Source organism: Dreissena polymorpha, chromosome 3 (assembly GCF_020536995.1).
Source record: "Dreissena polymorpha isolate Duluth1 chromosome 3, UMN_Dpol_1.0, whole genome shotgun sequence".
Lineage (NCBI taxonomy): Eukaryota > Metazoa > Mollusca > Bivalvia > Myida > Dreissenidae > Dreissena > Dreissena polymorpha.
In genome coordinates, this window is record NC_068357.1 from 134,156,575 (window position 1) to 134,226,481 (window position 69,907).

At 35.5% G+C, this 69,907-nt stretch overlaps 1 protein-coding gene and 1 long non-coding RNA gene across 3 annotated transcripts; both read right to left on the reverse strand.

Annotated features, from left to right (window-relative positions):
- Positions 1-14,580: 14,580 nt before the first annotated feature.
- Positions 14,581-56,812, reverse strand: LOC127871536 (ras guanine nucleotide exchange factor P-like). Of its 2 annotated transcripts, XM_052414569.1 has the most exons (11): positions 56,747-56,812; positions 56,198-56,512; positions 32,844-32,890; positions 31,732-31,836; positions 30,243-30,371; positions 28,825-28,939; positions 24,504-24,651; positions 21,756-22,970; positions 19,965-20,020; positions 16,876-16,990; positions 14,581-15,200 (listed from the first exon to the last, which is right to left on the reverse strand). In XM_052414569.1, the coding sequence occupies exons 2-11, from the start codon at positions 56,507-56,509 to the stop codon at positions 15,076-15,078; spliced, it is 2,367 nt and encodes a 788-aa protein (XP_052270529.1). In that variant the 5' UTR covers positions 56,510-56,512; positions 56,747-56,812; the 3' UTR covers positions 14,581-15,075. The 2 variants fall into 2 exon arrangements, with proteins under 2 accessions (XP_052270529.1, XP_052270530.1); XM_052414570.1 differs by lacking the exons at positions 56,198-56,512; positions 56,747-56,812 and adding an exon at positions 52,785-52,919.
- LOC127871549 (uncharacterized) lies at positions 36,185-37,018 on the reverse strand. Its single transcript, XR_008045449.1, has 3 exons — positions 36,886-37,018; positions 36,583-36,733; positions 36,185-36,439 (listed from the first exon to the last, which is right to left on the reverse strand). It is a non-coding gene; the product is annotated as an uncharacterized LOC127871549 (long non-coding RNA).
- Positions 56,813-69,907: the final 13,095 nt, after the last annotated feature.

Consider the following 69,907-nt stretch of genomic DNA (forward strand, 5'->3'; position numbering starts at 1 on the left):
TACGAAATCCCCGTTAAAAATCGCGTTTCTGTGTCAGAAACAAGTGAAAACCATTTTGTTATTATTTTAATAAAGACATATCGATAAATGCTATTGTAAAAGAGTTATTATTACTGATATTAGTTAACCAATAAATGCGGTAACTTCGGGAAAGTCGGTACCTGCGCGAGCGTCTGATATTGGTAGCCTTATTAATTTATAATAGCCTGACCGTATTCCATTTCGTACAACGCTTATTTTATATCGGACAATGTCCAAACTTACTGTGTTGTTTTTGCGCTTAAGTGATTGATAAATGTCCCATAAGCAATGTTTAATATTATTAATATCACTTTTATACGCAATAACATGTCGGATTGAGGTACCCACCCGGCGTCAGAAAGCGCGTAAAACTTCACCGAATTCCCAGTTATAAAGCGCTATTTCGTGTCAAATACACGGGTAGGGGGAATGTTTCGGTAATAATTTTTTTAATAACACGGGTAAATACCGGTGAAGTGTTAATTTATTGCAAATACCACCATTACACGTAATAACGGGTTCGATTTCGGTAAGCGCGCAAGCGTTTGAGAGCGTGTTTAATGTACCGATTTGCCCGTTATAAATAGCTGATGTTCTCTTTAATCGTATATTTTTTGCATTTGAAGAATAACTAAATGGCATCAACCCCTTTACAAGTGTAATATGGTGTTAAAGTCCATAAAATCATCCGGAATATCGCGTAAATCTATATGCAGTCTGTAGGCAAAGAAGACATTTTGGTGTTAGCTTGTCTAGGCTTTCTTCCCGCTGAGCCACGTGATTAAGTGGGCGGAGCGATCACTGATAAGGCGTCATGTCAATTTGGAATAAGACATCAAACTGGGAATGGACATCATTTTGGTGATTTTCTCAAATAAAACTATCAATTTAATGAAATGAATTTATTTTTGTAATATTTTATCTATACTACAAGCTTAATAAGCAATTTTCCATGACTTTTTCATTAACAAAGATAGTATTTTCATCATTTTTACTGTATTGTTAAACTGTGTCTATGCACCACATGGACAGTTTCATTTCATGAGGATTTAAAAAAAACAATCCAGTTTTGCAGTAAAATTAATTTAAATGATGCTATTATATATGTAAGTATCTGTTTTAATTATAATTTGTCAAACTAAATAAATACAACATATAAAACTGCATAATATGCACTTTTGAAAAAACACAAATTATTCCCAAATTGATGTCTTATCCCAACTTCACATAATACTGAGTTAGAGTTAAAAAGGTAGTGTTTACATTCTGCACCTGAGCAGTAGTTTACAAGCTGTCGGTCAATAAATTACTTAATCCACGTGTATTGCCCTGATACTGTAGCTTTAAAATTATTATTTTTCTTTCTCATAAATATTATCATTCGCAAATAATTATGTATTCAAAGAAAACAGATTTTAAGAAATCTACAGAAATTAAATATACTAGGAAAACACAATGACACCCTGGGGATGTCTGATTTTGACTTAATGGCCATTAACAACTTTGAAAAAGCTTCATTCCTGCCAAGTTTTGGCAACAATAACCCGGTGGTTTAGGAAAAGATGCTGCTTTAGTAAAAATGTTGACTTTTTGATATTTAAACCAATTCACCACTTTCTTTTAGCATAATTGGAAATCAACATTTATGAATGTCATAGTACATTTTTGCAATTACATGTATATCGTGTTGGTGTAAACTGTGTATTATTATGTATATTGTCATATTTGATTTGTTACTGTTTGATATTCCATAACTTAAATGTGTGTGTTGCCTTTTCCAATATAATCATGAACCCTACATTTAATCTCAAATTCAACAAAATCTTTGCTAGATTAAAGTACCTGTATTGTGTACATATATTAAAATACTGAAATGTAATTACCCCTTTAATCCTGGTCTACAGCAGCTCAGGTCTTCATGTTCCAAAATTGAGGGCTGGTTCATGAAGAGTTGTACCACTTCTGGCTGACTAATTACATGACAGGTTGGATCGAAATTGATTACCCTCAGTCCCTCTGAAGATTTAGCACGGCCAAGTGCAACCCCAAGTTGTCCTGGTTTGAATATTTGGTGACAGTCCACTTCCAATCTACTAATATACCATAGTTAGATAAACTGTGTTGAAAATAGTTATAATTGTTAAGTTCAGGTATCATAAAAGCTTCTTAGTGAAATCTTACACAAAGTCTTCCTAATATAAACATTTGGGATTAATTTTACTGCGTTAATTCCAATAATTTCAACTCACAATATTGAAAACAAAATAAACTGTTCCGAATATTATGTATATTATTGTTTATATATTATGTTATGTAAGGCACAGTTACCAGTAAACTAATGCATCTGGCTATGACTTAAACAAATTTAAGAATTTACTGAATTTTCTCTTAAAAGCTTCAAATATAGGACCCAAGTCTGTTATCACTGTAGTGTATCAATAGCTGTTTTGTAAGGACGGGTCTTTTTCTGATCTCTTCGGGGAAAAGTACATGCACAATTGGGAATTTTGGTATTCTTTTTATTTGTAAACAAGGATAACGTAAAGTATGTATTAAAATACTTCGGATATAACATCTAAGAATTTATGCATTTTTAACTGAAAGAAAGAAGTAAACTTTTGTTGATGACATATTATTTCTGCTTATTCTTAAGATTGGAAATTTTTGAGCAAATTTTGAAGAATATATCATATGTAAATGTATGTGATACTTTGACAGTGACAGACATGTCACATGTTTGTTGTATTAATGGATGGAATTAATTTTGGGTTTGTTATGAAATGTTATTAAATGGTACTTTACCAGTGGCATAGGTTAATAGGTATGCTCATATTATGCAATAAAACTTTAAGCCTGTGACCAATAAACAATGAAATGTAACATTGTAACTGATGTTTAGGTAAAATTTTGACCAGTTACACAGTAATATTAAATAATAACAAATATTGTATTTGATTGCATGCAAATGTACAAATTTATTCACCTATTTAGAGTTAATCCTTGAGATTTATGAATAGTCATCGAAAAGCTCAGATTAACTGGATACTGAGTGCGTACAGCAACTTCTGCATTTTTCGATGGATTGAAAACTGAATATTAAGTAATTTAGTTGTTTAGTTATCTACAACATGAAAAGTCATATTGTATCTTACATGTATCTTTGTTCTAAACTTTTTTCTTTCATAACTTTAAATTATTGAAAACTAACTGTTTAAGACATAATCAACCATGTATTCTAGATTGATAAGCAATGTACACAATAGTCATGTATTATATTATTGTTTATATATAAGCAAACAAAAAATAAATTACCTGCAAATCTGTGTTTTTCTAACTGTAATTTGGTTTGCAGAGATGTAAATTCTATCACTGGTCCCATGTCTGTGATGCTATGCACATGTCCTTGAAGTCCATTTACAAGTTTATCTGATATATTTTTCAACAGCATGACTGGTGAGCCAATTTGAAGCCACAGTATTTTTGGTGCAATCATTTTTTCTAAAAAATGTCTGTCCCCGTCATCGTGCGACTTGAACTCGTACAGTTCTCCAGGGTATTCAAGTATACAATCACGGCTGTGTTGATCAACCTTTTCATTACGAGAAAACAGCTTTACACAGTCACTTGCATCTGTCAATGGTCTCTCTAGGGTTTTAATGAAATTGATACTATCCATTGCCATTTCACCATCAGCAGCTTCTTTAATAGCCTTGATAAGATGTGGTTCACTTTGTCTTACTACTTCTCTAAGGATTATCCTGTAGGATCACTTTTGTAAATAATTCTGATTGACAACAAAATTCACCTTCTTCAGCATACAAGGGATTTGGAACAGGGAAGAGTTGTTTAAAATCACCACTTAATACTAGTTGTATTCCACCAAACAACTTACCCGGGTTTCTAATTTGGCAAACTTGGTCTAATGCACAGGTACTTGAAACAATTTTTTGGTCCTTATATATATAATAAGAGTAAAGGTACCCAACGATGATTTCACAGGTGTATGGAATAACACAATGCAACAGCATAATAGATCAAACAATGCACACATATGTCGTTGTTGTTGCCAGCAGGAAGCGTCCATCTATGATAAAACACCTTTTATTTGATGAAAATCGTCCAAGTATGTCCAAAACAGCCAAAAGTTTCACAAATAGCACCCCAAAATCAAAGTGTGTAATTCCTGACGTCCAGCTGTCAGTAATGAATGAAGGCGATTTTCGGTCGATTGTTCGCCAGTTCCTTCACCTGAAACAAATATAACGTAAGTTATCTAAGATTATAAGTTATATTGTTCAAAATAAAATACACTTCAGTGTAAAATTGATTTAATAAAATAAGTAATAAGACAATATCCATAATATAAGTTATATAAGATTATAAGTTAGATTGTGCAAAATAAATTACACTTCAATGTACATATATAAAGTACAATAAGTAATAACAAAATATCCAAACAATCGTACCTTCTTCGCTATTTTCATCTTTTTGTAGCACCAGGATCTTGTGGATGAACGTGTCCTGCTACACCCGATGTGAACATGTCGCGGTACTGTTTCACGGATGCCGGACATTTTACTGTCTTGTTTCGCACCGAGCATCGCCAGAATTGTCTCTCTCCGGACGTTACCTGAAATGATAAAAAAATCATGTGTAATATTTATTTCAGTGTATTCAAAATGCGTGTAACGAACTATCATGCAAAATCACAGAATTTTATATTATTATAAACACGTTCATGCGAGCTGCATTTATCAGACATCTTATGTATTCTCAATGTATGTAATTCATTTTAAGGAAACGTAAAATACATACCCCCTTCGTGTAAGAATTTACTCTTAATATATATATATAAGGACCAAAAAATTGTTTCAAGTACCTGTGGTCTAATGACTCGAAAAACTTCTTGCTCAACATTGAGCATTCGTCAATTATAAGGACATCTGCTGTTTTCAGTCTGTCTCTTACAATTGCGAATTCAGCATAATGTTCGACTACGCTCTTGACTTCACCCGTGTTGTAGCGACCGTCGCCTATTCCCGACCATTTGTGAATGGTCATCGCATTTGCATCGAAGCTAGTCAACTCGTACCTAAGTCAACTCGTACCTTCGGTCAACTCGTACCCGATTTGGTTAACTCGTACCCGATTTTTGGTCAACTCGTACCCCCACTAGTCAACTCGTACCCGAATTGGTCAACACGTACCTTCCTAAAAATTATTTATATATATCAAAGACGTGAAATATGTTTTTGTATATGTTTTTGATATTAACACAGATAAAGGTTATTAAAAAAAATATATGTTTTTTTTTCAAAAGTAGACAAGTTCATTATTTTTCACACGAGTATAATTATAAAGGACGTGTTTGTCGGCGTTTTGTTTGATAAAATGTTGACTAATAACACCTTTATGACAACAGGACCGTCGGCGATTTGTTAAACAATTTGTTTGTCGTGCATCTAAAATGACACGCGCGGTAGTTGTCGGCATTTTCTTTGATGAAATGTTTGATTGTAAACACCGCATGATGACTTGATCCACTTTGAAGTTAAAGGAGTATGTTTTTCTCACTTTTATATGAGTAAATCCCCAAATTACTATATAACGGCTTTGCAGATTGGCTTTAATCATTTATATCTTGAAACTAAATACGGACTCTGTGTTTCGTGTCTTGGACTTAATTTCACTTATTGTTTATCGTGGATTATAATTTAAAAGTGTTTTGTTTAATTAATCTGCTTCATCATGGATGAGGGAGATAGTGACTGTGTTTGTGTTGTTTGTGGACATATTGTTTCCGATGAGTGTAAGGCCATTATGTGCGATGAATGGGATAGATGGAAACACAGACACTGTAAATCTGGTAAGTAATCCCTTTATAATTTTTAAGTTTCATTCGAGAAACGGACCTCTTTAGAAGCGTAAACTTAGGAATACAAACCTATTCTTTGTTATAACTGATGTTATTTACATCTTTATAATATATAGCGTCAGTACATACGTATATACTTGTGGGGTCGTTTTGTGTATTTGTTTTAGTTATATAATATTAATTAATATTCAGTGCTTATATTCTGTGTTCAATAAAATAGTATAACGAAATGCATAATAATCAAGGTCTTTAAATGTATACATAATATATATATATATAATTATTTGTCTGCAAGATGCCTTATTTCGTCGTTGTACTTGTACATAGGGATGTATCATGGAATTGTAACGACTCTAAATATAAACTTTTAATTAAAAAAAATAAAATGGCATTGTCATAATAGAATTTGGCATTAACCTTATTTTTGCCACAATACAAAAAAATGAAACAAAGAAATTTGTATCAGAACGATTTGTATACTTTTTAGGTGTAACACTTGCTCAGTACAACAGAATGGTGAAAGGGGTAATCGAACTCTCGTTTGTTTGTGTGCCATGTAGAGAACGGCCATCGGTTGAGGTCATGGAAGTGTATCTCCGTGACGACAGTATCTCGGAATCCGAGTCCGGCAATGAGTCTGTGCCCGAGTCCGATCATGAGGCCGTGCCCGAGCCTGGCCAAGAGACCGAGTCTGAGTCCGACAAACCGTCCGAGCCCGAGTCTGATATGGACACTTCTGTGCACGTGACCGTGGTGCGTGTGTCCGATGTTCCGATGGACACTTCTGTGCGCGCGATCGAGGTGCCTGTGTTCGCTGTTCCGATGGAGACCAATGACGACAGGTCTTTCCATGCTTCTTTGATGTTATGACAAGAGTTTGTTTCTTATTTTCAGGGTGGCACCGACGCCTCAACCACAAGGCCAACGACAGCTGCCCGCCATTCTATCTTCTGGCGAAGCTTTTGCACGATGAGGCCGTCACCGCTGTCAGAAACGCGGAGCTCGTTTCGGATATGAAACTCCGCCGATACCAGCGAGCAAGATATGCGACTCTTCAGGGGAAGACTTTCGCCCTGTGGAAGAGCTACAGAGAGGGCAACCTCACCTCCACAGGTCTGCTGAAGGCGTTCAGCTGCCTGTACAAGCCATCTGTGAGTGTCACAGACGCCGTCGAGTAATTGAACAATGTGTTGATCTGTGTGAACAAGTTTATGGTCTTTGAAAACAAGTGTTGGTTCTGTTTCTGTTTTAAGTATGAAACTGTGTTGCTGTACATAATCTATGTCGACTTGTATTAAGTTTAATAAAAGTTCTTGTGTTTAATACATGTATGTAGTATTTGTATAAGATGGTTTGTTTGTTACCCTGTGTGAAATATATTGTTTTTTTTGTGTTAAATGTGAATGTAGTATATGTTATTTGTGTGTTTTATAAATGCCAAAATAAAAACACAAGAGACAATAACTTGCATTCTTTTTATTTTAATGTTCAAATTATTCGAATATTATGACCGTTGTTTCAAATTTACATGGAAATCTAATTATTTTATTGAAGAATGCTTAAACGTCTAAATACTCATTAAATCCGTTTGTTTTACACAATACTCCTCATCTTTTTTAATTGATTGGTTAGTGCTACATTTTTGTTATTCTTTTTTAATGATTTTTCTATCTGTTTAATTAAGTGCGTTTTACCAGTGCCTGCTGAGCCAAGTACGGTATTAAAACATTGTGACCGTTTGTTACCTTGTTTAACGCATCGATTTGTTCACCATTTAAATCCATTATGTAATTAAAATCAGTATAAACAAACTGCGTATTGTACAAATTTGACTTACCGCGGGAAACTTCGGTTTACTTAAATCTACGTTTACTGCTCACCTTTATTTTGTGTAAAGTATGCTGCTTGTCTCTATTTCGGATACTCGACGGAAGGCCCAGGTCTTTATGTCCATATCTCCGGTTATTTTTCCATAATTTTCCATGAATCTTCCGGAACAAGACGAAATTATTACGCATTGAGCGTAATAAGTCCACACAAAATAGTTCGCATTAACTACTATAGACCGTTCCATAATCGATAAATTGACCGCCGCCATATTGTCAGTCACGTGACTGTCCGCCATTACACTGCTGCTAACTGGTGCGAGTCTGCGATTCCAAAAGCCAAAGACGTAGAGAATACCCGCTTAACCGTTGTCGGATAAATAAATTACTTAATGAATTAATGTGAGGCGATTATCGCATTTTTGTTATTTAAATGATTTTTTGAAGTTGAGATTGATTGTTACAAATAAAATGTTTAAAATGCTTTCGTGTATTTGCTTTTTTATATCTGTAATCAAGTGGTAATCATCGGCGAAAATTTGCCGGTTCAGTCGCTCATACTATGTCTTTGATTAGACTTTTTACTTTTAACGTTTCACAAACAATTCACGCATGTATTGTTGTGTTGATGTTAATAGCCGCAACATCAAGCAATTTATATTTTAATTAATACGTATTAAAGATTCTCGCGCAATTAATTACCGCTAATTGTTTGTAATTGGTCTCATTTTGTAAAAATCTACATTCCAAAATCATAACATATTATATGGTACGGTATAAGTACGGTATGATATTTTTGATACGCCTTCCATTATTTTTCTTGTTCTAACTGATATCAAAGATAAAAAATTGTGGTTTGGATTTATATTTAATTTTTTTAGATGGAATTTTGTCACGTTAAAAAACGAGCTTTTTATCATGAGAGAGTGATATTGATTTTGACGATATTTTATGTGATTATTCGGAAGATGAAGAGAATGTGATCTATGTGATATATCTATATTTGCATATGTGAATCATTTAACAGCTATAAAGCTAAAAAATACTTTAAAATGTATTTTATAGGTCTTTGAAGTAACGCAAAACATATGGATAACGACACCAAATGTTTAGTCAATTAATCCACACAAAAAACTCCGAAAAAACACCTAAATAATATTTCAAAAATATATTATTAAGCGCCAAACGAATGTATTAATACATGTATTTGCAACTTTAAAAACGCGGCATAAGCATCAAATTAAAGATTATCTGAAGACTGTAAGGCCAACAATTTGACACAACAAAGAGCTCTATGCATAAGCCGTAATATTTTTTGCAGAAAAGCTTCAATAAATTACAATAGTAATACATCTAATTATAAAAATATAATTATGAATGGCATGAGTACGTTAGTGTGATAAACACGTGAGTAATAGAAAGTGTAAGGGGTGCATTGAAAATAAACGTACTACAAAGCCCTATTAAAAGCGAAGTGCATGACAGTATTTACATGTAATTTTAATTTGATGGGTTTTGTACAGAGAATGACGCTATTGAGGAATATTAACATACAACTGAAAAACACAACTTTACATGATGCAATTTGAACTGTGTATTCATGTATATTGAAAAATCGTTACTAGTGAGTATGAGTGGCAAAAATATAACATTTTAACACACATATATCTATATTAATATTTTTTTAAACATTATTTACCCCCGTTCGTGTCAAATGTAATTTCTTGTTTTTATGATGTCGTTCGTGCATTGCCGTAACATTAAATCTTCATACGAAATGACGTAGTTTTAATTAACCGATACCCGCTAAATACGTTAAATGTTATGTTTTTAGGTAAATTTTAAAATTATCAAATACTTTTTTTTATAAATTAAACCAGGGATTAAACGGGCTAGTATCTTTACGGTGTACAATTTCTGATATTCTATATTGGACATAACTTTTAATTTGTACAATATGTAACATATCTAATGAACGCAACTGTTAAGTATGTCGGGGGTAAAATATTAAACCAAATGACTGCTTAATACTACCAGAAAGAGAAGACATGGTGGCATCATCAATTGTGTTTAATGACCAGACTGTCATCTGCCACCCAGTGTGGTTTATGACACCCCGGGGTGACGCCATGTTGTTAGTTAAGTCTGGATAATATCTGATCAAAACGAGATAATCGGATTATGCAGAACAAACGGGCAATTCAACATTGGAATGCAAAGGATTACGCGATTTTAAGATTGATGCATATAATCAAATGATACATATTGCATTTAGTTTAATTAAATGTTTTTTTTAATGTGTCAACGTGTTTACTTTCCTAGACAAATAACTACAAAATGCACGTTTTTCAAACATTTTTCTGTTATAACACTAGCTTAACATCTCCTCTAGCAGAAAAACTTTATTTCATACAATTTGCATGACAAACAAAAAAGTTTTACTAAAGAGAGAAATTCACCCGTTGAATAATCGGTGCTCTCTTATATATGTTACCGGTTGTTTGGCAGTAGTGTAATGGCGGACGCGGAGAGTATTCAGGGGAGATAATTGGGTAATTACTATATTATGGAACGGTCTATTCCCACGTTTACTAATGAGATCGTTTAGAAGCTGGGAACCAAGACACACCTTCGCTTTGGACAAATGAAATCGCCAGTAACAAAACTCCGCACGCACACCGTTTTTTTTGGAAAATATGGGTCACTTGAAATATATGTAAACAAAGGTTTCAAACGGCGCTGGACAGTTAGTTTTGATGCATAATGAAACAACAAGCACGGTAATAATGTTTTTTCATACGTTTTATTGAATTATGGTATCGAGGTACATGAACTTTGCAGGGAAGATGCCCTTTACTCCGTGAAAATTTCAGTCTTAAAGACAGCATGATCACTGTCGACTGGGTCATGCGAGTTGTGTATCGTGTTATTTCTTATAAGTTGACCCAGCATTTGTAACAATATTGCAAGACATATACATTTCCAGAAAGGAAATTAATTTCTGCGTTGAGACCGAGATCGTGAAAATCGCTGCACAATTGATGAAGATATGGCTGTTCAAAGCGATGCACCCCGTTTTGGGGTGATTTTGAGTTGCATACCTTGTTATATATATATATATATTTAATAGTGAATTTTTTTTTCATAAAAGTTAATTTTTCGTTATACCGGTAATATGATTATTTATCATTCAAAATGATGTTTTCACTAATAAATAATATTAAATATCATAGCCACACGCTAACCACCTGTGATTGCATCAGGGTGTATCATATACGCTTCCATAGTTTCCGGCTTTTCCCGAAAAAAATATTTGGTCGACATGATCTAAGTCGACAAATCAACATAATTTTTGGCATCATCCTCTTGTGAAAATGACTTGCCATCATAGTTTTAGTTGACACGATGAGTTATTCTTTACGCCATGACACCTTTTTCATATCATGCCGTCATAGAATGTTGACATCATTACAGCATCAGGTTGTACCATATACGCTTCCATAGTTCTTCACTTGATAAATGCACATGAAGATAATATATAAATATTACTTTTGTCGACTTACTTGTTTACCTGATTATGATGTTAATAACATAACAGTTCCATGTGTATGAATGTAATAAAATTCGTTTTAAGATACGTAGAACAGTTCCATGGCCCGATTCTATTGTTCTAACAAGAGTTCCGCGGTCGGAGATGACCGCATTGAAGCCGGATTTTTTATTTAAATGACAGGAAAGTACCTTTCGTGTTTTTGTCAATGCAATACTTAAATTACTGAAATATTGTTCAAAGGTCAAAATGAAATGTAAGTACTTTTCAAGGCATGAGCAAACCTTGTGTTATGTTTTGAATGCATGCATATACATGAACAACAATAACATTTAAGGTCACAAATATGAACTTGAATTGACAATTAGGAAAGTTTGATCTCAATTTTTTTATTAGCAAATTAGTAACATATTGTTTGAAGTTTCCATCAATTTCATTATCAAATGTAAGAAAATAAACTTAGATGAAATAAAAAAACTTAGAAGAACTTTAACATTTTTACATTCAAGGTCACAGTGACATTGACCTTCAAATGAATGACCTTGAAATGTCCAGTGGTTACTTACTAGTTCTGGCCAACCTTCATGTCAAGTTTCAAGACTCTAGGTCCAAGCATACCAAAGTTATAACAACTTTAACATTTTTACATTCAAGGTCACAGTGACCTTGACCTTCAAATGAATGACCTTGAAATGTCCAGTGGTTACTTACTAGTTCTGGCCAACCTTCATGTCAAGTTTCAAGACTCTAGGTCCAAGCATACCAAAGTTATAACAACTTTAACATTTTTATATTGAAGGTCACAGTGACCTTCACCTTCAAATGAATGACCTTGAAATGACCAGTGGTCATCTGTTAATCCTGGCCAACCTTCATGTCAAGTTTGAAGACTCTAGGTCCAAGCATACCAAAGTTATACCATGAAATAAGAACTTTAACATTTTTACATTCAAGGTCACAGTGACCTTGACCTTCAAATGAATGACCTTGAAATGACCAGTGGTTACTAACTAGTTATGGCCAACCTTCATGTCAAGTTTCAAGACTCTAGGTCCAAGCATACCAAAGTTATAACAACTTTAACATTTTTTATATTGAAGGTCACAGTGACCTTGACCTTCAAATGAATGACCTTGAAATGACCAGTGGTCATCTGTTAATCCTGGCCAACCTTCATGTCAAGTTTGAAGACTCTAGGTCCAAGCATACCAAAGTTATACCATGAAATAAGAACTTTAACATTTTCGAGCACGCCGCCACCCCGCCCGCCCCCCCGCCCGCCCGACAACATCAATCTATAATCCGAGATTTTTTCGAAAAAAATCCGGCTAAAAAGCAAAAAGGTTTGCCTTCATTCCGTCCGTCCTTCCGCAAAATTTTATAATGCGCTACATCATTAAACCGGTTTCTCTTATAAAATTTGGTGTGCATAAATAAAAACTAAACATTTCACCAAAACCGGACCCTGTGATAACTGTAATGCACTCAAGGTAATCTAGGGCGATATATTTATAGGCTGTCTCGTCTTGATCCAATATTTTCTTGCTAAACTGTCACGTTATATAACGATTTGGTATGTTTCAGGTCGCAACGTTATGCCGACAATCAAACAAACGCCAAAAGTTCTTCAGCAACTTCTGTGGAAAGATTTTTAGTGCAAAAGCTCTAGTCTCGTTTCATATCAAAAACATCCATGAACAATCAACTCGCAACTCGCTTTGTCTTCTCTGCGGTAAAAAATTTAGCACAGTTTTTAACATGAAAAGACATAAACGCGTCGTACTCCTGAACAAATGGCCTCATAAATGTTTGGTATGCAACAAACAATACTCTTGCAGGAGAGACATTAATGAACATATGAGCCAGCCTCATGGCAACGAAAACAAAAACGAGCGTGAAACTTGTTGCGTACAAACGTGGTTTGAACGACACTTGGCTGTGTGTGGCAGACAAAAACCAGAACTCGTATGTGAAAAGTGCAAACAGAAATTCCGGTCCAAGGAACTTTAACTAAACCATATGAGAGCGAAAAACACCAATCACAAATTCGTTTGTGAGCTCTGTGGCAAATATTTTGAATGGCAATCGAGCCATGAAAGTCATATGAAAACTGTCCAAAAAGAAGACTTGGATTCGCAAGTCGAAATCGTTAAAACGTCAGTTTCATAAATGTTATTCTGGCGGCAAAACAGTCACAGAATTTAGGATTAAACCGTTCGAACAGACAAGGCACTTTCACACTTATTGTGACAGTGACCTTGACCTAGTGACCCCAATTTCAATAGGGGTCATCTACCGCTCGAGGCCAATGCACATATGAAGTATCAAGCCAATCGTTCAATTCGTTGATGAGTTAACTTATTGATCCAAAACAATTTTCTGTCAGTTTCGTAAATGTTTTTTTCTGGCAGCAAAACAGTCACAAAATTTAGGATTAAAAAGTTCAAACAGACAACAAACTTTCACACTTATTGTGACAGTGACCTTGTGACCCCAATTTCAATAAAAGTCATCTACTGTCCAAGGCCAATGCGCATGTTAAGTATCTAGCCAATCGGTCAATTCGTTGATGAGTAATTTATTGAAAACTAACTGGTCTAACCCACCATCCAGCAAAACAATGTACCCCCTCTTCTAGAGAGGGGGGCAAAAAAAGTCAAATAACAATCATTATAATAAAAAAATCCGAACTGAATCTAAGATACGAGAACGATGGCCTAACACAATATGTAACTTCAAATAAAAAACGACAAATATTTAAGATTTCAATAAAGTATTAAAAAAAAAAATGAACATTATACATCTTGACAATAACAACAAAAGGTGAATTTTTTTTTTCATTTTCTTGTGAAATAAAGGTCAATTTCATTAAAGATTGACATAACTAGAGCTTTGTCACAGACGTGACGAATACCCCAACATGCCACATTGACAAAGAATATTTTGCATGTTGTCTTCACAAAAAACAGCAGACACCATGCTCAATGTTTAAAACGCACTAAGTGACCATGTGACCTAGTTTTTGACCCGGCATCGCCAATGTTCTAACGTGACCTACACATCATCTAGATACAACTTCTGCCCAAGATTGGATGAAAACTAATTGAATTAGAGAGCAGACACCATGCTCACTGTTTAAAATACACTAAGAAACCCCATGACCTAGTTTTTTACCTGGCATGACCCATGTTCGAACTTGGCCTAGACATCATCTAAATACAACTTCTGACCACGTTTGGTGAAGCTCTGATGAAAACTACTTGAATTAGAGAGCGGACACCATGATCAATGTTTAAAGTGACCCCCGTGACCTAGTTTTTGACCTGGCATTACCCATATTCAAACATGACTTAGACATCATCTATATGCAACATCTGACCAAGTTTGGTAAAGATTGGATAAAAACAACTTGAATTAGAGAGGGGACGCTTTATACGGACCGACCGACAGACAGATCGACCAACAGACAAGTTCACTCCTATATAATCCCATAAACTTCGTTTGTGGGGTATAATTATGAAAAACATATTGTATTTTAAAGATCGATTTAGTTCAAAAGTGAACACAAGATATTAGGGGTACCTATGCAGCTGTAATCATTAATATTGATTTTTTTAAATTTAATTTAACATTTCAGAATGAAAGGTTAAAATCACAACACATATCATACTGTACAATTTATGTGTTGTGAATTTAATATTTCATTCTGAAATGTTTAATTAAAACGAAATAAATGTATAATACGGTAAAATGTGGGAATTTTAAGTAAATTAATTGTCAAGTATATGCATACACAAAAACAATTATTTTTCAATGAGAAACTTGTGTCTGTCCTCCACTTCATTTTCATCAAACTTGTCCTGCAGCTTTCGACTGTTTTTTTTTCTCAGAAGCACTTCATCCTCCTCTGACGTCCATGGAGGCAGTTCTGAAAAGAGTTGAAAGATTACTGGACTGTTGTGTTGTTTCTTTAAGAAAAAAGCCGTTTTTTAAATTGAAAAATTGCAACAACGTGCATTTTCCTATGGATACTGAATTTGGATTGAATTAGTTACCTATATGGCCTGTAGTAGGACCACTTTATATAGGCAGTGTTTTCAATTTACCTCTTTATTTTCCATAATCTGAGAAATAATAACATTGTTTAATCACCATGGTCATAATGTTTACTACACCATGTTCGTATGCAGGCTGTGAGTTATTTTATGCATTTATAAAAAAGGGCCATATTTTCGGCTTCAAACATGATCATGTGTAATTGATAAAATTCAAGCTGCAACATACGAAAATGTTTGTTATGTGTTATGCTACCAGCCTAGCCCCAGACCAGCCTAAACATTCCTGCAGCCTTGTCATGAGATACCCTGTCCAATATTGAGACCTCGAAATCATGCTTGACTTTATAGCAGACAGGGTAGCTTGTAACCAGACTGCACAAATGCTCAGGCTGGGCTGGAGCTAGGCTGGCTGCAGATGGCATAAAACCTTTTTCATAAAAAAACAATTAATTAATTCTTTAAAGCATTTAACACAAGTGTTGACTAAGAAATTCTTTGAATTTATCTTCTTTTTTTAAGCCGCCAAACAAGTCTAGCTTTCCACCCAGCCCATTTTAAGCAGCACACTGTACCTTTGACGATCATAGATCTTAACTTACCAGGTTTACTTTTTTAGTTAGATTCAACAATCAAAGGAGACAAACACACAGGCAAAGGAAGAATTATACGAACCCTCTCTACCCAGAAAGCAAAACAAAATATTAAACAATATATGTGTTTGTCAGAAACACAACGCCCCCTACTGCGCCGTTTTAATACAAGTTTATTTGACCTTTGACCTTGAAGGATGACCTTCACCTTTACCACTCAAAATGTGCAGCTCCATGAGATACACATGCATGCCAAATATCAAGTTGCTATGTGAAGGGACATAGAAGTTATGAGCATTTTTTCGAAACCTAAACGCAAAGTGTGACGGAAAGACGGACAGAAAGACGGACGGACGGTCCGATCACTATATGCACTCCTTTGGGGGCATAAAAAACAAGAGATGTGTTTGTCAGAAACACAATGCCCCTATTGCGCTGATTTGAAATAAGATTTCAATATATCATTAGTTTGGCAGGTTTAGAAATTATGTCCCTTTAAAGCTTATTACTTCCCTTGGATTGTATTTTTTTACTTTTGACCTTGAAGGATGACCTTGACCTTTCACCACTCAAAATGTGCAGCTTCATGAGATACACATGCATGCCAACTATCAAGTTGCTATCTTCAATATTAAAAAAGTTATGACCAAACTTTAACGAAGGTTAAAGTTTTAGGAAATAAAAATACAATGATATTTGACCTTTGACCTTGAAGAATGACCATGACCTTGACTTTTCACCACTCAAAATGTGCAGCTCTATGAGATACACATGCATGCCAAATATGAAGTTGCTATCTTCAATATTACAAAAATTATCAAACTTAAACCAAGGTTAAAGTTTTGGGACAGAATGACAGACAGACAGGCCAAAAACAATATGCCTTCGATCATTTGATCCGGGGGCATAAAAACAGAGTGTACTAAAAGCATAACCATAGGCTTTAACAATATACCTTTTGATTTGGGTCCATATTTGAGATAGGCCTCTGTTCTCACTGTGTCTCCACTACATTGGTACAGCACATGATTCACAAATGCTGCATGCTGGCCAAGTTGAGCTCCAATTGTCTACAAAGGCAATGAAAAATAATGATTACTATAAACGAGGCAGTCCAAAGGAAAGCTACTGATTCTTCCGACCTCCAAGTGGTGACCTTGAGGTGGCATGACTGTGTCATGCCTTCTTTACATCAAATATTTTTCATTTTAGGGAAGTTTTGTGGGTACACGATATACTAATCAAACATCAAAACATGTAAAAGGGTTGAAAACAAGAGGCTCATGAGGGCCTGAATCGCTCTACTGCTATAAACACTGTGCAAGTTTGGAAAGAGATAGATGGAAACTGTGTACTTAATAGCGCAAACAAGGAGAATTTTCTCAAATTCAAGGGGAGATTATTGTGTTTTTATTTCTCCGATACTGCTCATATCAATAGGGTTCAAGTCCTTATTGATATAAAGATACTGTGCAAATTTGGAAATAATTGGATGAAAACTGTGGAATTAATTGCGTAAACAAGCAGGATTTCAAAATTTTCTCATATTCAAGAGGAAGTCATTCTGGACTTATTGCTTCGATATTGCTCTTTTTAAAAAAGGGTTTGAGTCCTCATTGATACAAAGACACTGTGCAAGTTTGCCAAGAATTGGATGAAAATTATGGACTTGATCACATAAAAAAAACTGATTTTTCATTTTTTTCTCAAATTCAAGGGGAGATTATTCTGGACTCCGATATTGCTCATTTTCAATAGGGTTCGACTCATCACTCATCACTCAGATTAAGACACTGTGCAAGTTGGGAAATGATTGGATGAAAACTGTGGACTTTATTGCGTAAACAAGCCTTATTTCACAATTTTCTCAAATTCAAGGGGAGATAATTCTGGACTTTTTACTCTGATGTAAACCATTTTTAATAGGGAGTCCTCATTAATATAAAGACACTGAACAAGTTTGAAAAGAATCGGATGAAAACTGTGGACTTTATCGCGTAAACAAGAAAAAGTCTAACGCACGCACGGACGGACGACGGAAACCACGCAATCACATAAGCTCTTCAGGCCTTTGGCCAGTAGAGCTAAAAACACAAAAAAACACATAGATCTTTTGACCTTCAAACAGTGAACTTAACAGTGAGCTGGAATGCCAAAGTCATGCCTACTGCACATTGCCTAGATATGATAAACATGTGGGACAATTTCAAGTTGACTGGAGCAGTGCTTGTCACTTATGGTGATGCACTTAACCGTAACCATCTTTTTTTTAAACCTCTTAAATCCTATAAGATGATGGTTTGTGAGTTTTGTTACTTTTGATACTCCTTAAGGTCAGAATCAAGACATATCAATACAATGCCCGGGACAATTGACCTTGTGGCATTATAACCTACAAACAATATTTCACTTAACTCAATAATGCAAATAAACACTAATGATATATATTTTTAAACCGAACTATGACCGATTTTAAAGATACACTTGTTATTGGGTTAGGGATCATCATAAACACCCAAAAAGTCTTTCATTTTTCTGAAGTAACAAAGTGCACTATGTCATAAATGAAATTGTGGGATATGCGTCTATTTAGAGATCCAATTTTGTAGGTAATGCTTTCTGATTTTACAAAAAAGGTGGTTTGTGACCATGTAAATCAATCAGATGAGGAGGATGAAATCCAAGCTGATGCAAAGTTGTTTATTCGTTAAATGGTGCAGACAGGTAGCTATAAATTAAAATGTTTGAATCTTTTACAGAGAACAAAGATGGAGTTAACATTTAAATGCAAAAACCCATGTGCTGATAATGAACATGTGATTTTGCATGTGTTCAGTCCTGATTTGTAATTGTAAAAAATACTTGGCTTAGCATGGATACAATGAAATTTTTTATCTCGGCCGAGTAGAACCAATATACCAACATTTTGTACATTTCCAAAATATGGCAAACGTTTGTGTTTACAAAATTCATGAACACACTTATTGTAAAAAAATGCAACCATGTTCTTTTGGATTTTAACTTGTTATCAAATTGCAAAATAATATTTTTAACTACACTAAAATAAGATTATTTAATATGATTTAAATGTTTAACAAGATACATGTAGCTGTGTCACAGAATCAGTCAATGAATTTGACAAGGACGATGATTTTACTTTTACAATTTTCTTGTAATTTGAATCCAAATTATGAAGTGAAAATACACAGAAAGGCAAATTTTTGTACTACAATGTATATACATGTATACAGATTCATTTGATTACACAATCATGAAATAATTGTGGCACAAGGAGACAATATTTCTACATGGATTAAAATGGAATGTCTGCATTCTTACAGAATGTTATTGCTTTTTGACCATTGTATTAAGAGACCATTATTGGTGTCTTCCTTGGGTGGTCTCTTAATACAAGATTGACTTAATTTAATTTTAAGTATTTTTCTGAATTGAAAACATCCTACAACACACAAAAGCATTAATTTAATCAGAAACTACTTTTCTTTATTCACTAACAGATACCTTGACCCAACACCCTCCTATGCAAACACAAATTTAAGGTGTGTAGCATGTTTATATGCTTATTTTACAATAAGGAAATCCCACAAGCCAATCCCAAGAAACTAGCTGTCATACATTATGAGAAGGTCTACATGTGAAATAGCCCCTTATTTTGACTAACGAAATATAGATTTTCCAAACTTGGCCTTTTGGGTATTTCTAATATGATTAAAACATTTCTTAAGTTGTAATGAAATCTCACAACCTATTCTTTAACAACTAGCTTTTAGAAAGAGTGAAAACAAGCTTTGACACCGAAGCCAGGGTACGTAGAAAAGTGGGCTAAAACTTTTCGAGAATACCAGCCCTAGTGTCATTTACAAACTTCTGGTTAAGAATTAACTTCTACTTAATTGACAAGAAAGATGATGGGGCTAAAAAAGAGTTTATAATACTTCATGCCCATTTATGGATTTAAGACTGTCATGGAGACCATCTGACTTGGATGATCATTTGTTAAACTTAAGGCAAACTAAAATATACCTTGCAAAATTCTTTACATAAATCCACTTCTTTTCTGTGTGTCTGTGACGTTTTACCTAAAACAAAGAATATCACATTTAAGCATATACATGAAGTAGGTATAGTTAGTAGGTATAGGAACGCATTCTTGACAGGAAAATATGTGTTGATAAATTTTAACAAAACAAAAAAAATAAACATTCAACAATACATGCTTGTGTTTTTGTTTCACAATTTTAATAGTCACGTCATCACAGTCATATGATTAGATCTACTCATGAGTTTTCAAGGGAAGTGACAACAGAAGCTTGCTAGTACTAGGTGCACACATACTTTACCCAGTAAATTACAACTAAACATTTTAATCTGAGATACTCAGGTAGGGAGAGCATTACCTTAAAATAGTTCATACAGTATGCTGACAAAACACCACATTAGGATCAAGAAAGCACAAAAACATGACAGAACAATGAAAGTAAAAACAAAACAAGTATGATTAAGATAAGTAGATAGGACAATTATGACATATCAGACTGATTGGCCATGTCAATCCAACATTCGTAAAAGGTCTTTCAGTCCTACTAATCTGCTCACAATCAATTCATTAAAATGGACATACAAAAGGGCTGTAAACAATCATCTCACTGCTATGGACTTCCTAACTGACATGTGATAAAAAGGCATATCTCCTGTAATTGATTGTTTCTCCCAACATGACTTATCACAGACAAGTATACTAAGTTACTGTCTAACACATTGGAAAATGACCATTGCAAATTGCTGTTTTATAAACAAAATATTTGAATTTCCTTGTTGATGATATAGCATTTAAAAAAAACACTCAAAAGTTAAATGGTGACGAATATAAATTATTTTAAAGTATCTATGTGTACGTTTTAGTGTCTTTTTGTACACACTTGAGCAAATAAACTTAAACAATTGTGTGTGTTTACATAATAACTTGACCATATACAAATTTGCACTTAAGAATTTTGAATAAGTCTTTACATGTGCACTTGGACATCAGTACACGTGCTCTTTAACATCTTTAATATCTGGAATTTTGCAAGAAAGCGTTCCTATGGTGCACCTGAGCATTGTTACATGAACATTTTAAGCCTTATGCATGCATAGAATTGCCTTTATGTCTACGCATAAACATGTATGACAATTGATATATGTACATGAGCACATGAAATTTACCTTCAAGATTGATTTTTTTAATAGAATTGTTTATTTTCTGACTTTGGCATTTTAGTAACTTTATGTGCTCAGGTTTGAAAACTTTCTTGTACTCTTTTTTTGTAGTCATGTGTGAACTTTGCAAGATTTCAGCTTCATGAATTTTGTCCATGTAAAACTGTCCATGACAAGAGACCAAACATGAGGCAAGAAAAGTTTTTCCCACTATCTACTCTAAAAAGGATTTGACAGGTAGGCCAGTGTTTCTTTATCCAGAAGAGAATGTGTTTAAAGGAGCTCACTGTGTTAAAGTGAGGTTAGTAGAAACAGATCAACAAAATGGGGTCTTTTTCGTGATTGTTCGCTAAGGAGTAGTGTATTTTCACCTGGTAAGCCACTTTAATTTTATAAAAAAAAATTAATAAATACACCCTTTTGGCTCTAGGATGTTCGTGCTTCCGTGGCTTTTTTGGGTTTTTTTGTTTCAAATTTGGTGAATAATATTTAGTGATTTTCAGAATATTGTCTAATTGTAAACAATACATTCCCAAGGGCTGGAAATGGAAACATTTTTAGAATCAAAATTGGAAATCAAAATCCATTAATTAATTAACTTCCATCATTCCATACCTTTAACCTCTCCAGAGGCACTTTTTGAAGAGCCAGGTTTGTTGGAAGATCTGTTTGGTGATGGCTTATTGCTGCTGCTTTTCTTCTCAGAATTTCTCTTTTGTTTTTCTGTATCTACATGTAGGTCGACCTGTTTATTAATGTGTTTACCAGTACTTTTCTTACCCAAACTAGAGCAAGAGCTTTCCTTTTCCACATCTTCACCACACTGTGCAAGCATTTGATCAAAACTGTCTTCATCATCATGCACCAGCATTTTATCAAAACTGTCATCATTATCATTTTCATCATCGTTATTGTTGTCGTCGTCATCATTATCATTGTCATGATTATTATCAGGCACAATTTCCACATTATTTTTCACAGCCTGACTGTCAGGTTCTAGTGTCTCTTCCTCAGCACTCAGATACACCTCTTCTGGTGAGCTTGCTATGTCCAGATCTAAACTGTCAGTATACATATCATTTAGTTCACTGTTTGCTGCATTTTGAGTTTTAGGTTTATTGGCGCTTTCTTTGCAGGGTTTACTGTTTGCAGTGACATATGAATCAACAGATGCACATTGTTTTGAGGATTTACATGTAGAACCACCATTAACCTTCTTTTGAGTTGTATTAGTAGTTGCTAATGAAAGTAAATCTTCTGAAAACTCACCATTGTCTTCATCTTTGGATTGTATGCTAACATTCTGATCATCCAAAATTGCAGAAGCATTTGAAAGATCATCATCAAATTGTTTTGTAAGTCTTCCATCATATAATTCACATATATGTCCATTGTCATTTACAACTGCAGTTTGATTATTATTGTTATTATGATTATGTTCAGAAGTTTTCAATGACTTATCTTTTCCCTTTTTAAAACCCACTTTTGAGGAACTTTCTGATTCACTGTATTTTTCTTCCCCTTTCTGTCTTTGAACACTAACACTATCTTTTTTGTTTTCTGCAATTTTCTCTTTACCAGATGTCCCTTGTAATCTTTGTCTCTTGGAATTTGAAACAATCTCCAAAGGTACTAATTCACGTTTTCGCTGTGCTGTGTTGGTCACTGATGTTTCATCATCTCCTTCAAACATTTTTAAGATGTCTGTTTGTTGCAGACTTTTTGTTTGGTGCTTGCTGCCACTGGTGCTTGTGTATTCTTTGCTGGACATAGTTGTGCTGTCAGGCTGGCACTTCTTCAGGGGTCGCTTTTGAAAGAGGACGCCAGGGGCTAAAAACATGACACAAAACTATATATACTATAAAGTCATAATTTTCGGTAAAATGTGGTTATATTCAACAAAACATTTGGAAACTTGAAATAGGAGCCTGGGTTAATCATCACTCCATTACATAATTCCTGTCTGTTCTGCTAATAAATGTCAAAATCATCCATGTTCTACTTAGTTATGCTTAAGATGCAGTACAGTACATATGATCTTGCACTATGACCCAGGCCTTCTTTATGGGGACCTGATTCTCACAAAATGAAATAATCTCTCAATCTTCTTCACTTCCAGTAAGTCATTTAAATATTTATTCATGATGGACAAAGTTTAACTACCAACTAAGTTTTCCTGATACATTTGACCTTTGACCTATGTGCTGGGCCTTGTGTGTAACACACTGTCTCTTCTGGAAAGTTATTTGAAAATCAATCCTGCCAAAATTAAACTCGAAACAAAAAAAATCAAAACTTGCATTCTTAAAGGGGCTTTTCACGTTTTGGTCAATTGACAAAATTTTAAAAAGTTGTTTCAGATTCGCTTATATTCGTTGTAGCTATGATATTTGTAAGGAAACGGTAATACTGAACATTAACCATGCTCTAAATTAGCCATTATATGCATATGTTGACGATTTAAAAACCTGAAAATTATAAAGCGTTGCAATGCAAAACGATTAAATAATTTGGAGTTCTTTTGTTATCGTAATAATTTGTGAAACTACGAGGATTGCTTATATAAAGTATAAAATACCTTCTTCATTGTATGAGCACGGATGGCCGAGTGGTCTAAATGGGTAGACTTTTACTCCAGGAATTCAGAGGTCAGTGGTTTGAGCCTTGTTGAGGGATACTTTTTTTCTTTTTTTTTTAAATTGAATTCTTTATTTTTACTGGAGCTTTTTAGATCCAATTTTTACATTTATCAATATAATGCATTTAAAGACAAACTTTAATACATGCCAAAATCTGTGAGAAGGCCCCTTTAATCTGACCTTGAAACGAGAATCAACCTCTTGTGATTGAAACTCCATCCCATCATGCTGTGCACTTCTGGCAAGTAACTTGAATACCATTTCATGCTGGATAAAGTTTTTATCAAGAAAGTGCTCAGGCTGAATTTCTCATATTGAAATATGAACTTGAATTGGGACTTTGACCTTGAATATGGGTTTTAGGCGCAACATTTGAGCAAACTATGCTTAACAATTTTGGATAGATATTGCAAAATCTATCATAATCCATGCTGAAATAATTCATGCCCCGCACAAAGATATAAGCATGGATTTCCTAAATTTGACCTCTGACCTTGAATTGCTTCCTAAACCTTGAACCTAAGGACCTGGTCTTTGTTGTTCAACACTATGTCCTATCCTGCCCATTACTTCCACTAAGTTATTTTAAAATCAGCCCATGGTAGAAAAAGTTGTGCTCTGGACAAAGACATTCATCCACATATGGTTCTTTAACTTGAATATAAAATGGTTGTTTGACAACGGAATCAACATACAGATAGTGATAATATCAAATACCACATACAAAACTCTGAAGAAGATGCAGCCTGTTGCAGTGAACCAGTGAGACGTGGTATCCAGTGTTTCTCAATGTGGTCCCTGTACTTCTCTATGTTGGGAACTATCGTCTTGCGGAACCTGGCACTCATAGACTGGGCAGTATGGCTGGTGATCTAGACAGAAATTATGTATTGAATGAATGTATTTACATGCTTTTTTATTGAACTCAAAAATTATCTTTAATACTGTATCTGAAAAAGCAATGAATTAAAAGGTGTTCTAAGATAAAAAGAAGGTACAGTGAGATCACAAATAAAACAATTTCATTGGAGTTAATTAATAAAATGACAGCAACAAAAAAAGAAGCTGATTTTTCACTTAACTTTAGTCTTGGCTATTTCAAATGCTGATAATAGCCTCAGCAAAATGTTTTGCATTTTATAGTGTTCAGTAAGTTTGAATAAGTATTTAATTTATTAAAACTGCAGCTAATAGTTTGTTTTGTCCAAAATCAATTTATAAAGTTTCATAGTTTAATGGAAAAAAATTGTGCTCATCAGTGGACATTTTTTTTATTTGTTTGAACACAGAGACATGTTCGTCACAATGCCCCCTACTGCGCCGCTTTGATTTATTATTTTTTTATTATATACCTTTAAAAAATATTACTTCCCTTGTAAAAATAATCTGTACCTGCCAAATGATAAATAGAATTTACCTCCCTTTAAAGCTTGTTACTTCCCTTGGGTTTGTTTTTTTTACCTTTGACCTTGAAGGATGACCTTGAAATTTCACCACTCAAAATGTGCAACTCCATGAGGTAGACATGCATCAAGATGCTATCTTCAATATTGCAAAAGTTACGGACAGGCAGTTCAAATGCTATATGCCATCCCACCGGAGGCATAAAAAAGCAACTAGAAAAAGCACCTTAATTCAGCCAAAACTGGTGCAATCAACATTCCTTTTTTATGAATATGTACGGATAGAGGTCATTAAACAGTAAAAGAAGCGAAATTCACCAAATAGATAAACAGGATTAAAAAGACTATTAAAAATTGGGAACATTCTAAAGTTTAACAAGATGTGTTTGTGAAACACAATGTCCCCCTATATGACGTTTGACCTTGTAGGATGACCTTGACCTTGTGAAGGATGACCTTGACCTTGACCTTTCACCACTCAAAATGTGCAGCTCCATGAGATACACATGCATGCCAAATATCAAGTTGCTATCTTCAATATTGCAAAAGTATTCATAAAATAAGCGATTTCGGCCACATATATTTGACCTCTGACCTTGAAGGATGACCTTGACCTTAACCTTTCACCACTCAAAATGTGCAGCTCCATGAGATGCACATGCATGCCAAATATTAAGTTGCTATCTTCAATATTGCATAAGTATTTATAAAATAAGCGGTTTGGGCCACATATATTTGACCTCTGACCTTGAAGGATGACCTTGACCTTTCACCACTCAAAATGTGCAGCTCCATGAGATACACATGCATGCCAAATATCAAGTTGCTATTTTCAATATTGCAAAAGTATTCATAAAATGAGCGATTTTGGCCACATATATTTGACCTCTGACCTTGAAGGATGACCTTGACCTTGACCTTTCACCACTCAAAATGTGCAGCTTCATGAGATACACATGCATGCCAAATATGAAGTTGATATCTTCAATATAGCAAAAGTTATTGCAAAATGTTAAAGTTGGCCCAAACAGACCCACAGACCAACAGACCAACAGACAGACAGGGCAAAAACAATATGTCCCCCACTACTATAGTGGGGGACATAAAAACAGACAAAGGGCCACAACCAATTATAGTTGCAGCAGAAATCCTTTTTTTCACAATCATTTACAGTGATTTCTTTTCCTAAAAATTTACGCCGATTTTCGGCTGCTTCCCAATTTATTTATTTTTTAGAAAGAAGTCTCTTATGACTTATAATCTATTAACTCTAGATCTCAACTTTTTATTTAAACATCCTACAAAATATATAACTTTAATTTATCCATAAATAATTCCCAAATTGGCCACTTTTATCAATTAAAACAATCCCAATTTGACCTGACTCCTTTTCCCAAAATGGCTAGAAAAACCCCTGAACATGCACTTAAAAACAATTTTGATTCAGTTACTTACAGGGGTGTGATTGAGGCAAAGTCAGAGGGGAGGAAAATTCTGTTGACTGATTTTGAATACGCGAATGGCGCGCATAACGCAATGACAAACATAAAAAACAGACATTAAAATAAACAACTTTTTGAACTTCATAACAATATTTCTTTATAAAAACCTGTTAAAACTTCACATTTAACATACTGGGGATGCAAAGTAAACAGTTAAATAAGTATTTATTGTGATCAATAGCAGCAGTTTTTCAATGTATTGAATTACAGTTAATAGACTAAATATAAACAAACACACTTGAGTGTTCTTCTGGTGTTAATGATGTATTAACTGAGTTAAATTAATATATTTAATTTGTTTACCTTTCAATATCTTGCATTTCACTCAGTTCAAAGCTATTTCAGTTAACTGGACAGCGTGACAAACATAATAAAGCAGAATATGCATATGAATCTGATTATACACAGACCCACAGACATATAAAAATCAAATCATGTTTGTCTATTTCCATGTTCGAACGATACTCTTCTAAATTGTTTTACTTCGCGAGTAGACAAAACGCCAATTTGCAAACACTGGTTTCCGTGACACAAATTCAGTGGGCACATTTCTTAAAAAAATATGTGTTGCTTGTATCTAAAACGTAGTCTTTTTTTTGACAAACACATTTCATTATTCCTATCAGACTAGGTGATGTCAGTCGTTTATTCGATTGCTATTTGTTATTTCAATAATCTTAATTTTCTCTTCACAACGGCGCCATTTGCAAACAAATCACAGCGCGCATTTTGAGAACACGATTTTAATTGGAAGATTGGGAAACGACAGCCATTTATATGGCTCGTTTTAAAAATGCTTAGGCAGAATCTACCAGTGTAAAATGCGGTGAGATTTTGCGGGCCGCGGATATTACGGGCCGCTTATGAAATACGTCAGCGGAATCGGTGGTAGCCCCTCTCCCCCACATTTTTTAAAACGAATTTACGCAAATCTCAGAAGTGACATCCGGGACAACCCGATCCGCGGAAATCCGCGGATCCGCGGAAAAATCACACCCCTGACTTATAATCATATTTATAATGCTTAATTTTTCCCAATTTCATGATTTATCGCACTATTTTTCCCAATTTCATGGTTTATCGCGCTAATTTTCCCAATTCAAATAGCACAGGCTGTGACAGATAAAAGCAAAAAAATCGCTGATTTAACCATGAATTGTGATAGTTTAAGCAAGATCCACCCAGCAGTTGAAGAGCAGTTGAAAAAACCAAATTTGTGCACTATATATTCTAAAGTGGAACAAGAGTGCCAAACTGTCACAAGATACGCCCGTTTTAAGGCTTTGGACAACTTGATAACTTTACCATGACCCATATTTGAACTTGACCTACATATCGTCAAGACACAACTTCTGACCAAATTTGGTGAAGATCGGATGAAAACTACTGCAATTAGAGAGCGGACACCATGCTATATGCTTTAAATGGTTTAAGTGACCCTGTGACCTAGTTTTTGACCCAGCATGACCCATATTCAAACTTGACCTAACTATTGTCTAGATACAACTTCTGACTAAGTTTGGAGATTATCAGATGAAAACTACTTCTATTAGAGAGCAGACACCATGCTAAATGCTTGAAATGCACTAAGTGACCCCGTGACCTAGTTTTTGACCCGGCATGAACCATAATCGAACTTGACGTAGATATTGTCCAGATGCAACTTCTGACCAAGTTTGGTGAAAATCGGATGAAATCTACTTCAATTAGAGAGAGGACACCATGCTAAATGCTTGAAATGCACTAAATAACCCTGTGACCTAGTTTTTGACCCGGCATGACCCATATTCAAATCTGACCTAGATATTGTCTAGATACAACTTCTGACCAAGTTTGGTGAAGATCGGATAAAAACTATTTGAATTAGAGAGCGGACACTGCTGTGGACGCCGCCAGCTAAAACTATGAAAGTTTCAGTTTGATCCATCGAGAGGTAAAAGAAGAGTTAAAAATGCACATTTCGGGACATATAGATGGAAAAGTGAATTGCTTACTGCCTACCACTCAACTAGGACATAAAATAAGCTACAATGTCACAAAACATGATCCTTGTATTAGTGTTTAAAGGCAGTCTGAAACACATAGTTCTTCATGCATTTCCAACTTTTGTTTCGTGGTATGACAACATCTCCATAATTACCTTCATCATCTCCATATCTTTCCATACACGATTCCCCCCAGCCTGTGTATAGGTGCAGGTATCGATGAGATACTTCATCATAGCAACATCCTCTTGCATTGTGTACTTGTTCCTCCTGAAAGAGAAACTGTTTATGAGATCTTAGGAATGTATATGTATACATGTACAAGCAATATGTCCCAATCTCTGGACAACATTCCCACTTTGAAGAAGTTTGTCCCCCCATCCCAACACACGACAAACTTGTCCTGACATTCAGAAAATATGACATCTGTTGAATAAATTTAATATAAATGAACAAGTTCAAGCTAAGTTTGTCCAAATTACCATCACTTATCTTGTTATTGCCTGCTGATAACAACACTCGATGGTAGAGTGCATTGTACAAGAGAGTGTGGTGTACTAACCGAATGAGAAATTATTTGAATTAGACTCTCTTTTTTATGACTGTGGTTGCTTTTGCTATCAACAGATCTTTTATTACTGTTACATGGCTTCTAAAAAAAGCCAATCGCATATGTGTTTTATGGCCATATCAAGTTCAACAGTACTCATATCCTGTGTATTATACAAACAGAGGTTTCGAATATAAGCATGTGTTATCTAACAAAGCAATCAATTTTATGTCAGTAACCAAAAATAATTCATTAAAATACATAGAAATGCAAAATTTTTGACTAGTATTCACAGAAATTTATTTTCACTTTTTATCTAATTTTCGTTAAATAAAAAATCATATTGCAATTAAAGCTTTAATTTACCATGAGCAACATCTCAATAGGTTCCAACAAAATAACTCAATAATGCTTTTATGAAAGTGAAAATAATAATAATTATTTAATTGTTTTTGTTTATATTAAATAAATTTAATACTCCATTGTCATATTATCAAAGTAAGCAACAGAAAGTTTGGTAAAGAACATAAGACAGGTTGGTTTAGTACAAAAGACTTGAACAAAAACATTTTGTTGTCTTTTTTTAAAGTGGGTGGGGTAAGGACCAGGAAAGGTTCAGTCTTGAAGCAAGATATACTGGGACGCTTACTGTTCCTATGGAAGGAGTACTGGATACCATACTATCAAGCACTCTGTATTAAGTTTCAACTTGATTCTTTTTTAGTTTTCAAGATTTGCTCTGGAGAAAAGTCACATACAAACATTAACAAAGCGCAACTACCCCAATAATAGGACAGCACAAATTATGTTACAAAAATATCTGCAAAGCATTTTAGGATAGAGATGTCTTTTGAAGCGAAGTGTTGGAAACTGTTGACAGACAACATAGAACAGCTGCCAGCAACATACAAAGCACAAAAGCTCACCATGATCACTAAGCCCACAGGTGAGCTTAACTTAATCTGAATATATACAGCTTTCATTAAATACATCTTCAATAAGATATTGTCCCATGGAACAAACCCTTTTAAGTCCTTGTTCTGTAGTGGCTTCACATACTCTGCTGGGGACAAGCTATCATTGCTGCCAAAGCTCAGGTGAGATCTCTCAGATTCATCTGAAGTATGCCGAACTCGTGTTCCGGAAGGTATTCTGAAACACACAACAGATCAAACTTGTATTCAGTTCAAGGTACACAATTATAATTTGTTTTTATCAATAATTGTATCATTATGTTAATTAATTTTTAGTTCATGAATTGTATGCCAGAATTCTACAATATAAAAGGCATAAACTTTTTACACATACACATGGAACAATAACACCTATTCTTAAAACTGTTTTGCTTGAAAAGTATACTTTGGTGTTCACAAAAGGTAGATTTAATAATTGACTGCAAAGAAAAGCATCATAATCAAAACTTCCTCACATTTGTGTACACACATCCAAACTTAAGCCTATGTCTTTAATTGATTTAATATTTAACATACCTTTCAGCAAGTTAAGTCTTTCAATACCGTTTGGTCGCCAAATGGCCAACATTTATGTAAAGTTACATTTATTTTATAATTGCACTATAAATGACCAAGATACAGTCCTGCCAAGTTGGGTTAGGTTAAACTTTGCCCTTGAAACTCGTGGCGAAATGATTTTTCAGGGTCTTTCACCTGAGACAAAGAATCTGTATGAATAACATATGCAGCAACTTATTTCGCCACATTAATTTTAAAGTCATTTCAAGCTGCATTTAACCCCAATTTGACCTTTTAACTCTTAGTGTGAGCATAACATATCAGCAAATGACATGGATCTGAGTCTCCGACATGCAAGGAATCTCCACATGGAGAACATGTGTAACAAAATATTGTTCTAGTTGCAAGATGAAAGATGAAGCTAGGATCCAGATAAGCTGCACTTTCCCTAAATTAGATGCAAGACCACTTAGAGTTCCCTTTACCAGAGGGCTAGGGAAACATTGGTCTTACCACTTACATGTCAGCACCATTACAGATATGGTATTTAATGTGTTTGAAAATTGCACTATAAATAACATTACAGTATGGACAAGCTTCAATGAATGCACAATAACAACCACTCGGCCTTTGAGACGCCTGTATCATGCTAACAGCATGTGTGGTCAACAATCAGACAAAAATATGCAGTGCAATTAGGGCAAATGGACTCTAACTAAAACTAAACCCAGAAACTTTAGTTTTAAATAACACATTTATAACATGAATCTGAAGTAATCTGAAGTATTCAGATTTAAGAGTCATATATTTTTCACCAAAAGCTGTAACAAGAAAACAAAGTCCCAACCTAAACATGACCTGACTGAAATTTTGTCTTTTGCACTGCAGTCTCAAAACATGATGTTTTGAGACTGTAGTGCAAAAGACACAATTTCAATTTTTTTCAAAACAATTTAGAATGGTGTGTAACAATTGTGTCCTCATTTCGAATTTAAATGGACAAGAATTTCATCTATTCAATCAGTTTGAGTTGTTCGTACTTGTAACTCTCCAAGTCCATCAGTTTTCCATTAGCCACACTATCTTCCACAAACTCCGTAGAGTAGTAGCCATCTGAGGACACCAGACTTCCCTTCTCTGCCAATCTGATACAGACATATTACAAATAACACTTTAATAGCTAACTAATATAGTTTGCGATCAATTTTGAATTTTCAAACAGACTAGACTAATGCTTGTCGAAACAGTGCCTAATACATGTACGATCGAAATGGTGTAATTTTAGAAAGTTTTAATGATTAGGATAATAAAAATTGCATATCATCAGTACCACTGCATATCATTAGCAACAATGCCTGCAATGTTAAATCTTAAACATTAAAAAGTATAAGAGAACAAGTTTATTTCTGCAGACAGATATAAAGACAGACGTACACAGCAATCTCAATGTACCCCAGTAATGGCTACTTTGTACTGGGATTGGAAGATAGGGGATCATTAATTGAAAATAAATGACTCAACCTGCTCAGAAATTTTAATTGTCATTCATACCCTTTCAGAATGCTAACCTGTTGGCGTTTATCCAGTGACACATTACAAATATATGCATTATTAAAACTTGATTACATACACCAGTTGATTATTACATGAGAGCAAACTCTGTCACTCAGCAAATAGACATGAAAAATAAATAGTTTTGTACCTCATTGTGTATAGCGTTATTGATTGTATTTTAAAATGGTATACTGTAAATATTAGTACCAAAGACAACAAGAAATTCAAACAGTTATCTATAGCACTGTGACCCTTAACAATAAGTTTGGCAAACCTGCTCCAACTGCTTTGCGCCCTATCAATAGAATAATTCAAGAACAACCATCCAAATAATCACATATTTGTTGCTTAACATCATACTAAAGAAATTGCTGTTTTTTAATTAAGCAGTAATAGTCAAGTAGTCAATAATTTAATCTTAGATCTTGGACAGGTTTTGATTGTCAACAAACTGAATCGACGTCAGTTAGTCTGCAATGATTCAAATCATGCAAAATAAATGTAAACGTGCATAAATTGTGAATAAACAAAGCCTTTTTATTTGTCAGTAAGAGAAAATTATAGCCATTTTCAAAACATACACTGATATTATACCTACTTTATACAATTTTGTGTCACCTTTGATGTAACTTTTCCTCCTCCTTTCTGAAAAAAAAAATCTGAACAATAACCATTGCAAGTGTTGACAAGGGACAAAATTGTCACAAAACCAGGTTATCAATGTGAAAAAAGTCAGATAAAGGGAGACAACTAAACCTTAACTGATTTAATCAGTTCAGATTTAGTTGTCTCCCTTTATCTGATAATTGTTTATAATTAACCCCATTTGTATCAAAATAAATAAATTTTTAGTTGTGGTGACCTTGACCTTGGAATTATTGACGTAATTCTTTCGTGCCACACACCGTCCCATGATGGTGAACAAATGTGCCAAACGATTTTAAAATCTCACAATGAATGACATAGATATGGCCCGAACAAGCTCATTTATGGCCATTTCTTACCTTTGAACTCAATGTGTGACCTCGACCTTGGAGATATTGACGTAAATCTTTCGCGCGACACACCGTCTAATGATGGTGAACAAATGTGCCAAATGATTTTAAATCTGACAATGAACGACAAAGTTATGGCCCGGACAAGCTCATTTATAGCCATTTTTTACCTTTGAGCTCAAATTGTGACCTTGACCTTGGAGATATCGACATAATTCTTTTCCGCGACACACCCTCTAATGATGGTGAACAAATGTGCCAAATGATTTTAAAATCTCACAATGAACGACAAAGTTATGGCCTGAACAAGCTTGTTCCGCCCGCCAGTCCGCCCGCCCGCCGACATTCGCCAATCTTATTACCAGTTTTTTCCTTCGGAAAACCTGGTTAACAATAAATTGTACCCAGTATTCTGTGCTATATTTGTATCCTGGTATGAACAAATTATCAACAACTTATTAAATTTATCCAGTGTGACCAATCAAGGAGTACACTTGAATCAGCCCTGATTCAAGGCTAACTTTATAAGATATTAGCATATATATGAGAAAGAAGCTCTCGTGAATCATATGGGTCTTGTTTTGAGAAAACTGGGCTTAATGCATGTGCATAAAGTGTCGTCCCAGATTAGCCTGTGCAGTCCGCACAGGCTAATCAGGGACGACACTTTCCGTTTATATGGTATTTCTAGTTTCAAGGAAGTCCCTCCTTACCGAAAATCAAGGTTAGGCGGAAAGTGTTGTCCCTGATTAGCCTGTGCGGACTGCACAGGCTGATCTCGGACAACACTTTACGCACATGTATTATGCCCAGTTTTCTCAGAACATGACTCATATCATTATGTATCTCATAATCCAAGAAAGCAGACATTTCTCTGCAGCTTTCTTAAAGGGACCTTTTAACATTTTGGTAAATTGACAAAATTAAAAAAATGTTTAAGATTCGCAAATTTTCATTGTACATGTAGTTATGATATTTGTGAGGAAACAGTTATACTGAACATTAACCATGTTTCAAACACATCAACAGTTCATTAAAATGTGTAAGTTATTGCAATGACAAAGCTGAGTTTTCCGAATTTGAAAATATGCTATTGACTGTGTCTGGAATCCTGCCTGAGATAGAACTAATGTCTAATTTACCAATCATAACACATCAACTGTCTCTGGAACCCCATAATATATGTAGATGGAATTGTCAATTCAAAACTGTGGCTCTTGCTTTGATAAAAGTTTTTTAAAATAAATTTGTTTGGGGGGTATTTTTCTACACAAATGACAAGCAAATCGATGTTTATGGTAACAGGTATTGTTTTTGTTACAATGTATAAGGATGAAGCCCCGGTGTAAATAATGTTTATGTTTACAACAGTTTGATTTAAATGGTCATATATTAAGATACAAGATTTTCTATTCATGTTCATTTGTGGCTTAACATTTCTTTCAACATCAAAGCATGCTTTTGACAATTATTTAAATGAAAAACTTGAGAATGCTTTCAAATGACAAAAACATTTAGGCAAATGCATTGCAAAGAGTTGTTTTTTGATTCCATGTTTGGTCATTAACAAGTCCCCTACTTTTTCTGCTATTGTTAAGACCACCAGCTGGCAGCAGGGGAACAGCCATGAAGTCTTCCAAGAACAAGACAGCAATCAAGGAAGCACTAGCCAATACAGGGCTTTTTCCAGCTTTTTGGAAAGATTTGGGAATTTTATCGGCATTTTCAAGAAATTAGGAAAATAAATTGGGATTTAAAACTACATGAATGAGTTAAGGATCATTAATCACTATCACCACCAGGATCAACAGTTTTCCACATAATAAGCTAACACAAAGTCTACAGTTAAATCAGGCACCATTTTAGTAAGAGGCCCTTCATCTTCTTCTGAAGGACCAGGGACCTATACAAACTGTTTGTATAGGTCCCTGGAAGGACTACTGCTTTCAACATGTTGAATATCAGTCAGCACTTTGCTTTCGGAAATCATCGATGACGATGCAAAAGAGTCACTTGTTATGAAATTACTGTCATTAACAATGGAAGGAGTTTCAATGGGAAGACTTGTACTACTTGACCATGTTTGTTTATTTTATGACACTTGCTTAACAAAATCAACAGCTTTCGTTTTGACGCTGTGGTTTTGCTTACAGTGTTTTTTTCACAAATAGGGGAATGGTGGGGGGGCCCGTCCAAAGGGGAAAAACGCGTCGTTTTTTAGACTAAACGTGCTTACATCTGAGTCGTTAAGCGCATGCTATATAACGTGATGGACGTAATGGATAAAGGGAAGTCACTCTAAATGTCATAATAGTTTGTTAACGTTTTTTTATGATTTTGACAGAAAACTTCTTTATTGTAAATTAATTTGGAAAAATGTCATCTAGATTTGATTGGGAATGGGGCCGGGTTTTTTTGTTTTGGGAATGCCTCCATTTTCTGGAGGCACAGACAGTGGTGAAAAACCCCTGAAATCAGAGAAGATGAGTTATAGACATTGATTAAAACAGTTTTTATTTTTTACCCAAATATGTCTCTTTGGCACTCTATTTTCCGCTTTCACCCAGCATCTTCCCCTTTTTCTAAAAAAAAACTGAAAAAATTCACTCTTTTATATGTTATGATATTTATTATATGAATACACATGTATGTATGAATGTAATATTCACAGCTGAATTTCTCTGTCTTTTTTCTAAAATATATATCAATGATTTTTTCAACATTAGTTTCAGACAGTTCAGCCTTCATGCACAGTCTCAGTTTTCCTAGCCATTTTGAGTCTAATTGGGATTTTTTAATTGATAAAATGGCAAATTTAAGTTTTTTTTATCAATAAAATGGACCAAATTGGAATGTTTATATCAACACATATTGACACAATATAGATACATCAGGTCTTTTCCTGGGAAAATGCAATTCATATGAAAAGTCCACTGCATGATGTGGGAAAAACTAATTTAATACAAGGGCTGTTTGTAAAACATGCATGCCCCCCATATGGGCTGTCTGTTGTACTGGCAGCCATTGTGTGAATACGACTTTTGTCACTGTGACCTTGACCTTTGACCTAGTGACCTGAAAATCAATAGGGGTCATCTGCAAGTCACGATCAATGTACCTATGAAGTGTCATGATCCTAGGCAAAAGCGTTCTTGAGTTATCATCCGAAAATCATTTTACTATTTCGGGTCACCGTGACCTTGACCTTTGACCTTAAAATCAATAGGGGTCATCTGCGAGTCATGATCAATCTACATGTACCTATGAAGTTTCATGATCCTAGGCATATGCGCTCTTGAGTTATCATCCGAAAATCATTTTACTATTTAGGGTCACCGTGACCTTGACCTTTGACCTAGTGACCTGAAAATCAATAGGGGTCATCTGCGAGTCATGATCAATCTACCTATAAAGTTTCATGATCCTAGGCATATGCGTTCTTGAATTATCATCCGAAAATCATTTTACTTTTTCGGGTCACCGTGACCTTGACCTTCGACCTAGTGACCTCAAAATCAATAGGGGTCATCTGCGAGTCATGATGAATCTGCCCATGAAGTTTCATGATCCTAGGCGTATGCGTTCTTGAGTTATCATCCGGAAACCATTTTACTATTTCGGGTCACCGTGACCTTGACCTTTTACCTAGTGACCTCAAAATCAATAGGGGTCATCTGCGAGTCATGATCAATCTACCCATGAAGTTTCATGATCTTAGGCATATGCGTTCTTGAGTTATCATCCGGAAACCATTTTACTATTTCGGGTCACCGTGACCTTGACCTTTGACCTAGTGACCTCAAAATCAATAGGGGTCATCTGCAAGTTATGATCAATGTACCTATGAAGTTTCATGATCGTAGGCCTAAGCGTTCTTGAGTTATCGTCTGACAACCACCTGGTGGACGGACGGACGGACTGACCGACCGACGGACCGACCGACATGAGCAAAGCAATATACCACCTCTTCTTCGAAGGGGGGCATTATAACTCTTTATAATAATTCAGAATCATATCAATTTGTTAAATACTTTGTTAGTTGTTTATGAAATTGATTTGAGATATATTTATCATAAGAGAGTTCTTTCTAAAAACAATTTTTTTTATTTTTTTTTAAACTTCTGGAGGGGTTTTTTTCTACAAAATTGGGGAAAAATATATACTCTTTTTTGAGGGGAATGGGGCTGAAAATCGGCCCCTTAATTGCCATAAAAAAATATTTAGAATTGCGCAACATATTTGTTTTACATGCAGCGGAATCACAAAACGCTTAAATTTCATCGCAAATATAATAAGCGCCTGAACAACACGGAGAATATCGTGCTCACGAATAATGTCGGCGTTATCCAAATCGAGGCACAGTCTAAAACCCATACGAGACCGGATCGGATTGCGCTTTGTTAAAAACAGAAACAGCCTATGTCATTAGCGTTTTTTTTCCCAATTGGGAATTTTTAAGCAAATTTTGGGAAAAAAGTATACTTTTTGCGATTGGGAATATAACCAAATTTCGGCTATAAAATCGGGCCAAAAAAACCTGCAATGTTAAGTTTCTTGCTCACATTCAATGTTTGAAATGAAATGACCATGTAGGTAAACAAGAGGGCCATGATGGCCCTGTATCGCTCCACTGTTTTTTCTTTGCGCATAGGTTGAAATGTACTCAAGCATGTGACTTTCTCTTTCTATCCCTCGTCCCACTGGGCGCTTAAAGTTGGAAGGGTGAGCATTTTTATATATGGAAAAAGTTACTACCGTGTTAACTAAACAGACAAAAAAGCCTCGGAATTGTTGCACAGGTCCTTTGCTTATAACGTAGGTACATTTATCTCTCCAAAAGATATTGTCGTTCTTTCTATTTCACATATTTTTAGATGCTGAAGATCAAATCTACGCATTTGATTTGAAACAGATTCACAAGACCCATAGGAAGCAAAATGCCTTAACCCTTTACCAAACAACACATTTTGGACTTTCCCTATTTGAAAGAGGTTGCAGACGTCAATTGAATAAAAATGGGATATGAAGGAAATGATCAGGTAGGGTAGAAATAATTGTGATAAAAGGAGAAATTGCTCATCAACCCACACATCCCTAAGACCAACAGGCCTGAGAATATTATGATAATCTAAAGATTATTTCTTTATATTTATAAATGTATTTAATTAAGTAATACATTTGACTTCTAAGATCAATTCATAACTTATATTAAGAAAATTATAAAATGGTCAGAAATATATATGGATTGTTGAGCAATTGACAATCATTTCAACAATTCATGATCAGTCACGATTCACAAATGGAACAATGAATCATTAGTTATTAAAAAGCAGCATATACGATAGTTAAGAACATTGCACTTCATTAATTTCAACACCTTCTCTTGGATACAAAGTTTGAGTTTACCGTGCAGTATCATATATTGACTTTCCTTGAAATAATTATATCATGTTCATGGAAGTTGTGTTTTTAAAATCAATAATATATTATTAAACTGGTTTTAACACTACAAAAAAGACATGAAATTAACATGTCATCCAAAATATTTTCATCCGGATATATGGTCACTTTCGACATATTTAAATAAAACCCGACTTTTTTCAGTTTATAAGAAAAACATTCGTGTTCTTACTTCAATGCCTTTGTAAGCAGTCACCATCTGACCTAAAATGGCACTAAATGACAGGGTTTTATCTCATGTTTACAAGATGTTGATGTTGTTGTTGGTCACAGCCAAACGGCCGCAGTAATCTCCACTGGTAAACGTCATATGTTCAGTTTTGTGACCCCCGGGGCCGGGTCAAATTTGAGCCCAGGGGAATAATTTGAACAAATTTGGTAGAGGACTATTAGATATCACTACATACCAAATTTAGTAGCCCTAGGCTCTATAATTAAGGACAAGAAGATTTTTAAAGTTTTCACAAAATAGGCCTTATTTAAGCATATGTTCATTTTTGTGACCCCTGGGGCAAGGTAAATGTCATTACATACCAAATTTGGTAGCTCTATGCCATACGGTTATGGACAAGAAGATTTTTAAAGTTTGCACAAAATAGGCCTTATATAAGCAAATTTTCGATTTTTTGACCCCCCCACGGCAGGGTAAAATTTGACCCCAGGGGCATAATTTGAACAAACTTGGTAGAGGACTATAAGATGTCACTACATAGCAAATTTGGTAGCCCTAAGCCCAATGGTTATGGATGAGAAGACTTTTTAAGTTTCCACAAAATAGGCCTTATATTAGCAAATTTTCCATTTTTTGACCCCCCGGAGCAGGGTCAAATTTGACCCAAGGGGCATAATTTGAACAAACTTGGTAGAGGACTATAAGATGACACTATATACCAAATTTGGTAGCCCTTGGCCCAATGGTTATGGACTAGAAGATTTTTAAAGTTTTCACAAAATAGGCCTTATATAAGCAAATTTTCAATGTTTTGACCCCCCGGGGCAGGGTAAAATTTAACCCCAGGGGCATAATTTCAACAAACTTGGTAGAGGACTATAAGATGTCACTACATAGCAAATTTGGTAGCCCTAGGCCAAATGGTTACGGACAAGAAGATTTTTAAAGTTTGCACAAAATAGGCCTTATGTAAGCAAATTTTCAATTTTTTAACCCCCGGGGCAGGGTCAAATTTGACCCCAGGGGCATAATTTGAACAAACTTGGTAGAGGACTATAAGATGTCACTACATAGCAAATTTGGTATCCCTAGGCCCAATGGTTATGGACAAGAAGATTTTTAAAGTTTGCACAAATAGGCCTTATATAAGCAAATTTTCAATTTTTTAACCCACCGGGGCAGGGTCAAATTTGACCCCAGGGCCATAATTTGAACAAACTTGGTACAGGACTATAAGATGTCACTACATAGCAAATTTGGTAGCCCTAGGCCCAATGGTTATGGACAAGAAGATTTTTAAAGTTTGCACAAAATAGGCCTTATATAAGCAAATTTTCAATTTTTTAACCCCCCCCCCCCCCCCGTGGCAGGGTCAAATTTGACCCCAGGGGCATAATGTGAACAAACTTGGTAGAGGACTATAAGATGTCACTACATGGCAAATTTGGTAGCCCTAGGCCCAATGGTTATGGACAAGAAGATTTTTAAAGTTTGCACAAAATAAGCCTTATATAAGCAAATTTTCAATTTTTTAACCTCCCGGGGCAGGGTCAAATTTGACCCCAGGAGCATAATTTGAACAAACTTGGTAGAGGACAATAAATGTCACTACATACCAAATTTGGTAGCCCTATGCCATACGGTTATGGACAAGAAGATTTTTAAAGTTTGCACAAATAGGCCTTATATAAGCAAATTTTCAATGTTTTGACCCCCCGGGGCAGGGTAAAATTTAACCCCAGGGGCATAATTTAAACAAACTTGGTAGAGGACTATAAGATGTCACTACATAGCAATTTGGTAGCCCTAGGCCCAATGGTTACGGACAAGAAGATTTTAAAAGTTTGCACAAAATGTGCCTTATATAAGCAAATTTTCCATTTTTTGACCCCCCCGGGGCAGGGTCAAATTTGACCCCAGGGGCATAATTTGAACAAACTTGGTAGAGGACTATAAGATGTCAATACATACCAAATTTGGTAGCCCTAGGCCTAATGGTTATGGACAAGAAGATTTATAAAGTTTGCACAAAATAGGCCTTATATAACAAATTTTCAATTTTTTGACCCCCCGGGGCAGGGTCAAATTTGACCCCAGGGGCATAATTTGAACAAATTTGAAAGAGGTTCACCACAGGAACATTCCTGAGAAATTTTATCAGATTTGGACCAGTAGTTTAGGAGAAGAAGATGTTTAAAGAAAAAGTTAACGCACGCACGCACGGACGCACGCACGCACACACGACGGACACAGGACCATGACATAAGCCCCGCTGGCCTTTGGCAGGTGGAGCTAAAAAAAATAACATGCCATTTCTGAAGACAAAATCTCTCATACTTCCAGGGTTTTTTCTGCCGATTGTGGGAAAAGGAGTCTGACCAAATTGGGAATTTTTTTATCGACAAATTTGTCCATTTTGGGAAAACATTGTAAATTTATCATGCTTAAATAAGTGAGTTGTTTAACTAATATTTGTTTTTATTTGGTTTTTTGTCTTCTATATATAAACACAGTTACAGTTACACTCTTGAGATAAGAACTGTACAGTCAAAAACTTATAGAAGATATATTTGACCAAATCAAACACTGATTAGTCACACAATTTACAGCATAATTGTTCTCTGCTTTCTGTTTTTAAAAGCATCACACATCTCCTCCAAATGTTTTGTCATTCAGGTCTAGACCTTCAATGCAAGTAAGCATCAGATGAGTAAGTTTGGTTAGTGTGAATGTGCTGCGTAATGGGGAGCACAGCAGGTTCATGGTGCTGAATCCTCGCTCAACCACAGCAGTGCTTCTTGATATTATACACATCAGCTGGACAAGTAGGAACATTAATAATCTAACACACTGACTCTAGCTTAGAATAGGATCATAACTTTTCCAGAGGTACAATTTTTGCTCAAAGTGTGCAAGAAATTCGAATATTGTAATCAACCAGCCAAGTCAAACTTGTTGACGCTCTCAAATATAAAGCTACTTTTTATATTGGTAATATTTGGAGCGTCCAACGGCTGAACCATTCAATAAATGGTGGGATTTTTTCCTTCTTTGTCTATATTGTTGTGCAAGGATTTTGTGCGCAACATTCAAGCCCCTATATCAGACACTTAATATCAACGGATTGCAATAATTTATTTACATACCTGTGTAGATAATTTATTTTCGATAATGTTCCGTAAAAATTATGTAATGACACTTTGAATTTTGCACGCCTGAGCAATTTAAATCCAACCTTTATTTAAATTTTCAATATCTCTCGATTGGCTCGCTGTGTAGATATAAATCGATAACACGACCTCGATGTAAAGCATCTGGTTTAAATGTGGAAGAATAAACAGCGTAAAATACAGTTTGCGTTCGTCTGTTGTGGTGCAGAGCGTTACATAGTAAACCGATGTTATTATACTTTTTTGGATAAATTAAGCCAGGGATCTCGCGAGTGGGCGAAGTGGGCAATTTCTTCGCCAAATTAATCTTCACTTCGCACAATAATTTCATGAAGGCAAAGTGACTTCTCCTCTTTTTAATGATTTACTTTGTGCCAGACATTGACTGATTAAAATCAATTTGATATGTGGAAAATTGACACAGGAGGATTCTCAGCCATAAGTTGCCCCATTTACAGGTCATGCAAAGTTGAACATTCAAAAGAACAGTCTGGAGCTATTACATTTCTTGAAATTGTTAATAGATGATGCCTTGATTAATTGCCTTGTGCTGGCTACCAATAACTATGATTCAGCCAAGTTAAATGGCCCATTAAAACAATACTCCAGAATGATCAAATGGGAAGAGGTAACCTAGCATTGGCAATCCATATTGGGCTTGTTTACAGGTCTTATTTGTTATCTCTGCTGTAAAATGAGATTTTAAATGAATTTTTAATGTAAAGCAAATATGTGTAACAAAATATAAATTTGATTTAATGTTGAATTGTTCAAAATTTACAAGGGAGTAAAAAGATTCTGAACATTTCTGGTTTTGTTACAATTGAAGTTTTAATTGATACACCTCTACAGGAAAAAAAAATATGCTAAAATTACCATCATAATTTACAATCAATGACAAAGAAAAACAAGAGCACCGCCTTGCGGGTGCAGACCGCTCATCTATTTTCTTTTTAAAGGTGAAGGGACTCTCATTTTCAATCACAAAGGAGGGAGGGGCGGAGTGAAGAGGGGTGTATAGTGTGGGGGTGTGGAATATATTACATTATCTTCCAAAAATGCGAAAAAAAACGTCAAAAAAAAATAAATCGGGGGAGGGGGGGGGGGGTGGGGGGGTAGGGGGGATTTTGGGTGCCATGGTTGGACGGTATTTCAAACATAAGATAATAAAAATAAATATTTGTGTTTTTCAACCGTTTCAAAAAAAAAAAATTGCGGGGGTGGGGTGGGGGGTAAAGTGTGAGGGTGTGGTGGTAATTTGTGAGATGATCTAAAAAAAAAATTAGGGGGGGGGATTCGGGTGGGGGGAGGGGGGGATTCGGGTGGGGGGAGGGGGGGGGATTATTGGGTGCGATGGTTGGACGGTACTTCAAACATAAAATAATATAAACAAATATTTGTGTTTTTTAACCGTTTTAAAAAAAAAATTGGGGGTGGGGGGGGGGAGGGGGGGGGGGGGAGGGCACAAGGGATGGTTTGGGTGCAGTCTATTGTGGTATGTCAGGTAAGAGTAGTTTTGTCAAAGTATCAATCAAATCTAATCATAAATAAAGAAGTTATGGCAATTTTAGCAAAATTTAATAATTTGACCTTGAGAGTCAAGGTCATTCAAAGGTCAAGGTAAAATTCAACTTGCCAGGTACAGTAACCTCATGATAGCATGAAAGTATTTGAAGTTTGAAAGCAATAGCCTTGATACTTAAGAAGTAAAGTGGATCGAAACACAAAATTTAACCATATATTCAAAGTTACTAAGTCAAAAAAGGGCCATAATCCCGTAAAAATGACAACCAGAGTTATGCAACTTGTCCTTTTACTGTACCCTTATGATAGTTTGCGAGTGTTCCAAGTATGAAAGCAATATCTATGATACTTTAGGGGTAAAGTGGACCAAAACACAAAATTTAACCAAATTTTCAATTTTCTAAGTATAAAAAGGGCACATAATTCTGTCAAAATGCCAGTCAGAGTTACATTACTTTGCCTGCACAGTCCCCTTATGATAGTTAATAAGTGTTGCAAGTATGAAAGCAATAGCTTTGATACTGTAGGAATAAAGTGGACCTAAACACAAAACTTAACCAAATTTTCAATTTTCTAAGTATAAAAAGGGCACATAATTCTGTCAAAATGCATGCCAGAGTTATCTAACTTTGCCTGCCTAGTCCCCTCATGATAGTGAGTAAGTGTACCAAGTTTGAATGCCATAGCATTGATACTTTCTGAGAAAAGTGGACCTAAACGCAAAACTTAACCAAAATTTTCAATTTTCTAAGTAAAAAAAGGGCACATAATTCTGTCAAAATGCACGCCAGAGTTATCTAACTTTGCCTGCCCAGTCCCCTCATGATAGTTAGTAAGTGTACCAAGTTTGAATGCAACAGCATTGATACTTTCTGAGAAAAGTGGACCTAAACGCAAAACTTAACCGTACGCCGACGCCAACGCCAACCCCGACGCCAAGGTGATGACAATAGCTCATAATTTTTTTTCAAAAAATAGATGAGCTAAAAATGTAGGTTTTATACACATGTCTTATAATAAATGAAATGCAGCCTTTTGAAATCCACCATCCATTTCAGTCTCTATAATAGAAATTATTTCAGCAGTAATGAGGCTTACCAGTTATTACATGTACATAAATAACATGTGAATTAAGTGTTAAATAATATTAATTAAACTCAGTTTAATACATCAATAACACAACATTTAAACTTAAGTGTGTGTGTTTGTATTTGTAATTGTTGTCCCCAAAAGTGCGAAATGAGAGTTGTTTCTGATTAATGCTAATTGGCATGGTGTAATGAGACTCAGAGGTATAAAATAAGTGAAGAGTTGATTGAACACTAAACAGAAACCATTTTATCTTTTAGTTGCCTCACTTGTCCCTAATTTTAGCTGAAGGACAAGGGACAAAATTGTCACAAAACCAGGTTTTCAGTTGAAAAAAGTCTGATAAAGGGAGACAATTCAAAATGTGTATTGTTAACTCCCTTGTGTAAAATTGACCTTGATTTCAATTAGAAAAAACAAGAGATGTTTTCGTCAGAGCCACAATGCCCCCTATTGCGCCGCTTTGAAATAAAAAAAACTAGAGCTTTGTCACATACGTGACGTATACCCCCACGTGCCGCATTGACACAGACTATTTTGCATGCTGTCTTCACAAAACAAGAGAATCAAATTTATGGCGATTTTTAAGAATTATAATGCCATTATCGTTTATGGCCTTTTCGCCTTTGAACTCTTGAATTCTTTTGCATGACATGCCTTCCAAATTTCTGGCCATTTTTTTTTTTTACTTTTGAACTCCAAGTGTGACCTAGACCTTGGAGTTATGGACATAATTCTTTTGCATGACAAATCGTCCAATGATTGTGAACAAATGTACCAGGTATTTTTAAAATCTCACAATAAATGGCATAGTTATGGCCCAGACAAGATCATTTATGGCCATTTTTAACCAGGTTTTCCGAAGGAAAAAACTGGTTATTAGATTGGCGAATGCGGGCGGGCTGGCTGGCTGGCTGGCGGGCTGGCTGGCGGAATAAGCTTGTCCGGGCCATAACTATGTCGTTCATTGTCAGATTTTAAAATCATTTGGCACATTTGTTCACCATCATTGGACGGTGTGTCGCGCGAAATAATTACGTCGATATCTCCAAGGTCAAGGTCACACTTTGAGTTCAAAGGTCAAAAATGGCCATAAATGAGCTTGTCCGAGCCATAACTATGTCGTTCATCGTCAGATTTTAAAATCATTTGGCACATTTGTTCACCATCATTGGACGGTGTGTCGCGCGAAATAATTACGTCGATATCTCCAAGGTCAAGGTCACACTTTGAGTTCAAAGGTCAAATATGGCCATAAATGAGCTTGTCCTGGCCATAACTATGTCATTCATTGTGAGATTTTAAAATCATTTGGCACATTTGTTCACCATCATGGGACGGTGTGTCCCACGAAAGAATCACGTCAATATCTCCAATGTCAAGGTCGCCACGACTAAAAATAGATTAAAAAAAAAAAAAAACTTACAAAGGGGGTTAATTTTTTTTGGTCATTTCAAAAGTTCAGTTTGAGTTTTCTCCCTTTAACAGATTTTTTTTTCACAATGAAAACCTGGTTTTGTGACAATTTTGTCCCTTGTTGACCTTTGAACTCAAAGTGTGACCTTGACGTTGCAGATATCAACGTAATTCTTTCGCGTGACATTCCGTCCAATGATGGTGAACAAATATGCTAAATGATTTTAAAATCTCACAATGAATGACATAGTTATGGCCCTGACAAGCTTATTTATGGTCATTTTTGACCTTTGAACTTGAAGTGTGACCTTGACCTTGGAGATATCGACGTAATTCTTTAGCGCAACACACTGTCCAATGACGGTGAACAAATGTGCCAAATGATTTTAAAATTTCACAATAAATGATAAAGTTATGGCCCGGAGAAGCATTTGACCCTTGAACTCCAAGTGTGACCTTGGAGATATCGACGTACTTTATTCACGCGACACACCGTCCCATGATGGTGAACAAATGTACAAAGTAATTTTAAAATCTAATGATAAATGACATAGTTATGATCCGGACAAACTTTCGGTTTTAAACACACTAAGTGACCCTGTGACCTAGTTTTTGACCCGGCATGACCCATATTCAAACTTGACCTATACATCATCAAGATACAACTTGTGACCAAGTTTGGTGAAGATCGGATGAAATTTCGGGACAGACCGACAGACAGACCGACCGACAGACCGACAAAGTGACTCCTATATAGCCCCCATTACCATTGGTAATGGGGGTATAAATATATTTTTGTTTGACCTTTGACCTTGAAGGATGACCTTGACCTTGAACTTCCACCAATAAAAATGTGCAGCTTCATGAGAACGCCGCTTTGAAAAAAATATTTTGACCTTTGACCTTGAAGGATGACCTTGACCTTCCACCACTCAAAATGTGCAGCTTCATGAGAACGCCGCTTTGAAATTTTTTTATTTTGTTTTTTTGACCTTTGACCTTGAAGGATGACCTGGACCGTGAACTTTCACCACTCAAAATGTGCAGCTTTATGAGATACACATGCATGCCAAATATCAAGTTTCTATCTTTAACAAGGGCTGTTTGTAAAACATGCATGCCCCCCATATGGGCTGTCCGTTGTAGTGGCAGCCATTGTGTGAATACGTTTTTTGTCACAGTAACCTTGACCTTTGACCTAGTGACCTGAAAATCTATAGGGGTCATCTGTGAGTCACGATCAATGTACCTATGAAGTGTCATGATCCTAGGCAAAAGCGTTCTTGAGTTATCATCTGAAAATCATTTTACTATTTCGGGTTACCGTGACCTTGACCTTTGACCTTGTGACCTCAAAATCAATAGGGGTCATCTGCGAGTCATGATCAATCTACCTGTGAAGTTTCATGATCCTAGGCATTTGCGTTCTTGAGTTATCATCCGAAAACCATTTTACTATTTCGGGTCACCGTGACCTTGACCTTTGACCTCGTGATCTCAAAATCATTAAGGGTCATCTGCGAGTCATGATCAATCTACCCATGAAGTTTCATGATCCTAGGCGTATGCGTTCTTGAGTTATCATTCAAAAACCATTTTACTATTTCGGGTCACCGTGACCTTGACCTTTGACCTAGTGACCTCAAAATCAATAGGGGTCATCTGCGAGTCATGATCAATGTACCTATGAAGTTTCATGATCCTAGGCCCAAGCATTCTTGAGTTATCGTCTGACAACCACCTGGTGGACGGACCGACAGACCGACCGACATGAGCAAAGCAATATACCCCCTCTTCTTCGAAGGGGGGCATAATAATGCAAAAGTTATGGCTAAAGCTAAAGTGTTTTTTTCGGGCGGACAGACAGATTGACATACACACATACTGACGGACAGTTCAACTGCTATATGCCACCCTACTGTGTGCATAAAAATTCTGATAAAGAGAGACAACTCAAAATCAAAATGTGCATTGTTACTGATTGTTAATAGTTACATAGTTGTTTCAAAATCAATCTATTTTTAGTTGTGGCGACCTTGACCTTGGAGATATTGACGTAATTCTTTCGCGCGACACACCGTCCAATAATGGTGAACAAATGTGCCAATTGATTTTAAAATGTCACAATGAATGACATAGTAATGGCCCAGACAAGCTCATTTATGGCCATTTTTGACCTTCAAACTCAAATTGTGACCTTGACCTTGGAGATATCGACATGATTCTTTCGCGCGACACACCGTCTAATGATGGTGAACAAATGTGCCAAATGATTTTCAAATTTCACAATGAACAACAAAGTAATGGTCCGGACAAGCTCATTTATGACCATTTTTGACCTTTAAACTCAAATTGTGACCTTGACCTTGAACTATTGACATAATTCTTTCGCGCGACACACCGTCTAATGATGGTGAACAAATGTGCCAAATGATTTTTAAATCTGACAATGAACGATAAAGTTATGGCCCGGACAGGCTTGTTCCGCCCTCCAGCCCGCCCGCCTGCCGACATTCACCAATCTAATAACCAGCTTTTTCCTTCGGAAAACCTGGTTAAAATTCACTCCTCCTTCAAATTTGAACCTAGGCTGAGCCCTGAGTCAATATTTTGAAGCAAAATATACGTAAAACTAAGATCTATGATGCAAATGTACCATTTCTCCAAAAGATGTTACCACTTCTCCCTTTTTTGGCTTTAGGGAGAAGTGACTTCTCCCTAAATTTTGAGCCTAGCTAGACCCCTGTAAGCATTGGTTTTTTTTCTAAAGTGACAATTTAAATGTTCTGAAATAAATTACATCTTTTATTTTTATACCGTACATAAATAATATTGATACAGATCGTACAGTAAACTGTCCTATGTAACGTAGAATGTAAGTACATAAAACAACACAGACAGAGGTGCGAAAGACATGCATTAAAAGTTGCTGAAACTTAGAAGAGTGAATAGAAACTGCACCATATCTGTTTTGAACATATGCTTATTAAATTGACAAAGATGAGCATACTAGATCTAGGTAGGTAAAAGTCGGTGTTAAAAGCTCATGCTAAATAAAATTACGCGTACACAGTGCTCACGCTAATGCCAGACATTATCACCAATGGCGATTATTTAATCCCACTGGCTATTATTTCTTAAAATTGTCTAAAAAAAAATGGCGATTATTTTATCCGCCTACATCAAAAAAAAAATTGCCTCTACAAGTTTTCCAGCGCATGCCAAATGCCTGTAAATCGGGCCATCAAGCAGGAAAAATCAATAACGAGATTACCTGTGTACACACTCGACCCTGTGTATTGTCATACACGCGTCAATACTTCTGCGACATCGTGGCCTAGAGCGTTTTTCTGAATCAGTGTCCGACAGAAGTAATATATTTCGGAAAAACGTCTTTAATCTCCCAGTGCTTTACCAATTATCTGTAACTTAGATTTTCGTTATTTTTTCGCCAATTATTATTTTAATCGGCATTATTGAAAATTGCAGCGAATATTGTCGGCTGGTTTAGTTTTTCACGCCGTTTTTTTCTGCAATTAGATTACTTTGATCTTTTCTTGATTAAATAATTATTTAATCGCCATCAACTAATTATCCCTGGCATTACCGCTATATGTCGTCTGCTTCAACATTTCTTGATGTGTGATAATGATTTCATTTTTTTTGTAATTATTTTGTTTACGTTTCTCAAATGATCTTGTAATTGATTTAAAGTCAGCAGGCGCTAATTGTCGTCTGCTTTAATGTTTCTTTATAATAATAATAAGAAGCCGATTTTGTTATTTTTCTATAATTAATGTGTTTTTGTTGCTAAAAAAACTAATTAACGTTAAAAACATTCTACACTTTTCAAAGGTAAGTGGAATAAAAGCTTGAGTTTTACAATGTTGCTTTTATTCACGTTTTCACTACTTTCTGAAAACCGTACCATTCTACTACGCATGTTGCAAATGTCCGCCATCTCGCAATTTTAAATTATGTATCTATGAGTAAAGTAAAGCACTGCAATATGATATCACATTTTAAAACAATATTTTAACCAATATTGATTGCGTATGCGCAATATTGTGGTTTTTATTTTCTGCAGTCAAACGATATGCATTTTTTATTTCATGTTCAAAAGAGGTATCTCGACATGTTTTCGGACAGTCGTTTTTGGATACGGTACGGTTTGTCGATTTTAATTTACTTTCGGCGTTCTTTATAACATTTTTATAGAATGACGAACACATATGCGGTGTTACGGATGGTCTGGTTGACAATATTTCGCATTGTACTAACCAGAACTTGCACCTAGACAGACTTTCAAAATTAAACAATTTGAAAGAGCAGTTTTCTTATTTTATTAATAGTACTTTAATTAAGTATTTATCTTTTTGTTTTAAAGTATATATGTATGTAACTGTAGCTGATGTCTGGTTTGTTAAGTCACACCTTGATTGTATTCTTTTGTAAAGCCATGATAAATTGATAATATTTTATAAGAAAATAACACTGATATTATGCTTGTTTTAAAATCCAATAGATATACATTTGATAAAACGTAGATAAAATGAGATTCATTGTTTTTTCTATTTACCTTTCGTACCATTTTGCGGAAAAGTCCGCGTCGGTTTTGTCTATTATTTTTTTTAAGGAAAAAAATATGGCTATTATTTTCTGAAGGCCAGTGTGACACTGCGTACATGTTACACGGTAATGCCTTGTTCTGATTGGTTGATATTTAAATCTGTTTCATAATATGGCAAGAGGTCAGTGATATTGTGATTTAAGCAGAAGCAACTGAAGAATTTATGCCTTTTTCTAACTTCAATTCGACAATATTTCAGGTAAAAATGGACTTCTGAACTAAAACTGCATGAGTTGGTAATGTTATTTTGCAATTTTACGCAAATTGATGAAAATTTTAACTTTCTGGTTTCCAACACATAAAAGGTGCTTCACCAATTAGTTGCAATAATTCAACTCTCAGCTTTATAACCCAATGCGCTGCTGAGAGTTGCAATGCGCTCTCTCTTGTCCATGGGTGAAAAATGTTATCAACAATGCAAGGGTTAAGGAACACTGAAACTGCAAGAACTCATTAAAGTTTACCTGTCTAAACCACAAACTCATCCAAATGGAACCATTAAAGCAATAAATAATTGCTTTTTATTGACTTAGTTTTTCTTTTGTAAGCTGTATCTGCCATATTGGAAAATTGACCCAATATTGGTTACGTCGCAGTACACCAATATTTTGCACATCGGGTTATGTGATGGAGGCTATTAAAGTCGACAACAATATCGAATATTCGACACAGAAAAACTGTTTCAAATTTAAACATAAAAATGTCAACGAGAATAGTGTGTTGAAACATTGTCGTATTTATTAGAGTGCATGCAAAGGATAACGTCTGTATGTTGCCTTTCAGGTAAATTTAACATGTTTATTAAGTTTATTCATTATTTTTATCAATATGTCTCGAACGACGTCTGTTTAGTAAAGCGCACGGATTCTCTGCGCTGAACTGCACCCTAGCTGAAATAATTCGCGTTCAGAATAAATCTGAACGCTGAAACTCCGGTCTGCAAAAACCATAACGAAAAATAAATACAATACTATTATATCAATATGCTTAAAATTGCAAGATAACATTACCAACTCATAAAGTTTTAGTAAATTAGTCCATTTTACCTCAAATAGCGTCGAATTGAAGTTAAAAGGCATAATTTGTTTCAGTTAAACTTCTGCTTAAATCGCAATACAATCACTGACCTCTCGCCATGTTATGAAATATTTAAATATCAACCAATCAGAAGAAGGCATTACGATGTAATAGGCTGCGTTATCGATTAAAATCTAAAATCTAATTTAAATGCCGTATACAGCGGGCACAGCGATTGGAGTTGAAAATGTGAGTAGTGTGCTAATCATCAAAAGACTCTTAGGCGGCAATTTATATTGACTAAATGGCACCCATGTTTATACAGGGGTGCATATGGACTCCCAGAGCCGCCATAGCAATACAGGGCCCTCAATCTATTAAATCTGCTGCCGAAATTAGGCGGCAGTGCACGACCTGAAAAGTATACTTTTTTCCCCTTTTTGGGGGAAAAATTCCCCCTAAAAAAACAAATATTTTTTTTTTTATAGAAAGATGTGTCTCATGATTATTATATCTCAATTCTATTTCAATTTAATCTTGTCAAACATACTTAATTATGAAAAATGCAATGAATATAGTGCAAACATGTACAAATGTAATAATGAGAGAGTAAGTAAAAAAAAATCCCCCAAAAAGGGAAATGCCGCGAAAATTCCCCCTTCTAAGGGCTGCGGACCCCTTCCCCCAAAGAAGTGTGAGGGCCCTGCAATAAATAATCAAAAGCTCCGTGAGTCCCTTTATATGGACTATTCACCGATGAGACCTTCCAAAGAATTTAGCCCATATAAAAAGTATCTCTAAATTCTTTGCGCGTCTTATAAATGAGACTATCAACCAGCCATGTAATAGTTAAGTTAAAGCCAGTAAAATCAGAATCTTTAAAAAAAAATCAGAAAAATGCAATTTCATATGTTATGCTTGTGATGCCAATATTTTACAATAAAATGTTGTCAAACTCAAAGATCCATAACTAAGACTAGGATGGCATCCGAAATAAATTAATCCGGCAACTACATCAGTCATTGAGGAGGAAACATACTCTTGGCCTTACTAAAAATAACATTACTTCTATTAGCGGTCTTAATGCTTGTCGCTCGTTGCATGGCCTCATGAAGAATACTATTTCTGAACCGTCGGAATGCCGAAAAAGCTCACGATTTTCTGAATTAATTTCAGCCGTCATTTTAAACCCCTCTCTTGTTAATCGTTCAAAACGGTCTCAATTTGAAACGGTTTATCACAATCCGGGTCGTTTCGCCTTAATACCCGTTCGCCCTAGGTCGTTTCGCCTTAATTTATGGGTCGTTTTGCCCAGGTATGTGTATAACACATACCCGATTCGCACTAGTTTTTAGCAAAGGTGAGTTTACGCACCTATGCTTATGGTATATACCACATTTCGAAAATCCACATCCATCGGTTGCCCTTTATGAAGCCTTACCTGATCAAATATCAGACGAAATATCTATTTGATTTAGTATATGGTCATTCTTACAATTTTTTTTTGGAAACGTTTTTCTAACGTTTTCTTCCAAGAATATTGCTGACACCATTTTTAGTGAATTTTTCTAAGACCGTTTTATGTCAAAAAATCTTCTTATAACCTAAAACAAATTTCGTTCGTAAAACAATTCTATCTGCACTATAAATCTCAATCTCCTACGCAGTGGCCTCCCTTATACTAGAAGTTACTGACCGGGCGAAGCAAGGGAAGTAATTGCTGTAAGGAGTTTCTATAAAAATCTGCATTCAGAAATCTATTCAGAACTCAATCTGTTGTGCACGTCTGCATCTAACGCTTACCACAAGTTTTACGACAAATTCTTGACGCAGACGAATAGGGTAGCGTCTATTTATTTGTGAAAAGAATAAAGAAAAGAATCGATACAGATCTGTCCGTGCTTAAATTTTGAAAGGCTTGGGTAATTATTTTTCATAAGCGTTTCAAACACTGATGTAAATGGAAAGATTATCTATTTAAATAGTCGGTAATTGTTTGAAATTATTGATTTGAGAAATTCGCGGATGGCGATATCGAACTACATTATACGACGTGACGCCATTCTTCCCTGTATCTTGCACCTATGCTTTTAACGCCATCGGCAATCTCGTTAAATATACAGCATTTCAAAGGGGTTTATCTTTAGATTGTCACAAGCTGAATTCATACTTCCTTTTGAACTTTAACTACGATGTTTGTGGATAAGGGGATAATAAGAAGCACATAAATGGCAATCTTCTGTATTGTTTCTTTCAATGTTTATTTAGCACACAACAATTTATCTAATACTCTATATAGTTTAGGGTAAACAAGTCACCAATACATATTAAACGAACAAAATCAATATTAAAAGTATATGCTTATTTAGGGTGTAGACAAGAAAAAAAAAGTTTGTTACTCCATTCATTTCCCATTTCTAAAGCATAAAATTGTATTCAAATTGAGTTACTGACAACAGCAACAAGACATTACAAGTATGTGGTACACATCAGTTATTCTTTTTTTTATCTCAATAAACGGTTGTCACAATCAACGTCTCTGTCACACTTGTGTTCTGTATATTTCACGAGTAATATAGTTACCGGTATATGTGTAAGAGGTGTGAAAGGTGTTATATACAATGTACTTTAATATATTATTCAATTAAAGATATTTGGTATGTTAATTAATCTGCTTTAATTGTAATTCAAACTAGAAATGGCGCGGCAGAGGCCGACGCGTATAATCCCCACGCCGCATGTTTGACACAAGGGTGCCCAAGGGTTGGTAATGGGGCCATGCATAGTTGAGATTGACCGTATTGTCATAAGAGAAATTCAGAATCAATTAGAAGTGAATCGGTGTAGAAATCAAGAAGCTATAGTAAAAGGCAATTTTGGCTGGGTGTGGCCTAGTGGGCGGGGCGCGCCAGGGTTGGCAATCAGGGGCCATGCATAGTTGAGATTGAACGTATTGTCATAACAGAAGTTCAGTATCAATAAGAAGTGAATCGGTGTAGAAATGAAGAAATTATAGTAAAAGGCAATTTTGGGTGGGTATGGCCTATGTGGGCGGGGCGCCCCAGGGTTGGTAATGGGGCCATTTATAGTTGATATTGACCGTATTGTCATAAGAGAAGTTCAGTATCAAGTACAAGTGAATGGGTGTAGAAATGAAGAAGTTATAGTAAAAGGCAATTTTGGGTGGGTGTGGCCTATGTGCGCGGGGTGTCCCAGGGTTGGTAATAGGGCCATGCATAGTTGAGATTGACCGCATTGTCATAAGAGAAGTTCACTATCAATTTGAAGTGAATCGGTGTAGAAATGAAGAAATTAAAGTAAAAGGCAATTTTGGGTGGGTGTGGTCTATGTGGGTGGGGTGCCCCAGGGTTGGTAATGGGGCCATGCATAGTTGAGATTGACCGTATTGTCATAAGAGAGGTTCAGTATCAATTTGAAGTGAATCGGTGTAGAAATGAAGAAATTATAGTAAAAGGCAATTTTGGATGGGCGTGGTCTATGTGGGCGGGGCACCCCAGGGTTGGTAATGGGGCCATGCATAGTTGAGATTGACCCTATTGTCATTAGAGATGTTCAGTATCAATTTGAAGTAAATCGGTATAGAAATAAAGAAGTTATTGTAAAATAACAAAAAAAAAATGAGTGAAAATCTCTGACCCAGCCCCACCCCAAACCCCATAACTTTTGACCCGGGGGTCAGATCAAAATTCCAAATAGTGCAGGGTCGCACATATGCTCATAGCTACCATGTGTGTAAGTTTCAAGGTTCTAGTGCTTATAGGGTAGGAGGAGATAGTGGCCAGGACGGAAAAAAAGCGTGGGGATAACTTAAATAAGGGCGAAAAAAAACACTTGTAAGGGCGAAATGACCCAGGGCGAAACAACTCAGAGTGACCTAAGACGAACAGGTTTTAGGGGGAATTGATTGATACCGGTTTATTAAATGCTGCTTATTATTTTAGTTTGACAGGTTCGCAACTCCATTCAGACCTAAAAACTTAAAACATCATTTCTTTAATAGAATCAATTATTTTAAATAATTGAAATGTTCTTTTTTTTATTTTGTTTGTTGTAATAAGCGTCATTATTTAGTTACTGCTTTAGTTACTGCTCAATAGTCTTTTTTTTTCATTTTTACAAAATAAAGGTATAATGAAAACGACACCCGCTTTTATATTTTTTACATGTTTAATTTTGTAATATATATTTTGTATATATTTTGTACTAGTCACTTTAATTTTCAACTATTTTCCGATTTACTTTCGTCGACAATACACAAATCACTGACATGTTCCCCGAAATTGTTTTATATGCAGTAATCACTAGTGTATGCTTTATTAACATCTCCTCGCCACATTCACGGAAATCATAATGTTTGAAAATATGTGCTCTGTACAGGCACATTTCATTTTATTAATTTCGACTCTAGAAGTAATAAGCTGTCGTCCGGAATCCCATAATCGTTTCCCAAGCACCAACCTTTTCAAAGGCCTTATAGGCGACGGTGTATTCATCGGAGCCCTTAGTCAACTCGTGGCTAGCCGAGAGCAGATGTGGGCCCCGACGGATGACGGTCGCGCCGCACTTGCACTGCCAGTACGAGCGGCCGCTCCTGGCGCTCTTCCCACTGCAGAAATCCGACTTCGCGGCCGCGCTTGTCTGCCTCACATTGGGGCCCGAGAGACCGTGTTTGGCCCGCAGGTGGTCATTCAACCGGATGTATGCTATCAGGATCCCATCTTCCTGTAGGCAGAGTGGGCAGACCCTCAGCTTACTCTTGTTTTCGGACATTTTCTGAAGTAAAAATTACACAGTTCAAGTAACAATCCAATATTTTTTTGACACGTACGGAGCACCATACTTTTTGCATGCCGTTCGAAAACACCTCGCGAAAACTATTATTTTTCGCCATACTCACCCTAAACGCTGCAACATTAAAACTTCACATGTGAAAACAATATAACAATGCATCTATGGTCAGTTTACATATGTCTGTACTCACTATCTCGCTGCAAATCACAGACTTACTATATAACGTGGCTTTGTTTACATCACGTGGGTGGTTTATGGACGTTTCATGCCACTACCAGTTCGTACCACTGATATTAATATATTTGCATTTTAGTACAAATAATTTCACATCATTTATTCTTGTACAGAAAGTTAATTTTAAATAAACAAAATATGCAACCTATGAATAATTTGTTTGTTCGTCATTCGTTTTCAAACACCTTCAATTGTTTGTATAAATATAGGAGTGCATTACGTTTTTTGGAGTGTAAAATATTTGTCACAGTTATCTTTCAGGGTGAAACCGTTGTTCAATACCGGTATACATGATTTTTAATCCAATTACGCAAATGTTATGGGCCATTGCCCTAAGGCTGACTAATGGGATTGTTTACCCTCGGGACTTCGGTTATAAACCATTGCCCGAGCACACTGCTTAACATAAAACTCTGCATAAAAAAGCCGATTTTACTGGGCTGTACCATTGATATAAATAGAAAACTTTGCAGTGTTGGTGCGGTGCCTTAATACAAATCTATTGGTTTAAAAATATCTAACCTTTAGTAAGATTGTTAAAATAATTATTGGTCACAGTTGCATTTAACATCCTTGCTCTGCATGTCGATAAGGCCTGTGGTGTCCTATGGCTTACGTCTGGGTGCCTCTTCAAAAATCCAGCAATCCAATCCTTGCCAGGAACGCCATTTCTAAATGGGGACTTAATTTTGAGCTTACGGACGATTCTGCCAATCTTCACCTGCAACATTCGTCTGGTTATTCCAAATCCCTACAACAATAATAATATATGATGTATATGATGAATATCACCGCATTATATCAATAAATTGATCGTTTAATTTGTTAATACATGTGGGTGCTGTGAAACAAAATAAGATTCGCATTGTCGACCAATAATTAATACGGAGTTTTTATGATATAAGTAACGGAGTAAAGAACAATTAATAAATGCAAATGGTTTATAAATTAAATCCGCTTTATCGTTGGAAACAATTTGCTACTGTAATAGGCACAGTGCTTTAATGTCCGCTTCTTGGAATCGAGACCACATTTTGCGTTGCGTATGTTTGGTTTTAACAACGGCCAATAAGCGCAACAGGACGTTTGAAATGTTAATTTTAAAAATCTTCATTGATTATTATTTAAACTTACCAACATTTTAAAAACATAATGTGTATTGAACATGACGCATGAATCACAAAAACAGTTTCAACAGGCTAGTGTACATAGAAACAGCTACACACCATGTTCGCTGCCCGTTTAATTTTTTCAACTAGCTCCACCTCAACTTCGGTTGGTATGACTGTGGGTCGCCCAGCTTGTGCCAATTCGTCGACGTTGCCGCTGATCCGGTTTTGGATGGTCATGACTGGGACACCGATTTTGCTAGAAGCTTTCCGGTACGACATCCCATGTCTTACCGCACCCACAGCATCGAGGATATCCTTTTGAGAATACATTTTGGGCATTGTGGACTGTAAATGACAAAAAACAAACACAACTCATAATTGGAAATTTATTGATCATTTTACAGAAAATACGGAAGCTCTATTAAAGAGTGTTGGCGCTAATCTCGTCCACGTGGTCAAGCAAGTCACAGTCCTGCAAAACTCTAACAACGTTCCATGCGAGATGCACTATGCTAAGTTTGTCCCTATCAAGACTGCAATATGCATTCCATATCACCTGCTGATTATACACATTTTCTGTCAATAGCGTTGACAGTTTGGTGAAAATGTCAAAAATAAGATGATGTTCATATTGCGTTTCACGCAAAAACAACTGGCACAAAAGAACGTGTATTTTCAGGCCGGTCGCCCCAAATCCAATTGATCTCAACATCAACGCATGTGGGGTTGTTCTAAATTGGAAACTCATGTCTGTAAACAAATAAACAACAACTATATAGAACATTTCTTTTCTGTATAAACATTTAAAACACTTTTTTTCATTCCAAAAATTTTAATAGATATATCGACCTTATTATCAATATTGTTTTCGTATAAATGCGTACGAAATTACCCGCACATAACTTTTACTGGTAAAAATTAATGCGGGTAATCTCGTACACTTTTATTTTACATATTACTAAAACAATAATACGATTTTAACATATATGTTGAGCTTAAAAAGAAAGAAAAAATATTTCATAAATTATTTTTAACACACAACCTCGCACACATTTCATAACAACTAAGATAATCTTATTACCGTTGGAGTTGTCGTTTCTGAGCGCTTGCTGATGATGCGGGAGAAAGCGGGAAATTTAAAATTTCGCGCCAAATACGTATGCAGCCAATCAGATTTAGACAGTAACGTCATCGGCAATCGATTTCACGAAGCGCACATTTAAACAAGCGAAAAAAGTACTATAAGCGATATAGCGTAATTCAGTGTTGTGTAACCAAACATAGAAGATATGAACAATAAATTGATAGTGTACGAAATTAGACGCCCGTACGGAATTAGCCGCATCGACTCTATAAGAAGCGTTAAAAAGACGCAGTACTTTACAATGCCTAACGCTGTTAAAAAGCGGCGTTTTTATTGGTTGATGCACTTATAAAACGATGGCCCTGATTGGCCGAAATTTCTTATTAAGGATTGCAAGTAGGTCAATCCGTTTATAAATAGATTTTCCCACGGCTGACATTGTACTTTAAGAAAAAGTAAACAATAATATATGCCAAAAATAATATGATTATAGGTGCTACCTAATTTACGGGCAAAAGCTTTTTAAGTTTTTTTGATAACCATGTATTATTATTAAATATATGGACATGATTGTGTTCAAAATATGATAATTGTTGCAATAATTTAGTAATGCATCCAAAAAAATCAATCTTAAAACGAGTTACATGTTCCAAGCTTGAAGATCTAGCATCTTATATATTTTTTTGTTTTCTAGCCACAGGAATTTATAGCTGGTTCGATGTCTGTGGTATAGTGGATGGGGTGTCTGCTAACTGGCTTAGTCACTGGGAGGTCTCTGTATTGATCCTTTAAGTGGGAGCATTCTTTAGATAACCCTAAAGACATACTATGGCGTACCATTTGGGTTGAAAGTCAAGAAGACCTACACGTTAAAAAGAGAAATGTACGTCGAAGTACAATAAGTACGTCGACATGAATATAAAATACACTTCCAAGTATATATTTGTACGACTAAGTACAATTTGAACTTTGAGATACATGTTTGTACTTCTACGTACACATTTTCTGAACAGCCAATCAAAACACTAGTCTCTTGAGCCGCTTTTCCTTCAGATTTATTCATAATAAATGTTTAAAACTTTAGTTGAGGACAAAATGAATAAAAATATCAGAATGTCAAAATAACGTCACATAGAAGTTTCAAGTATTTAATGCATTGAAATAGATTATATACAAATTTGAAGAAGATTCAATTGTTACCTTTTTAAAATTAAAATTGTTCAGCATATTGTGCGTCTGAAATGATCATGCGGGGCGGAGTATCACGACCGTCCAGCGCATTACTGTGTTGGAAATTCCCAACGGTAACCAGTTACCAAGCATTAATGGGATAAATAATGTATTATAAACTCCCCGTTGGTGGTATTTTGTGATAACCATAACTTGCATAAGTCAGAGGTTAATTCCGCCACGCCAGGTCAATAAATACGCACAATATCTATGAGTTAGCGGTCGATAGTCGCATAATTTGGTATTAATTATAATAATAATAATGTTTCATAAATACGCACAATATCTATGAGTAGGCGGTCTATTGTGGCATAATTCGGTATAAATAATAATAATAATGTTCAATGTCAAAAATCTTTAAAAGCAACAGACGTAAGGTGTCTTCTGATTGGCTAACACTCAAGGGTCGGTGAAAATTGTACGTCGAAGTACATTTCTCGATCTACTTAGTAGGTCTTGCAGACTTTCGACGTCATGGTACGTCATATAGACACTAAGTACTGGTCCTACTCAGGAAACAGTTTGTTTCATCAAATGTCTCAATTCAACTTGACAGCTTGCTAAAGCAGTTGCATTTAGCATACAGTACACTGATTTAACATAATCAAAATCATGTGATGTGTCAAATCAATTTTGATTGACAAATTTGACAGGATTTTTGTTTAATCCAATAAGTTTTAGACTGTCAAATAACACACACTACGTATTGAAAGCCATACCTGGAGCTTTCGTCTGTATATCACTGACTTCATCAGAAGAATGATTTCTACTGTTGGGAAACGTTAACACCACTAATTGTCTTCTTATTTATTATCAATGTATAATTATGTGTAACAGCATAACAACATACTTGATTCGCAATTAAAATATTTAATAAATACAGGTATCTTGCAGGTTTCTAATTTTCTTTCGCAAACTATTGTTGAATAGTTTAAATTTTGTCGCCACTAAAAAACTAGCCATTTTGTAGCAATTCTAAAATCACAGTCTAAACTGCATACACTTAGCTCTATAGTTACAATATGAATGCAAATATTAGAATGGCAATGCATCATGTTATATAATCCATTTTTTTTATTTAAACATTCAAATAACACATAACACAGTACATATATAAAAAGGTATGTGGTATTGTGTGGAGATACAAAACACTTCACATCATTTATTTGCACATAAAATAATAGTTACAAAATAAGTAAAACTAAAACACAATCATCAACCTACATTTCAAGAATATTTACGTATATGAAATTACTAAGTGGTGTTATTGTATTACCTTTTACAAAATTAACATTGCTGGTTTTGTACTAGCCATAAAACATTTATCATGGATTAACAAGTAACAACCAATTTATTAATTACACAATAGAACGGAAATCATATTAATTACATTATGCATTTACTTAACAAGCTATTTGCTACTGTTTAGAATTACACTATCTTACTAAAAATGATCACAGGTACTTAGTGCTTTTATATACTTGTGGTAAGTTTTGTATTACTAGTTTGACAATTATCGGCAGACACTTGTCGATATACATAATACAGACAAAATTTGCATGGGAACTTCCATTTTTTTTCAGCATAATTGCCTTCAAATTGTTAATTTAACAACCCTTTGAAATTGTTTGCACATCTGATCTTATTATACAATAGCTGATTTTTGTTTATAGATAGACATATATAGACTTTTCAAAGTTCTATAAAAGTTCACACATGTTCCATCCAAGTAAACAAGCAGAACCAATAAAGATCACCACAGATAATAACTGTGTGTATAGCTTGGAAATTTGATAAATCAGGAATCCCTCCTTTGTTGATTTCTGTAAACCAAAACTGTCAGTTTTGCTGGATAGAATGGCTTGTATGATGCTCAGCTCTTGCCTTCGGCTTCGCAGAACAGCTTCTAAAAACGGAAAACCAACAAATATCGTAAAATTTGATCAATAATGCAGACAATTTATAAATGTCTTGTTTTTTGTTGATTTCGAATCTGGAAGATTTTTTACGTAAGATTGTAGTACGAAAATCCAACGGTATCGGATTTTGTGGTTTTAGGCCTAAACTAATTATAGTGATATGTAACCTTTCGGGATATCGGTAAAGTGCGAGCAGACGAGGTGTAAATACGTTAAAAATTAAAGCTAAAAGACTAAAAAGTTAGATCGGAATATCTTTAAATTTTGTGAATAAATGTGTTTCTGGTGGATAACAACGACAACTTACCAGAATATTGCTCATAATCACACGTTAAACGTCTTTCTGAGACATTGTGTACACACCGGTCTTACTCACAATAACGAAGTGACGTCACCATCTATGTATAGAATGCTTTCTGAGAGCGAATGAAAATGCGTCACATATTCTGACAAATAAAAAGTAGGGTGTCGTTATTGAAATACCGCGAGAATACTGGAAGAATAGAGATGCCAACTATAATGTTTAAAACAAATAATTTTTTAACAAGCGTTTGTGATTTGTCAGGATAATAATAACAATAAGATATCGAAAAGATCAAAGCAAATAAATTCGACAGAAATCTAAGATTCGGCAATATATTTAAGATGGGTTATGTTCACTTAAATTGTGTTTGGTAAAGACTGTAACTATATGTAGTGAACCAGTCTTCGGCTCATACTCACTGAAGAAGAGCATTCAGGGGAGATAATTGAGTAATGACTTAATTCTGGAACGGTTGCGAAGAAAAACAAATAATGCGAGAATATTTAGTGCGATTCGCTACACAATTATGATGTCATTGATATAACTTTTCCTGAGGTATGTATTTACATGTGATTTAGCATATGTCAAAGTGTTTTTGATTTGTTCAAGGCCATAAATAGCATCGCGAAAATATATGTCGCGTGGCAAATTTTTTTGAGACGTATCCATATGTAGTATTCTTATGTAATTTTATGTCTAAATTCCCATATGTATGAACGGTCAACGCCCGCTTCGCGGGCTTTTGCCCGTATAAATGAAAGAAAAGGATGATGAATCCAAAAGAACTAATGGACTTATTTTAGTTATAAATTACTATGTTTATGTTATGTTACTGTGCTTATTATTAATTATTATCATTAATATGATGTTGTTATTGTATGTTATTGTTTGTTTTGTTTTTTAAGAAGGAGAGAGAGAAAGAATAGCCCAATTGTTATAAGTAAAGATGGTGAAAACACACATACTGTTGTATGTGGCATCATCATTACCAGACCCACTGTTCAGTATATACTGCAATGGGTTTGTTGGAGTCTTTAGACTTTGTGATCTGTGTTTTAAATGTTAGAGTCCAAATAGGACTATTTTAATATAAGTCTTATAGAAAAAGGGATACACAGATGTGTAATATGTTTGAGTAACACAATAATAATACTTCAGGGTTTTCCAGATCACAAAGTGGTTGAGCATTGCCACAATATGTTTACATACATAGTCAAGTACCATTTTTATGTGTATATTTAAAGTTTAAACTAAATGCCACACAACAAGATCTAATCATTGGAGAGATATGTTTATATCTATGAACATTAATTAATAGGGATGCCAGAGCCTGATTTAACAGCTCTCAAATGTAAAGTGAAGTTGCATGTGTACATTCAATTATATGAAAAGGAAAGGAAAAAAGACAATATATGATAACACATAGGGAGTATTACTCTCAATTATATATTAGTGTTGCAATTGAGTATTGAGTTGTTAAAAAAGTAATGAGTACAAGTTTATGTATGTGGCTCAATGTTGAACACTTGCAGACAGGGAATATAGCCGTAATGCTCCAACATAAGACCCTGTCTGTATGGAACTTAAGGAGGATTGGGCTATGGAGAAGAGAGGTCCCCCCAGAGTGGCATTAGAACAATATTTAAAAGTGGATTTAGTAAAAAAAAACTTATATGTTAAGGGCAATAACTTACGTGTCTCCAAATGGTCACCTTGATAGGGCCACGTAAAAATTAAGGGTAAGACAATGTGCTTTACAGTTAAAAATGAGACAAAAACAGCTAAATTTGTACAAAAGGTACATTATTTACAATATGTACAGAACTATATGCATTCATATATTTAAAATACATGTTGCCACCCTGGAGGGTTGAAAGAAGGAGAGAATTTTGGAAGTGTAGGCCGATGTGGGTGGGGGAAAAGAAGAGCCAGCAGAGGTGGTGTCACTCAGTTGTACTAAGGGAGGTAATTGTGGTGATGGAGTCTACATTGCCCTAAGGGATTTATCTGCAAGGTTTTATTACCTTAATCCGGTCATAAAAATGATTGATCGAAGTGACACCAGATAAGTGAAAATAGGGAAGAAATCTGGTAAAATAGCGCTTTAAAATGTACTGTCCGAAAAGTAAGAATCACAAAAAAAGAATTAACCGAAAACTAAGAGTAATTTCGGTATGTTTCTTGCGAATGTAAGTAAAAATGCCAGATGTTATATAATTAAATAGAGTTTGAGCAATATTTTTAAGGATATTGAGTATTGTAGGCATTATATTGTTTGCCTACGTTACGGATTTTTTTTTTAATTGAACATGTTATATTTATTTTACTTGTCGCACTAAAAATTATCCCCACGCTTTTTGAAAAAAAGGTGGGGATATTGTGGTTATCTCCGCCATCCGTCCGTCTGTCTGTCTGTCTGTCTGTCCGTCCGTCCTGGCCACTATCTCCTCCTACACTAAAAGCACTAGAACCTTGAAACTTACACACATGGTAGCTATGAGCATATGTGCGACCCTGCACTATTTGGAATTTTGATCTGACCCCTGGGTCAAAAGTTATAGCGGTTGGGGTGGGGCCGCGTCAGAAATTATCACTCATTTTTTTAGGTTATTTTACATTTACTTCTTTATTTCTACACCGATTCACTTCAAATTGATACTGAACCTCTCTTATGACAATACGGTCAATCTCAACCATGCATGGCCCCATTCCCAACCCTGGAGCGCCCCGCCCACATAGGCCACACCCACCAAAAATTTCCATTTACTATAATTTTTTCATTTCTACACGGATTCACTTCAAATTGATACTGAACTTTTGTTATGACATTAGGGTCAATCTCAACTATGCATGGCCCCAATCCCAACCCTGGGGCGCCCGCCCACATAGGCCACACCCACCAAAAAATTCCATTTACTATAATTTTTTCATTTCTACACGGATTCACTTCAAATTGATACTGAACTTCTCTTATGACATTAGGGTCAATCTCAACTATGCATGGCCCCATAACCAACCCTGGGGCCCCGCCCACATAGACCACACCCACCCAAAATTGCCTTTACTATAATTTCTTCATTTCTACACCGATTCACTTCAAATTGATATTGAACTTCTCTTATGACAATACAGTCAATCTCAACTATGCATGGCCCCATTACCAACCCTGGGGCGCCCCGCCCACATAGACCACACCCACCCAAAATTGCCTTTTACTATAATTTCTTCATTTCTACACCGATTCACTTCAAATTGATACTGAACCTCTCTTATGACAATACGGTCAATCTCAACTATGCATGGCCCCATTACCAACCCTGGGGCGCCCCGCCCACATAGACCACACCCACCCAAAATTGCCTTTTACTATAATTTCTTCATTTCTACACCGATTCACTTCAAATTGATACTGAACCTCTCTTATGACAATACGGTCAATCTCAACTATGCATGGCCCCATTACCAACCCTGGGGCCCCGCCCACATAGACCACACCCGCCCAAAATTGCCTTTTACTATAATTTCTTCATTTCTACACCTATTCACTTCAAATTGATACTGAACTTCTCTTATGACAATACGGTCAATCTCAACTATGCATGGCACAATTACCAACCCTGGGGCACCCTGCCCACATATGTCACACCCACCCAAAATTGCCTTTTACTATAACTTCTTCATTTCTACACCAATTAATTCACTTCTAATTGATGATGAACTTCTCTTATGACAATACGGTCAATCTCAGCTATGCATGGCCCCATTACCAACCCTGGGGCACACCTAGGTCAAACATTCGGCGTGGGGATACGCGTCGGCCTCTGCCGCGCCATTTCTGTAATTTTGTTGTTTTGTGCTTTATGCATTCTGTTTATAGAATGGGACTTTTTGTTTCTTTTATGAATCGTTCATTAGAGAAAACTGGTTAAATTCCTTTTAAAAGCTATTGGATTTTAATTGTTGTAATGGAGTCTTTTGATTTTTAACCCTTTGCATGCTGGGAAATTTGTCGTCTGCTAAAATGTCGTCTGCTGAATTTCTAAAATAAGCATTTTCTTCATTTTTTCAAAGAATACTATCAGAATAGCAAACAGTTTGGATCCAGATGAGACGCCACGTTCTGTGGCGTCTCATCTGGATCCAAACTGTTTGCAAAGGCCTTTAAAATTCAGCTCCAGCGCTTTAAGGGTTAAGGACAATACATTATTAAAGCAATGTGACAAACAAACAGGGTTTTGATGGTGATTATGTTTACATTTATTGTTAAATGATACCAGAAAATATGTATAGATACGGCTAGCTAATTTCTGTATTAAAGCATTTCAACGTAGAGCCAATAATATGAAATTCTGAGAAAACTGGGCATAATGCATGTGCGTAAAGTGTCGTCCCAGATTAGCATGTTCAGTCCGCACAGGCTAATCAGAGACGACACTTTTCGATTTTATGACATTTTTTGTTTAAATGAAGTCTCTTCTAAACAAAATCCAAAAAAGTGTCGTCCCTGATAAGCACATGAGGACTGCACAGGCTAATCTGGGACGACACTTAACGTATATGCATTATGCCAAGTTTTCTCAGAACGCGACTCATACATAGATTTCTAAGATAAAGGGGCCTTTTCACAGATTTTGGCATTTTTTGAAGTTTGTCATTAAATGCTTTATATTGATAAATGTAAACATTGGATCTAAAAAGCTCCAGTAAAAAATCAAGAATATCATTAAAAAAGGGAAAAAAAAGAAGCCCGCATCAGGTCAGGAACCAGTGACCCCCGGAGTCCTGGAGTAAAAACCAATTTGACCGCTCGGCCATCCTGCCAAGTATGTAAAAGAGACGTATTTTATACTTTATATAAGCAATCTTGGTAGTTTCACAAAATTAAACGACAACAACAGAACTCTCCAAATTATTCAATTGTTTCGCGTTGCAACGCTTTATAATTTTCAGGTTTTTAAATCGTCCAAAGATGCATATAATTGCTATATAAGACCATGGTAAATGTTTTAAGTATTACTGTTTCCTCACAAATATCATAACTAAAACGAAAATTTGCAAATCTGAAACAACTTTTTTCAATTTTGTCAATTTACCAAAACGTGAAAAGATCGCTTTAAAAGGATCATAATAATTGCAACCAATGCAAGCTATAATTAACATGTGACTACTTGCTATACAACCAGTTTCATGCGAAAATGGATTTTATTACCTATGGCATTTTTACCTCCGACATTTTTACTGATTAAAACACCTGCCGGTTAAAAACCTTGCGAACGAAAGAGAAAACGAGCCGAGCGATCAAGAACGCCATCCGCTAAAAGAAAACCGTTTTCGATTAAAAGCACGATCTGATCCTGAACGACACATTATGCATCTAAATAAAATGTATTTCTTTAAGCTGGTATTATTATTCGCTTATGCTGGGATTATTTATAGGGTTGTGACTTAAAAGCTGTTGTCTTAATTGTCGTTTGCGATCAGTACGTGTTTTAAACGTTTCGAAACATGTACTGATCACGGTCCGATACCGAACGACATATTATACATCTTATTATGAAATGTTAGTTATTTCCAGATTGTCTTTATGTAACACATTTATGTTCGTTTAATTTAATTTTGTGTACCATAAATACCAATATTAAAAATGTGTTAAATAATAAAATATATATTTTGATGATGTATTGTTTTCTAATACCATTGACTTAATTACAAGTACCGTCTTAAACATATTTGAACCTTCGCTTAAATGCTTAATGAAGTTATCATATATTAAAATCATGATTTAACGGAAATATCACGATGTAAAGGTGGGAAATCTAACTGCTTTCGTTAAATTTACTGTTTTCGGTACCATGTCCTCGTATTATATAATGCTTTCATTTTAAAACAGGAATAAATGCTTTTTTTAAAATGGAAATAATTAATATGAAGCATAATTTAAATGCGTACTGGAGTAAACATTCCTTAAAATAATAGTTTAACGCCACTATCACGATGTTAAGGTGGGAAATCTAACTGTTTTCGGTACATTTTACTGTTTTCACGAAAACAGTACTGTTTTCGGTATCTAGTCAAAAATATTTGTGTTGAAAACGTTGTTTTTTTTTTTTATCGAGTGCACCGGGATTGTCTCCCATGTGGCCATCGCCCCCAGAAAGACGTGTTACGGGGGATAGTGCAAGATACGGGAGACACCCCGTTCCAGAGGTGACCCTGGGTCTTTTAGTGCCCGGTGTATAGCACCTAGTACACTGCACCTCGGTTTAATGTCTCATGCGAAAGACGAGTTAGTAGGTTAGGTGCAGCGGGGGATCGAACTAGCGATCTCTGGATTGTGAAGCCAGTGTGTTACCACTAGAACACGGATCCGCTACCGGGGGTAGACGTTTCGTCCCACTGATTATATATAGGCGGATAGGTGTGAATAATTCCGTATGTGTGTGAATCATTACGGGATGTATATTAATGTAGTAAATGTCAACACTATATATAATAAAAATTGAAATTAGTTAATGTTATCAATTATTTGTGCATAGTTCATTATGTTCAATAAATATCAAACACGAAGTGTTCTTGTTTTTTATTCTGTTCATCATGTGTCTTAACTACATTTAAACATAGTTAAAAAGAATGAATGAACAATAAAACAATTTATCTAATAAAGATATAATAAAATTATGTTGGTAATATCTTCAAGAAAGCTTATGCTTTACAAGCGAACGGCAAACGATCAATTCGCAACATATGCCTTAAATGATTTGCAAATGCCAGCTTAACCAAAGTGTGTGCTGTTTTATTGTTTGTACATGTTTTTGTACTTGTGAAAATGTGTATAAAAACATTTTTAAATATATTTATGTATTCACTTTCGATAGTCTTAATGTATCATATAAACAAGTATTATAAATCTTAAAATGAAATATATCTTTTGACGTTTCTTTCAGTTCCTTTCATTGTAAATATTGTCAATTTAATGAAAATGTTTTAATGTATTCACCGGGTATGTAATCACTTTCGATATTGTTTATGTATAAAACTTGTGAAGTCTTAAACTGAAATACATTTTGTTACATGTATGTATTATATTTAAAAATAATTTACGAAACGTCCAATGCCACCCTACACAAATATCAGAGACGCGAACTGGTAGTGGAACGAAACCGGTTACATGCCATTAAAACTGGCAAGAGGTAGGGTTAAGGCCCAGTCTCACTATGATGCCGGCGGGGCTCTACCGGGATGAACTGGGGATTAACCGGGGACCACCGGGACTCCACCGGGAAAGTATTAAAATGTTTAATGCCTCCGGAATGAACCGGGAGTCACCGGGAAGGACCGGCAACGACCGGCGTGGCACCGGGAACAACCGGGACGGCACCGGAAACAACCAGGACGGCACCGTTACTCCACCGGGACCCGTACAGACCCCGACAGAACTACGGCAACGCCACGTAGGAGCCCCGGTGAATACCGGCAGAATTCCGGTATAGCTAA

Coding starts and splice junctions, on each gene's coding strand:
- LOC127871536 (XM_052414569.1), bottom strand. CDS start 56,509: ATGTCCGAAAACAAGAGTAAGCTGAGGGTCTGCCCACTCTGCCTACAG. Junction 20,021..21,755: donor TGCCTCTGGAGAGGTTAAAG/GTATGGAATGAT, acceptor TCTTTGTTTTAG/GTAAAACGTCACAGACACAC. Junction 16,991..19,964: donor TATGTAAAGAATTTTGCAAG/GTATATTTTAGT, acceptor TTGCCTTTGTAG/ACAATTGGAGCTCAACTTGG.